The sequence below is a fragment of the Arachis hypogaea genome, chromosome 14 (genome assembly GCF_003086295.3).
Source record: "Arachis hypogaea cultivar Tifrunner chromosome 14, arahy.Tifrunner.gnm2.J5K5, whole genome shotgun sequence".
NCBI lineage: Eukaryota > Viridiplantae > Streptophyta > Magnoliopsida > Fabales > Fabaceae > Arachis > Arachis hypogaea.
Genome location: NC_092049.1, coordinates 101,765,624 through 101,837,712, shown reverse-complemented (window position 1 = coordinate 101,837,712; position 72,089 = coordinate 101,765,624). Strand labels below are relative to the sequence as shown.

At 35.1% G+C, this 72,089-nt stretch overlaps 2 protein-coding genes and 1 non-coding gene across 4 annotated transcripts; 2 read left to right on the top strand and 1 right to left on the bottom strand.

Moving 5' to 3' along the window:
* The first annotated feature begins 18,609 nt into the window (after window positions 1–18,609).
* Window positions 18,610–23,413, top strand: LOC112743590 (uncharacterized). Of its 2 annotated transcripts, none has more exons than XM_025792868.3 (2): window positions 18,610–19,260; window positions 21,786–22,100. In XM_025792868.3, the coding sequence occupies exon 1, from the start codon at window positions 18,871–18,873 to the stop codon at window positions 19,207–19,209; it is 339 nt and encodes a 112-aa protein (XP_025648653.1). In that variant the 5' UTR covers window positions 18,610–18,870; the 3' UTR covers window positions 19,210–19,260; window positions 21,786–22,100. The 2 variants fall into 2 exon arrangements, with proteins under 2 accessions (XP_025648653.1, XP_072070467.1); XM_072214366.1 differs by lacking the exon at window positions 21,786–22,100 and adding an exon at window positions 23,269–23,413 and having other exon boundaries at window positions 18,685–19,260.
* A 4,765-nt stretch (window positions 23,414–28,178) lies between these two features.
* LOC140178644 (uncharacterized) lies at window positions 28,179–29,162 on the top strand. Its single transcript, XM_072215851.1, has one exon. The coding sequence runs from the start codon at window positions 28,179–28,181 to the stop codon at window positions 29,160–29,162; it is 984 nt and encodes a 327-aa protein (XP_072071952.1).
* An 11,011-nt stretch (window positions 29,163–40,173) lies between these two features.
* LOC112746134 (small nucleolar RNA R71) lies at window positions 40,174–40,281 on the bottom strand. The gene has a single exon (XR_003174031.1). It is a non-coding gene; the product is annotated as a small nucleolar RNA R71 (small nucleolar RNA).
* Between the last annotated feature and the right edge of the window lie 31,808 nt (window positions 40,282–72,089).

Sequence of the window (72,089 nt, the reverse complement as noted above, 5' to 3'; positions counted from 1 at the left end):
CTCGTTTACAGTATAAACAAGATAAGAGATGCGGATGTATTTTTTTAATAATTTTTAAAATTTATTTATTTCAGAAAATAAAATATTTATTTAATTTATTAAAATAAAAAATTCCCGCATATTATTTGATTTATTGTTAATAAATATGTGTATCACTAATCAAATTAGAATTAAGTCCATTAGATGAAAAAAAATTTTTAAAAAAAAATATTTTTTTAATATTAACCAAAATATTTTTCATAGAATTTAAAAAAGAAAAAAATCTGGAGACTAACTTACTTTCACTCTTAAAATTATTACTATTAAAAACGAAAGAATGTATAATTTAAGTAATAGGTAATTACTATTCATTTACCGTGGTTAACAAATTTAATTTGTTTTTATAATTTATATGTACTAAATATATTACTAATTATTTTTATATTTATAATATTTTACATGTTTTAATTTATAAATTGAATTGATAATTTACTATTATTAAAGGTATCCTTTTTTTAGAAGAAAATATTTAACTTTAAACAAAAGACTAAATTAGAACGATATAAAATATTTTAGACAAAAATAAAATATTTCAAACATTAAGGATAAAATTAGAACTTAGTTCAAATATTATGGACCAAAACAATATTTTTTCAATTGTAAATTGTTATTTATTTTCAAATATTTAATAATAGGATAAAATATACTTTTGTCCTTGATGTCTGTAATTTGTTTTAAACTATCTCTAATTTTTTATTTTATTTAATTTTATCTTTAACGTTTTCGATTCATTCAATTACAATTGAAAAATATTATATTTTTGTCTAAAATATTTTATATCGTTCTAATTTAGTCTTTTGTTCAAAGTTAAATATTTTCTTCTAAAAAAATGGGATACCTTTAATAATAGTAAATTATCAATTCAATTTATAAATTAAAACATGTAAAATATTAAAAATATAAAAATAATTAGGAATATATTTAGGACATATAAATTATAAAAACAAATTAAATTTGTTAACCATGGTAAATGAATAGTAATTACCTATTACTTAAATTATACATTCTTTCGTTTTTAATAGTAATAATTTTAAGAGTGAAAGTAAGTTAGTCTCCAGATCTTTTTCTTTTTTAAATTCTATGAAAATTATTTTGGTTAATATTAAAAAAATATTATTTTTTTAAAAATTTTTTTTCATCTAATGGACTTAATTCTAATTTGATTAGTGATACACATATTTATTAACAATAAATCAAATAATATGTGGGAATATTTTATTTTAATAAATTAAATAAATATTTTATTTTTTGAAATAAATAATTTTAAAAATTATTAGAAAAATACATCAGCATCTCGTATCTTGTTTATACTGTAAAAGAGATAATTTTACCCGTATCGAGATATATGTATTTTTTCAATTTTCATATATCTCCTTACTGTAAACGAGATACATAAAAAATTATCTCGTTTATAGTGTAAACGAGATATGTGTATTTGTAAATATAAAAATATAATTTTTGAAAATAATAAAAAATATTAATAATTTAAACTAAATCAAACTCTTAAAAATAGAATATTTCAATTAATAAGAAAGATAAGTAGTTTCAAATAATAGAAAAGATGAGCAGTTTCAAAATAACAGAAGAAATAGGCGGTTTTAACTAACTAATTAATGAACTTTGTCTAGTGGTTAGCTCACTAGTTTGCTTAAGCAAGTGGGGGTTCGAATCCCGCTTTGCTATTATTTGAATTGATTTAGTGTAAATTCTAATAAAAAACGTCAGTGGATGAAAGTAGCACGGTTAAGATTGTCCACCTTCTATATTAATTGAAATGTTCTATTTTTAAGAATTTGGTCTAATTTAAATTATTAATATTTTTTATTATTTTTATAAAATATATTTTTATATTTATAAATACATATATCTCGTCTACATGCTAATAATTTTTTAAATTATTTATTTTAATAAATAAAATATTTATTCAATTTATTAAAATAAAAAAAATTAATAAGTTGTCTCTATGGCACAAATATAATGTCACACACTCTCTTTTTTTTTGTGGGTCCAATGAATCAACAATTGTGTAGTCCAATTAATTCTTTCCTATCCAAAAGCCATCAACATGAATTACTAATGTATTGACACCTATCTTTTTATACATGTAGAAACAATTTCATTTCTACACCATAGAATGCACCATAAACAAATATATATTGTTGTTTGTTATTCTCATTTCTTCACAGCTTTCTAAGAACTTAATGTATGTTTAGAATTCTTTGTTGATATCAATTTATTCAAGGCAAACAAGGAGAGAACCGCTAAAATTTTAAAGAACAAGAGTACAAGTGAAAGTGGCAGTGACAGTTCTGGAAAAGAAGAATTAGCTGATGAAGATGCAAACTTAATGGTCAAATTAAAATTTTCACGTATAAGGTATGAATTAGTATAAATTTTTTACTGAATTTATGTGTTTGAAAAATTTTATGTATTTGAAAAATTTTATAATGCTTAAAATATTAGTGATTAAGTTGCCTAAGTGGTGAGAGAGATAATGATGGACTCCATCTTTTATTTTTATAAATTTATTGTTATAATTTTAATTACTTAAATATTTTTTAATAAAATGTGAATATTACTAAAATATTTTTTATTTGTTTGTAGGAGGACGTGATATGAAACAAATATTATTTTTGATAAAAATATGAGATGGAATGAGTCTTATATATACTTTAGTTATTTAAATGTAATATTTTGATGTATTCTGTATTTTTTTAAGAGATTTTATCTAATATTACATGTAATGAATATAATATAATATATTTTGATTTGTGTTGTTTGAACTAAAAATACATCTAGCTTATAATGTAAATTTTATGATTTAGAATTTTTGAATTTGTTTCTAGACTTATTTTGTAAATATCATAATTTTGGGATATGATTATACTTCAAAAAAAATAAATCTCATATATAGAGTAAATTATAGTCACGATTTTAAAATAACATGATCATAGAATAAGCTATGGTCACCTTAAAACCGTGACCATAGATTAGACTATGGTCACGATTTTATAAAATGGTAATCATAGAGTAATATATGGTCACGCTAAAACCATGACCATAAATTAAGCTATGGTCACGGTTTAAAACAGGAGTGACCATATAGTAGGTTATGGTCACGGTTTTAAAATAGGGTGGCCATAGATAAGTCTTGGTCATGCTAAAACCGTGACTATAGACCATAAATTAAGTTATGGTCACAGTTTTACAAAATGGTAATCATATGTAAGCTAAGGTTATGATTTTAAAATAGCATGACCATAGGTTATTACCTATGATTACGCTAAAATTGTGACCATATATTAGGTAATGGTCACTGTTTTACAAAAGAGTGACCATAGATAAGCTATGGTGACGCTAAAACTGTGACCATAGATTAAGCTATGGTCACAGTTTAAAATAGGGGTGACTATAAAGTAGGATATGGTCAAGTTTTGAAATAGGGTGACCATAGATAAGTTATAGTCACGCTAAAATCGTGACCATAGATGAAGCTATATTCACGGTTTTACAAAAAAGTGACCATAGGTAAGCTATGACCACGGTTTTAAAATAGTGTGATCATATATAAGTTATGGTAACGCTAAAACCGTGACCAAAGATTAGCCTATGGTCATAGTTTTATAAAAGGGTGACCATTGACTAAACTATGGTCACGATTTTTATGCGCTTATGGTCATGATAAAAAAACGTGGTTTAAAATGTCAAAATTTAAACACTGCAATTGCGAGTTTGCGACTATAGAAACTGTGACCATAGATTAAAAAAGCTGTGACCATAGATTTATGACCACGCTAGAATAGGCTACAGTTGAAAAACCATGACTATATATCATACCGTAATGTTAGGAAGACAAAAAAATAAACAGTAAAAATTTGTCTTATTTAACATTTGTTAATTGCTTTAGCCATTAATAAATACTAAATAAGACAAGTTTTAACTGATTTTGGCTAAACCTTTTTTGTTACCAAACATTTCTATAGATCGAAAATCATAACCATAGATATATAATCATTTTTTTCATTAGTTATGGTTACGATTTTTTACTGTGATCAAGACCACTTTTTTTTCAAGTGTGTATGCGTTGTCTCATGTTTAGAAACCATACTAATAATAATTAATCATAATATATACCTAAAGACATCAGAAATCTATCACTAGTTAGCCACCCATAAAAATACAGAAGTTCGAACTAGGAAATTTTTCATTGACGCACAAACTTACATACACCTTTAAAAATTTTCACTCGTACAGACACAGAAAAGATGAGCCATAAGTGTATGTGTCATTGTGAATCATCATACATGTTTTGCTATTTCCATTCCATTCTTATCATATTTTTATAATTTTTTACACAAGTATCAAGTTCTTGTAGTTTCAGTCTCTTTATTATCTATAATTGTTTAACTTTTACACTTTTATTATGGTCTTATAGTTAGTTCTAAGAACAATTCATAATCACTTTTTCGAATTGAGATTGCAATACAAGTTTGAACGATTTTTATTTATTTTTATCGAAACAAAATTACAATATAATTAAATTATATTCACATTTGTAATCAAATCTCACAAGTAATATAATTAAATACTCAATTACCCAAACTAATCAAACTTAAATTTTATCCGTTCAGATTGACTTAAATTCCCTTACAAAAAATCTCTATCTGATTTAAATTAAATCGACTATAATATATCAGTTCGATTTATTTTTTCTTCTAAATCCGAATCAATCCAACACATATGCACATATGCAGTTGTACCCCTCTAAATTAAAAATATAAAATTATAAATTAATTCTCAGTAAATTACAATAAGCATATAAATTTTTATTTTATATGATTAATTTTAAACCCAATCATTTCAGTTGAATTTATTTTAAATTAAATCAGATGAATTTTAACTATAGTTGTTGAATTCGAACCAGAATAACCAATTCATTAGACTAAAGAACTGATAAATCAAACTTTAAATTGGTTTAATCTAATATTCTAACTGTTTAAAAAAGAAAACCGATAAAAATTAGTGTGAATCGGTCAAAATTGATAGTAAAAAATGTAAATCAACCGTTAACAAAAGAAAGCTCCTCTTTAGATTCGAATTTGAGTCCTCTTGCATGTGCAGCAATTGTTGCTTTTCATTATATTTGTTCCTTTTTTTAAGAATTTCGCTAGGTAATCAATACTCAACGAGTCAACTATAATCAATTTATCATTAATTAGTAATTTTGATTTTTTAAATTATCATTAATTAGTAATAATTTAAATTTTATTTTTTAAAAATATAAAATTAATAATTATTAATTATAATTATTTAAAGTTAATTGATTAAAAATTGTTTATCTATATATATTTTTTAAATATATAAAATATATACAAATTAAATTATATTTTTAAAATTTATATTTATAATTATAATTTAAACGGTTCAATAGCGATCCACTTATTAAACTAATAAACTAATAAATTAATAATTTAATCAATTCAACCACCTGTTCGATTCTAAAACCTATAATTCCAACCTCATTTAATTTTATTCCAAACCCACTTTTGATTAGTTAATCATCATGTGCGTTTTTATTTAAGTGACGTGTGAATGCATTGCTAGTTCACTTATGTGATATTGCTGGCTAAGTGCATTAATAGTTAAGTGATGTATGTATTACTAGTTAATTATTGTGTTGAACGTGCTCAATTGTTTATTGTCAATGCACATGTAATCAATTAAATTAATATACATAATGAATAAATAACCATTTCTAACCATGAAAGATATAAATGCTAATAAATCTACTTATAAAAAAATAAAATTAATGTTATAATTATAAAAGATAGATTTTAGTAGATAAAACTAACCAAAATCTAAAAAATTATTCAAAATTTCAAAATTACTCTTTCTTTACTAAATCCAATCCAATCCATTACTGTTCTGCAGATTTCTTTGCACATAAAATATTACTTTTTCTTCTCTTTCTCTCTGTCTGTGTCTGTCTCTGCATAGCAATAACAATTTATTTATCTATATATTCATTCACTGGTAACATGTACTCAAAAGTACATTCAGATTTGAAGGAATCTGTATTGGATTTGTGAAGTTGGAGAAAAATCAAGAATCGTCATTTTGGTAATTCAGTGACCAACTTCATGTGTAGGCTTCAAATCTGGCGAACCTATCTTTGAACGATTCCATTTGGAGTAACAATTATAGTTCAAAGAGGTCTGATGAAAGGAGGAGCTTTGACATCAAAGTCGGCGGTGAAATTAACTCATCACCATCACATTTACCATCACCCGCTTCTCAACAAGTCAAAAGTACCTCTCTCTGATTTCAACGATGGCTGGAAGCAGATCAACAACAACAACATCAATGGATCTCTCTTCATCATGCCAGAGTCAATAGCAGCGGACCAGAACCGACAAAGAAGCCGATGGCGATGGAGCTAACCCGGAGTGGCACCACGACGAGATCTTTGACCTAGCATGAATCACACCCTCGCTTCTAGAAGGTTCCAAGGGACTCTTCTTCCACTTCGATTTCCGCCACGACGATACACTCCTCGGCAACAAGCTCATCGGCGAATGCCGCATTCCTGTGGCTAATCTTGTCCACGACGACGTCAAATCTAATGCAGTGCGGTCTGTTAGCTACCAAGTTTGGTCCGGCGAGGAAAAACCTAACGGGATCTTCAATTTTTCGTATCGATTGAAAGGGATTGGGGATATGTACGGTATATATGAATCATCGCAAATTTTGGAAGGGAGAATTTCTAGTGGGTGAGTTGATGTAGGACGATGAAGGTGGGTTTATCAAGTTGAAGTTGAGTGCAGTGGTGGAGGTGGTGGAAGAGGAAGAGGAAGAGGAAGAGAGGTTGTGAAAATGGATTTGGTAAAGAAGGGGTAATTTTGGAATTTGAATAATTTTTTAAATTTTGGTTAGTTTTGTCTATCGAATTTTATCTTTTGTGGTTAGAGTGTTAGTTTTGTTTTTTTATGAGTATATTTATCAGCGTTTATATCTTTTATGGTTAGAAACGGTTATTTATTCTATACATAATTATATGTCCAGCCAAATACAAAACGAAGGAGAATATATGGGCCAAAAAAGTGAAAAAGATAAATGAAGAAGAAAGAAGAAGAAATAAAAAAAATTTGTTGCATGAGAAAATAAATAGAGAAGATAGAGAATTAAGTCTCGTTTAGTTTGTAATTTAATTTTTTATTTTTATTTTTAATATTTTTTAAATTTTATAAAAAAATACGATAAAAACAATAAAATCAAAATAAATAATCATTTCCAATCATAAAAAATTTGAAAGAAGACAAAATTAATCACACAAAAAATTAAACCAATATTATACTTATAAAAGATTTGTATCATTTGATAAAAATATCCAATTTTTAAAATTAGACTTGATTCCAGATAAAATTTTATAAAATTCACAAATTACTCTTTTTATCATTTCTTTTTGGCTCAATTCTTTAACCCAACAAAATCAACCACTCAACTCTGTTAACTTTTAACCCCTTACTTTAGAAGGCAACATTGTCTCCAATTTATTGAGAAATTTCAAACCTCAACCCCTACTTTTGCAGTGGGCTTATTACAAGGAAGATGGTCTTTCACAACAACAGCAACAACCAATTCAAAATTTAGAGGAACATTAGTGTTGGTTTAGATGGTCTTTTTTGAGTTAAAAAAGTATTTTTTTTTAAATAAAATATTTTTATTCAATTTTAAATTTATTTGGATACATCTTTTTAAAAAAACTATTTTTATTAAAAAAAGTAAATTATTTACTTTTTTTTTTTAAATTAACAATACATTGCTTAAAAAAAAAAGAAGTAAAAGACGTTTTGATGTATAGGCCTCTTTAGTAGTTTTTAGATTTCTTTTTTATTTGTTTTCTTAGATTTAATCAAATTTTTTATTTTTTCTAGTGAAAGTTTAAAACTAATCAAGTATTTGAAATTGTGTTAGTATTATTGTGTTTTTCAAGAGTTTTTATTCTCAAAGTAATTAAAGAAAGCCTTTTTAGCAAGAAAACACAAATACGATCCAAAGAAAGTCCAATCAGACCCAAAAAGCATAAAAACCGGACGTCCAGCCTTCAGCATGGATGCTTGGCAGCCCAACACACAAGCCCGACGGCCAGCACACATGCTCGGCAGCTCTCCTCAAATTGGGACACACCCCCGGCGGCTAGCATCCCTAGATGGCCAAATTGGGCCAGCGCCCAAATTTGAAAAAGTACACCCGATGTTCCTAAACCTCAACTTATAAGAAGTGTTAATCTCATCCGAGATTCAAGATTTCAGAAATTAGTTAGCATTAAAATTTCTTCTAGAGAGATAAAGATTTGGTTGTTAAAATTTGTTTTTAGATTAGATTTAAATTATTATTAAGATTTAATTTGAATTTGAGTAGGTAGTTATCTATCTTATCCTTTAAAAGATAAGATTAGATTGAGTTTTTTGAATTTGAATTCTAGATAAAACTTAGGATATAAATAAGTGCACAAGATTCGAAGAGAGCATTAGAACATACACCATCTCTCATCATTATAATTAGTTTCTTCTTTATCATGAGTCACTAAATCTCCATTGTTGAAGGTTAGGAACTCTATTTGGTTTACAGATTTATAATGTGGGTGCTTTCTTGCTTCTTTACTTTTTTAAGATTAAGTTTCGTTCTTCATCACTAATGGTTAAAACTATTGGGAGATATTCTAATTCTATCTTGGATTCTATTATTATATTTGCAAAAATTAATTTCAGAATTAGCTTTAAACTCATCTCATAATCTTCAATTATCTAGAGCTAGTCTTGAATAAGTGACATATAATTCAGCTAGTGATAGTTTTTGAATATTGTGTGGTTTAAAATCGGAACCGTTCTTCACCTCTTCTCTTGATTAGTTGACTAAAGAATTGGCGATTAATTGGGTTTAGAGAAATTAAATTACCAAGAGATTGGAATTTGATTATAAATGATTTGTTGTGAAAAGATTTTTGCATGAATTAAATAAGAAAGCATAAGTATTGTTCTTCCAAGAATCAAACACCTCTGAGGCCTTTAACATTCTCATCTATTATTTTTCTTCTAACTCTTAAGCAATCTCTATTCTCTTCTTCACTATTCTTTCTTTCCTTCAAGATCCACAATCTATAATCCAAGATTTGATCGATCTAATTAGAGATTTAATTAGACGTTGCTTGCCTCAATTCGTCAATCCTCATGGAATGATATCCACTCACTGTGGTATTACTTAAACAATTTGGTGCACTTTCCAGTATCTGAATACATAACTTTTTTTGCTCATCAAGTTTTTGACACCATTGTTGAGAATTAATTGAGATTGACAACATATGTCCGGTTTGATCACTAAATTACATCTTATTTTGTTTTGTTTTGTTTTCTTTGCATTTCTTTATTTTGTTTAAATTTTCCTCCTCTTTATTTTTCTTTTATTCTGCAAAGTATGGTTGATCTTTTTTTTGTACGTGCAAGGAACAACGGAATCAGATGCCATGGACACAATCCTAGCTGTCAATAAACTCTCGCTTCAACAAATCATTTCTCTCACAACATAAGTGGAATACTTGCAAGCTTCACAAATTGCTACGTGTGAATTGTGTGGTGGAGCACAGAAGAGAGAAGATGTAGTCTATTCCATCCCACCACTAAACAAGTCAATTACATGGGATACCCCTTACAGCTAGGAAAGAATCTCTACTTCCCTAGACAGAAGGATTATCTTAATGATGGTTGATAGAATCAAGGACAAGCCTACTCCAATGTTGCATATTAATAGCAAGAAAGCCAGATACAACTTCAAGGTTCTTTTGAACTCACTGTGAAAAGACTATTTCAATTCACTACCAAGTTTATTCAACAAACCCAAGACTTCGTGCAAGAGACAAAGACAAATTTCAAAAAGCATAATAATTCCATAAAAAAAAACTAGAGAGGAAAGTGAAGCATATTGCCGAGCAATTAGCAGAAGAATAAAATCCTACAGAAGAATGCGAGGCAATTAGTATAAGGTGCCTATATCTCAGTAAATCAGAGGAAGCCGTGGAGAGCGATTTGGCTAATCGATTGAGTCAAGAAGTTCCCAATAAAAAACTCTAACTAATTCTCCTCAACAACCTAATGAGAAAAAAGAAATGAAGCTAGCAGACACTTATTTAACAGAGAAGGTATTCTCAAACAACATATATAAAAAAAAGAGAAACCACCCAAGTTAGAATTAAAACCTCTATCCAACACCCTTAAATATGCATTTCTTGGGGACAAAGAGACCTACCCAGTAATTATACATATCTCCTTGAATCAAGAAGAAGAAAAGGGATGGCTGCAAGTATTAAGGAGTCATAAGATTGCTATTGGGTAGACAATTAGTAATCTAAAGGGGTTAAGTCCCACCATGTGCAAGCACAAAAAAACTCAATCCAACAATGAAGGAGGTAGTTCACAAAGAGGTAATGAAGCTGCGGGATGCAAAAATCATATACCCAATTTCCGACAGCTCATGAGTAAGTCCGGTACAAATGGTGCCAAAGAAGGGAGGAATCACTGTAACATCCTACCATACAGAGCTTTACGCTTAAGCCGTAAAACAGAGGTGGTGTGGTATTATGACCTCTAAAATAAAATATATACATAATAATATTGAAAAGAATACAGTATACGAAGAGCCTTGAAAAACGGATAAAGCAAAATCGCAAAATAAAAAGTGCAACGCTCAGGAAACAAGATTACTTGTGTGTGAAGAAAACTAAGGTTTGTAAGCATAAATAAACAGAAAGTAGGAATAGAGGGTCAAAAATACAAAATAACAAGCTCCTGACTCAGCCTGCGAAGCTAAGGCTGGCCGAAGAATATTTACATACAAATATACAACCTTTAACCCAAAAATACATGTTTAAAAACCCTAGTTCTCCATAAAACCTCTAAGAGGTACAAAAGCAAAGTATATATATACACATGAGGAGAGTCTATATATATATATATATATATATATATATATATATATATATATATATATATATATATATATATATATATCAAAATATCAAAAGTAGGGCCCCAAAATACTCCACTTCGCTGTAGACTCCAGACACCTACCGAGGTGCCTCTCGACCTGTATATGAAAACAACAACATAGTATGGGATGAGAACCGAGGGTTCTCAGCATGGTAAAGGTGCCACACACATAAGATATAAGGTCCTGGGAATGCCAGAGGCAATCCTAGAACGCTGACACTCAGATTATAAAGCTTAAGGTACTAAAAATAGAAACCAAAATGGGTGGTCTTCTAAAGGATATCTAAGCCTAGCTTAAACTTAACCTTAACCTTAGGTCTTTCCACCTTTCCTCCGTTCCTCCATCTCCGGTAAATTTGCACAGACAGACAAGCAAACAAAGGCAAACACAGGTAGAATACAATTAATACAAATAGCAAGTATAACAATTAGCATATTATAATCAATTAGGCATTCCTAATTAATGCACAACAAGCAAGCAAACAATATGCATATGATGTATGCCTGTCCTATGGCTGATGAGGCTCATCTGTTGGTTATCAAGCCAACCCGACAAGTCTGGCTGCTAAACCCTAGACTGTCCCCCGTCGCGCATCGCCATGAGTCTATGCATAACTTTTTCTCTTTATTCATAATTCATACATATATAAAACTTTACTCAATGGGGGTCAACATTCCCGGGAATTTATAAGTGCTCGGTCACATCTTACGACGTAGGGTCAACAGAGTATCGACTCTCAACTTGGAACACGTGGTGGCAAGCCACTTTACCCAGAAAAACTCGTATCTCAGATAATTGAGTGCATAAGCCAAGTAATATTCACAATCATTTGTAAACATTGCATATTCATATCACCAAAGTCATAGCACCACACATGCACTCCAAGTATTCACCTTTTCATCCATAATTCATCAATTCTCAACCTTTTTTCAACCTCAAGTTACCTCCATTTCCTAACTCCATCTTATTACTAGACTCACTACTATGATTTAGTGCTAAAAGAATGAAAATAGAGGTTTAGAAGTTTGAAATTAGGCTTAAAAACACAAAATCCAGCTTTGCTGAAATAGAGGACACGCGTACGCAAGCACCTTGTTCGCGTACGCGAGAAGTCCAATCCGAAAGGTTTGATTGCGTCGCGTGTAGGTGGTCGCATACGCAACCCATTAAAAATCATTGTTCGTGTACGCAAACACATTGCTCGCGTATGCAAGCTGTGCAGAATCAGCAAAAATGCTGAATGCTGCAGAATTTTCAGTTTTGCCCTCCAAACTTCCGACACGCATAACTTTTTTATTTTAAAAAAGTTTTTATTTGTTCTTCGAATGACGTAAACTTAACAGATCCCATTTTCATTTGAATATGGTTTGAAACAGTTTGAGGGTCTAGAAGTCGAGTTATGGCTCACCGAATTTCGGCCAAAAATCCACTTTTTCACCAAAACCTTAAACCTCAATTTTCTTTCAAACCAAACTCAAATCATACTTCCTTTACACAAATTTAACATAGCCACATACCATTTGTAAAGCCAAAACCATCCACATCCTACCTCAATCAATTATACCTCAATATATATATAATTTCATACCTAAAGTTCATTACTTTAGTCAACAAGATTCACCAACAAACCATCACAAACTCATATTCATTCTCATACCTTGACAAGCATCATTAATTCATCATTTAGTAATCCAACACAAATATCAACAATAGGCCAAAACTCAACATTGTCAACACTTATCATTAAGCACTAAACAGTTTTACATACTCACACATTTATTCCTATCTTATAGTCATCTAGCCTAAGTTTTCACAGAATATTATATATTAAATACGTGAAACCTAAACCATACATTGGCCAATTTTCACGTATTTTTCAAGGCAACCCAGCAAATCCAAACACAGCCCCAAGGTCCAAAATCACCAAGGCAATAACACCCAACCTCCACCAAGCCTCCAATGCCCACAATTCAAGCTCCAACATATATATATATATACCTAATACATTTTTTCACATATCCATATATAAAATTCAATACCCACACACTAAATCAATGAATTAGTTAGAGTTCTAGAATTCTCACTTTACCCAAGCGTCAAATAAGCAAGAGTAAATGTTTGCCTCAAGCTAATCGGGTCCTAATACATCAAAGAAGCAAAATCTCAACACCACTCTAATAATTTTTGAAAATCAAAGGGATAGAGAAACTAGAGTGAGAATGAAGCTTACCTATGAAATTATTCTGATAGATTCGTAGAGCTCGACGTGGTGGTCGCGTGGCCGTAAACGGTGTGGCGATCGGAGCTCGGAGTAGAAAGTTATGGTGGTTGGAATTGGAGGTTAGGGTTTTGAGTTCTTCTTCCCTTCTCCAACAATGCTTGCAAAGTGAATGAAGAGAAAAGGGGGGAAGGGAAGCTGTGTTTACTTAGGTTTTGTTGGGTTGAATTGGGCCTTGGGCCCATTTTGGGCCCGGTTTGCTAGGTTCGGCTCGTTTGGTCTAATCTTGGACCAAATTTTTTAAAATTAGTGTCAAAATTTTTATTTTAATTAGCTCTATCCTATTTTACTATAAAATTTACATTTCTAATTTGCTTTATTAAAATTTAATTTATTGATTAATTATTCGCTAATTTTACGGGATTTATAATCACAGTTATTTCTAATGAGAAAGATGAACTGATCCCTACAAGAACGGTCACTGGTTAAAAAATGTGCATTGATTATCGGTGGCTCAACTTAGCTATAAGAAAAGACCACTTCTCTCTCCTATTCATTGATCAAATGTTGGAGAAGCTTGCTGGCCATGCATTTTTATTGCTTTCTTGATGGGTATTCGAGGTACAATCAAATTACGGTTGACAACTTTGATTAAGAAAAGACCGCATTCACATGTTCCCGTGGAGTTTTTGCCTATCAGAAGATGCCCTTTCGGCTTGTGTAATGCACCAGCCACTTTTCAAAGGTGTATGCTTTTTATCTTTTCTGATATGATAGAAAAATTTATAGAAGTATTTAAAGGATATTTTTTTATATTTGGTGACACATTTAATACTTGTTTGCACCACTTGTCATTAGTTTTGAAAAGGTGTCAAGAAACAAATCTAGTTTTAAACTGGAAGAAGTGCCACTTCATGGTCACTGAAGAAATTATTCTTAGACACTGAATCTCAATTAAAGATATAGAGGTTGATAAAACTAAGGTGGAGGTAATTAAAAATTACCACCACCAGTGAATGTGAAGACAATCAGAAGTTTCTTGGGACATGCAGGCTTTTATAGGAGATTTATAAAAGATTTTTTAAAAATTACAAAATCACTGAGTAATTTATTAATAAAAGAAGTCCCATTTATTTTCAATAAAGAATGTCTGCATGCTTTTAAAATTTTAAAAGGCAAACTTGTGTGTGCACCAATTATTGTCCCTCCTTATTGGTCTATGCCTTTTGAAATAATGTGTGATGCTAGTGATTATGCCATAGGCACAGTCTTGGGATAAAGAAAAGACAGGTTGTTACATGTAATTTACCATGCAAGTCGTGTTTTGAATGATGCATAGAAAAATTACACAACAATTGAGAAAGAATTGTTAGCTGTAGTGTTCGTTTTTGATAAATTTAGATATTATTTAATTGGTTCAAAAGTAATAGTCTACACTAATCATTCTGCTCTTAAGTATCTTTTGTCTAAACAGGATACCAAGTCAAGATTGATAAGATGCGTGTTACTGCTTCAAGAATTTGATGTGAAAATTTGGGATAGAAAAGGCACAAAAAAATCAAGTGGCAGACCATCTTTCCGAAATTTACCCTGAAGAAACTCAAGCACCACAAATACCTCTCAAAGAAGAATTTTCAGATGAACAACTCCTATTCATTAAAGCTATTCCATGGTTTGGTGACATGGCTAAGGAATTTAACTGGAATCAAAGAAAAAAATTGATTTATGATCTCCGATACTTCATATGGGATGACTCATACATTTTCAAAAGATGTTTTGATAACATCATACGGAGGTGCATTCCTAAGAAAGAAATTCAAAGAGTATTATAACATTGCCACAGTTTAGACTATGGTGGCCACTTTAGTGGAGAGAGGATGACAGCTAAAGTACTTCAAAGCGACCTCTGTTGGCCCACTCTTTTACGCCCGGTCCTTTGTTAAAAAATATGATAGATGTCAGAGATCCATAAATTTATCCCGCAGATATGAGATGCTACAAAATTTCATACTCGAAGTGAAATTGTTTGATATATGAAAAATTGATTTCATTTTTCCATCCTCAAATTCAAACCTCTACATACTAGTAGCTGTCGACTATATATCTAAGTGGGTGGAAGCCATGACATCATCCACTAATGATGCTAAAGTTGTAATTGATTTTTTGAAGAAGACAATCTTCAACACATTTAGAGTTCCAAGAACACTGATTAGTGATAGAGGAACCTATTTCTATAATAAGCAACTCAAAACACTTCTTCAAAAATATGGAGTCAGACATAAAGTGGCAACTCCATATCATCTATAAATTAGTGGACAAGTGGAGGCATCCAACCAAGAATTGAAAAGAATTTTAGAGAAAATGGTCAATGTCTCTTGGAAGGACTGGTCCAGAAAAATTGGTGATGCTCTATGAGCCTATAGAACAGCTTTCAAGACACCAATTGGTATGTCACCTTATTAACTGGTCTATAGCAAGACATGCCATTTACCTATTGAGCTAGAGCATAGAGTATTCTACGCAATTAAATTTTTGAATTTTGATGTCAAGACTATGGAAAAGAAGATACTTCTATACTCAATGAACTTGAATTCAGAAATCAAGCTTATGATAATGCCCAGTTGTACAAAGAAAGAATAAAGAAGTGGCATGACAAAAAATCCTCTCAAAAGATTTTGAACTAGGTCAAAAGGTTTTGCTATTCAATTCAAGATTGAAGCTATTCCCTGAAAAATTAAAAATAAGGTGGTCTAGGCCATTTATAGTGAGTAAAATATCCCCATATGGACATGTCGAAGTAATGGATGAAAACTCTGGAAAGAGGTTCGTGATCAATGGACAAAGATTGAAACTCTATCTTGGGGAAGTATATCAACAAAACTCATCCCAACTACCAATCTAGAAGACTCAATGTCAAGCTAGTGACGTTAAAGAAGCGCTTGTTGGGAGACAACCCAACTATAATTAGTTTTTCTCTTATTTTTCTTCATTTACATTTTCCTTCTTTCTTTTGCATGCATGTTTCAATTTTAGTTTATGTTTACTAAAGAAAAGGTTGAACGCCAGTCGTTCAAGATGGATGCACATCGTCCAAGATTTCAAGAAGGGCCGACGCCCAGTACCCACTTTGGAAGCCCTTTGGCCAATTGAAAAGAAGGGTTCTAGGGATGAAAAATTTTAAGGACACTTAGCGTTCTAAATTGAAGCCAGGCATCTTACTCATTTTTCCTTGTTTAAGCCACATTGCTTAGAAGTAATCTTATTCTTTTTTTTTTCATGCACGTATACTTCTTTATATATAACTTAAAACACTTATGCCTAAAACTCTGTTAAACTCTAAATTTGGTGTAAGTCCTTAAATTTGGTGTTGGTAACACCATAAACCTCTAGATAATAAAGAATATAGACTGAGGATAAAGAAAACAGTGATGATGAATAAGTAATCTTAGATAAAATCGGGTAAGCTGAATTCTCTTCTCTGGCAGTTACTTGTTTCTTTTGTTTTTTTGTTTTTTTTTTTGTTTTCTTTTTCTTTTTCTCGCATGCATTGCATATTCTATTTACTTTTCTTTTTTCCTTAGTACTTAAATTTGTATGCTTGCTCTTCTAGTGATCAGTTGTATGGAGGATATTTTCATGAAAAAATTGAATAATGAATTCAAAACAAAAGTGGTGGTGCTAAAAAATATGTGGTAACATTTGATGAACTTAAGATATTTAAATCTTGTGGAAACGGAAGGAGAATCTCCAAAAACAAAGTTTTGAAGAAGAATTATGAGAATTCAAATCAATTTCTTGAAGCTGTTTTGATTTAAAAAAAAGGTATGAAAAGATTGAAAAATCAAAATCAATAAGGCTTTGAGCATCAATGACTAGAGTCCAGTTATGTGCCTGTGATATTCATATTTTAAGGAGAGACTTGGGTCGGTAAATCCGAGGGGTGACTCAACACCCGATAACTTGGACCAATTGAATTGAGATTATCGATTGAAAGACTACATTCAAGAGTTTCCTTGGAACAAAATATTTAGAGTCCAAAGAGGCTATGGGCATCGATGTCTAGATAAACAAAATCCTAGTTATGTGCTTGTGATGTGATTGTGTCAAGGAGGGAATTGGGTAATTAGATCTGAGGGGTGATTTATCACTCGATAACTTGGGCCAAATGGCCCGAGATTATCGATTGAAAGTCCATTAAGAGGTGCCTTATGACAGAACACTTAGAGTAAAAAGCATCAATGATTTTTTCCCGAATTAAATGTGAAGTAACTGCCTTCAAGTCATATAAGTCCAAAAGAATTCTGATAATACAATTCGGATCTAAGCTTTTGGAAATTCTCAATTCCTAATTATACAAAATTAATCAAAGATAAGAGAAGTCTGAATATAATCACAAGGATTATCATAAATTCCACTTTTATTTTTGAAATTAAATTTACAAACATTTCAATTCTTTTCATTAAAGATAAACTTTATTTACTTTTCTTTTTGCTTGAGGGCAAGTAAAGTTTTAAATTTGAAGTTGTGATACCTAGGCATCTTTAGTATTTTTTAGGTTTTTTTATTTGGTTTCTTAGATTTTAATCAAATTTCTTATGTTTTCTAGTGAAAATTCAAAACTAATCAAATATTTGAAATTGTGTTAGTAACTTAGTATTATTGTGTTTTAAGGAGTTTTTGTTCTCAAAGTAACCAAGAATTAAAGTCTTTTTAACAAGAAAGCACAAATACGGTCTAAAGAAGGCCCAACCAAACCCAAATAGCATAAAAATCGGATGCCCAACTTTCAGCATGGACGTCCAGCAACTCAGTACACAAGTCTGACAGCTAGCACACACTTCCGACGACCCTCTTCAAATTGGGACATACATCTGTCAGCCAGCCCTCTAAGTCTGGTGGCCAACATCCTTGAAAGGTCAAATTGGGCCAACGCCCAAATTTACAGAAGCACGTTCGACATTCCCAAGCGTCAACTTTCAGAATTCAACACTTGTGAAGGCCTAATTTCAATTATATAAATTATGAGAAAAATAAAAATGTCATTCGTATATTAAAATTAACTATTAATGTATTTATGTATAAATGTATGTATAATTTAATTTATTTTTTAATGTATATTTATATTTTAATATGTATTTGATAATGATGATTGAATTTAGTGGTTGATTTTATAAGATAATTTAAAGGAAAAAATAGAAGTGAAAATAGAGTAAAAAAATGAGAAAACGCTTGACCTTGAAGTCACCGCAGATCAATACAAATCAAAGTACAAAAACACCAATCACAATCAAAATACCCATTTCTGATTTCACCTCCTCGTTAGTTTCCAAAGCTACCACACCAAACCCCACAAAAAAAATCTCCATAACCTTGCTACCAACCAAAATCCACGATTTCAAAACAACACCCTTTTCAATCCTTTATCTCAATCCTTTCAAAAGTTCACACCCGACATAGTTTTTCTCATTTTTCCCCAACTGGGTTTTGCGTCAAAATTTCTGATTTGGTCAGATTTTTATTCATTTATCTATAACAGTTTGGCCTATGTTTTCTTTTTCTTCTGTAAAGCCATGAATTTCAGGAGCTTGGAAGAGTTCTGGGCTTTTTACATGACCCAACATTCAAAGCCATCAACTAGGCGCTGGCACTTTGTAGGGACCCTCTTGAGCATCTTTTTCTTGCTCTGTTCATTTCTATTCAGCTGGTGGTTCTTGTTCTTTGTGCCTTTCTCAGGGTATGGATGTGCATGGTACAGTCACTTCTTTGTTGAAGGCAATGTTCCAGCCACTTTTGGTCACCCATTTTGGTCACTACTTTGTGATTACAAGATGTTTGGTTTAATGATTACTGGTCAAATGGATAGAGAGATCAAGAGGCTTGGTAAAAGGCCTGTGCTTCAGGTCTTTTGATTTTTCTAAAGTTTTATCTTCTTTGCTGTGGCTTGGTCCCTTGCTGTTGAGGTGAGTTTGCTTATTAACTTCTTGTGTTTTTCTTCTTTTTTATTTTTTTTCTAGTAATTAATTTTCATGATTTAATGAATTATCTGCGGGAAGCAATGATTTTGTTGTTTATTTGATTGAGTTTGGATGATTTTTTATAAAATACCTATGTTAATGTGTTAATTCAATATGTGATTAATTAATTGTGATACTGGTATGTGAATAGATTGAATGATTTTTCTAGAAGAAAATATATTATAGCTGAATGACGCTGATATATGACTAGGTATGTGATTCTGCAATGTGAAGAGCTGAATTTTCTTTTTCTTATGAAATATCCTAGCTGAATATGTAGATCAACATTCAAAGAATGTTATCTGCTCTAGTAGCACTTTGGCTAGGTCCCATATTAATATACAAAGATGTTGACATTGTGTTGATATTATAATACGAGAAAACCTTGAAAAACAATAGCATAATTTTGTCACTAAGTGGACATAGAGAAAACCTAGAAGCAGCATTTAATGTTGACAGTGTAATAGTTCACTTAGAAGTTTAAGAAATTGTTACTGTCCTGTGCTTGAAGCATGACTACAGCGTTTGATGAGTTTATATATTAATCCTTGGGTACTAAAAAGGGAGAAAGAGAGACGGGAGTTAGACTAATTGAAATCAAGGATAAAGAGGGTAAAGCTTTTGTTATAACTTACAAAACAAGACACTAAGGAAAGATGGAAGGGTTACTTATGCAAATCAGTACTGGCTAAGCTAAATATCAAAGAGGATAGAAACTATGCCTTCTATTATAGAATTTAAGAGTTTGACTTAAATTAAGTTTCAAAGAGGATGTATAATGGCATAGCAGTGAGAATTGAGAATATACCTATTGATTCATGGAAGTTTCTCAGTGAGGAAGACATGAGTTGGCTCTATAAGACATGGGAAGTTCCTTAATGTCAATTTAAATAAAGAGGGGAGAATGAGTCCCACATTGACTAGGTACATGTTTAAGATAACTTTATAACCGTGTTTAGACCATCCTCACGAATTAGCTTTTAGAATGGAGCTAAGCTTCCAATTGTATCTTGGAACCAAAGCCTGTGTTATTATTGACGTTAGATCACTTGCCGGTATCCAGTTTCTAAATTTTACACTTCAGATGTTTAATCCTAGTCGTGACGGGGGACTTGCTAAGTCCTACTTTTACTAGGCATATGGTCAAATAAGCATTTAGAATAACTTTGGTGATCATGCTTCTTAAATTAGTTTCAGCATGGAATTAGGCCCTCTATTATGGGATTGACACACAAAACTGTGCATATCATAGAAGATCAAGCTTATGAGCCATGTGATAAGGGAGGTCTTATGGAAGGCTCTAGAGAAGAAAGAAGTTTGAATTGCACATATTTAAACAATCAAAGGCACAAGTAATAGGCAAACTAATATGTGAATGCAATTTTGGGTGTCCAGTTTTTTCTACGACTATAGAAATTCACCCAATGGTCAATCGAGTCCTTATCTTTTACTCTGAGCTTAGATGTGCTTACTATACAGATATAGGATTTTGTGCTTCGGTGCTTTTTTGGCAGATGATGTAATGATATTTGGGGACTTGAGGGAGAAAATAATGGGAAGTTTAGGTGTCAAAACAAACTTTGGAAGCACATAATTTTTTTTTTTTTTTATAAATATAAGTAAAGTATATGGAATATAAGTTTAGCAAGAGTTGCACAAATCCTAGTTTAGATGTGACAATGGTGAGAATATCATACTACAAGTCACAATGTTAAAGTAGCATGGTTTAATCATCCAAAATTTTGGAGGAGCAAAGGGAGATAGAAACCATAAGATTTGAGTTAGGTGGGTGAAATGGAGAAGTACTTTCGGATTTATTTGTATCAAAAGAAGTATGACTCAAGCTTTTAGTGAGAATTCTATAGCATAGCTGCATCATCATTGGCTGACTTTTGGGATTAATACTTTTTGTGTATTTATTTAGAACTGTATTTAGCTTTTAATTTGACATCGGATATGTCGTTTTTTCCCTAGACCAGAAGTTTGTGGCTCTGTTCTGGGTTCTCAACTTTTTATGGGAAAAATCACTTATAAAAATTGTTAGGTTTTTAAGTTAGAATGAGTAAACTACCATTTCTAACCATGAAATTTTAAAACGCTGATAAATTTAACTAGGAATGAACAAAATTAGTTTTGCACCTACAGAAGTTGGTTTCTAAAAGTATTTAAACACTGATTTTATTCATTTATAGATTTTTCAATATTTCGAACTTTTATGGGTAGAAATGTTAATTTTTCGTCTTTCATGAGCAAAAAGAGTTTCATTTATTCATAAGTAGATTTGTTAACGTTTTGAACTTTCATTGATACAAATGGTAGTTTACTCAACTAGAATACCGAACATTTGCATGCAATGTTTCAATGTGTTCAAAATTATAATGTACATAAATCCAAAGCTTGTTGTGAGGCTTGTAGGAAGCTGTAGAGTAGTCACTCCGTTTTTGTTATTATAATAAATGATATTTGTGCAGAGGTTTTTCAAAGATATGACTTCTGAAATTTAAAGTGTTTCGGATCACTGATGAATTCGTACACAATTGTTGGTGGAAGAGTGGTGCCTTGGGGTTGGCTTACCGGTCTTTGAGGCGAAAAAGTGTGTGAATGTTCAAACAATCAAATACTGAAAGTGTGAGTGACAACAATGTTTTGGACTTAACTGATCACATTTAATCTGTGATGTCTTGGTGTTTTCATGATCCATATATGTAAATTGAAAACCGAAACATTTGATGCTACTTGCTAGCAATACTTTCGCCTAAATTCAATAAAACATGGTATTATCTTGATTCTGAGTTCCGTAGCATATTTTGCTTGAGGTTGAGGATCTAATCGGTAAGTTGTCTACTTGCGAAGTTTGTTTAAGAGTGGAATTTCAATTTTGATGCACTGATAGAAAAACATTTTACATATTCGTTCGATTATATTTTGTTTTTTTAGATGATTATTCACGCAATTAATATAAAAGGTGATTACTTTTGCTGACATGGATATTATATAATTAGATATACGTGTAAAAATATTTTTACATTATTACCAAAAGAGAGTGACAATTGATTAAAGTTTTTAGAAATGCAAGCTTTCAAGTTTTGAATGCATTAGGGAAACTTAAAATATTTTATTTCTTTCATATAAATGTACCCTGTTTGAAGAGAATAAATTTGTAGAGATAGATTGAGGAACCATGTTCAATTTTATTGGGATTATAAATGGAGATTTCATGAATAAACTTGCATTGAAGTACATGAAGAGAATTTTTTAGGATTAATAGTCAAATTAATCCATAAGAGCAACTCCAATGCTAAGAAATAGAGTTCTTCTTCTGACATATGGGGACTCAATTACCATTGGAGTGAAAAGGGAAAGAGGGCTCTTCACGGAAATCAAGGTTGAGAGTCCCTCTAAGTAGGGACTTGCAACAACCAATAAAATCATGCCATGTGGTAAGTTAATAAAAAAAATAAAAAATATATTAAATATATATATTAAATACTTATATATCTATTTAATTAATTATTTATATTAATTATTTAATAATTAGTTATATTAAATTATAATTAATATAAATAATTATGTTAAATCAATATCAAATATTATTTATATTGTTATATTAAATCATAATTAATTAAATTTATTTTACATAAAAAATAAATTTAATTTTTATATATTATAAAATAATTTTTAGTTGGATTATTTATTTTTATTTATAAAATTTAAAATACTAATCAAATTTAAGTTATTTATTTTAATATTAAATTATTTTGAATTTATAAATTTAAATAATATTATTATAAAAAAATAATAATTATATTAATTTTAATTACTTAATTAATTAATTAGGTGGGACCACAATAGGGATTAAAGTTAGTTCCTTCTAATGGAGAATAGAGAGATTCTTTGAGTTTCTATTTATTGGTTATGACGCAAAATCTGATGTGGAGTCACTTTTTATGGCAGGTGGGCCATAAATAAGAACTGAAATGAGTTTCCTACTGGAGATGCTCTAAAAGATGGACTGTTCTTTAAATTTGTCATTGAAAGATTGTATTAATTAAATTAGTCTTTCAAAGATTATAAATTAATGATTTTTATCCTTCAGTCATTCAATTAGTAGTTTTCGTTAAATTTATATTTTTTAAATTTTAGATTTTTACTTTAGAGGATAAAGGGAGATCTCTCACCATTAAATATTTTCTTTCTCATATTTTTTTTTTGTCTCACTTATGAAATAAATGGTCATAGATTATACTTTATCTTCTAAAGTAAAATTCAAAATTTAGAGAATTCAAATCCATTTTCGTTAACGATTAATGATACGGAATGTTAACTCACATCATACGTGACATCTAATATATCCAATTAGACGCTAAACAAATATATTTGTGAAAATTTATCAATTTAGTGTCGTTAAGTTATATTAGGATTAGAATTTATATAATTAAAAAATAGATTAAATTGATAGATCTTTATAACTATATTTGTTTAGTGTCCAATTGAATATGCTAGGTATCGTGTATGATGTCAGTTAACATTTTATATCATCAATCGTTGATAGAAAATATTAATCGAGTTATGAAAGAAAAAAAATAATTAATTTTTAATCTTTGAAGGACTAATTCGCTTTATAAAATTTTTCAACTTTAGGGACTAATTTAACTATTAACCCGAATTTTTGGAGTTATGTGATTTTGTAGTGAGGATTTAGTAAAATGAACTTGTTCTCTAGTATGCTACTGGCTTGTGTGTGTGTATATATTTTGGGGGAAAATAAATTATAAAAGTTTAAAAACGAATACTTAGTCTAATTCTTAACTACATAAATTTCCACCTAAAATCCAACTTGTTTTATTTACTGGTTTAAATTTTCATGTTTGTCACACCCCCCTAAATCGTGAACACGGACTAACAAGAAAATAAAATAGAGATTGTATTGATGCGAAATTGTGGTAAATTTTCTAATTGTATTGTCTATGTATTAATCAATATATACACAAAAGTTTCCTAGAAAATATTCAGCTCACCAAAACCTGTAAAGAATCTATAAAATTTGAGGAATATAAATTTGGTGCTAATAGAATGGTGACTTACCATAACTAATAACTTCTAGAATGTGTAGATAATAACGTACAAAGAAAAGAAATAAAAGATAAAAACAATAGAAAAAATCAAGTTTGTTGAACTTTGTTGTTAGGCTGATCAGGATTGTTTGCTCCACTATTTTGGGCTATTTGCTGTTTATGCTTCAATATGTTCTTGCAAACTGGTGGATGAAAGTCTTAACGACAGCTCAACTTTTTTGGTACTAAAATATCACAAATATAAATATTCATGGCTTCTGTTTGTGCTATATATAATTTAAATAATCATGATCTCCCAACTCTGTTTATATATTTTTTAAAAATTTATATAATTTTACTTTGGCTTGCTCCTCCAAACTAAGTTTATTTATTTTTGTTGAAGGCACGAGAAACAGTTGCCACAACTCGGGTTGAGCAAGAAATCATAGGGTGATGAAGTTGAGATTTTGAGTCTAATGCAAGTATGTTTACGGAGGTTTTTCTTGGATTTTGGCTTTTTTTTTATTCTAATACATTTCTTTTGACTATCTCCAAGTGATCACATTTTGTCTTTATATCTTTTATTTTTAAATTTAGTGATGTAATATTTTTTTCATAGATGGGCATTAGTATAATCTTTATTATGTAACGGTGGGTCCTAAAACTAAGTTATCCTGTACAGGGTGTCCCCTTAAAGCAACAGTTAATCAAGAATTTACAATTATATTATACAGAGACAGGAACTATAATTCCAAACACTGGCCTGTAATTTTCTCATGCTGTGGAAACCATATGAACCTATCTATCCTAGATTGATTAAAACAACAATTGAGGGCCTGAGTATCAAGGAAACCAAAGAGATGAGGAAGAGAGGACTTGCCGTGTTAACCCAAAACTTGGTATGCTTGCTCCATTCTCAAAAAATTTTACAATCTATACACATAAAAAATATTAGAATAAATACCGTTCTGGGAAACTTTGTCCTAACATTATTTTTGAGTTCTTTATTTTGGCAAAGTTTATTAAGTAATAATCACAAGGTGAAGCTCCGGTCTCACCTATATTTATAACGAAAGTTGCCTCCCATGTGAGACAAGCTGCTGAACTTCAATTTCTGGTGCTGAAAATGTTAGAAGAACAAGTCTCCTTTTTTTTCAATGTCCAAAAACATTTAGTAGAAAATAAATATAGTCATATTTGTAGATTAATAAGTGGTGTATGTATGAATAAAGGTCTAACTCAGAATGATTCTTTTTTTTTTAATTTAATTTTTAGTTTTTATTTTGGGTGTTATATATATATATATATCAGTTAATGACTTAATGTAAAAGATTATAACCTTCATATGATGATAGGAAAAGATCAATTAGAAAAAGGCACAAAAGTAGATTATGGTTCATAGAAGGTAGATGATAACAAAATGGAGAAAGTAAAACATGCTGCAACAGCAGCAAAAGAAAAATTCAATCAAATAAGGAAGATGACGAAATTTGAGAATTGGCTTCTTCATTAATAAAAAAGCAGCCAGTCTCTTAACACATAAGGCAATATGATAGGAAAAGATCAATTAGAAAAAGGCACAAAAGTAGATTATGGTTCATAGAAGGTAGATGATAACAAAATGGAGAAAGTAAAACATGCTGCAGCAGCAGCAAAAGAAAAATTCAATCAAATGAGGAAGATGACGAAATTTGAGAACTGGCTTCTTCATTAATAGAAAAGCAGGTAGTCTCTTAACACATAAGGCAATTTCTTACTGTTAAGCCTAGTTTGATTTTGGGTAAATTTATGATGACAAATATTTATTTGGGTTGAAAGCCCAATATTGTTTAATGTGTGCTTTATTGTGGCAGGTCCATTAATTAGTTTTTTCACAGCCCAAGGCTAGCATATACTTCAGCCATGTAAAAGAGCCAATGCTCCTCATAGCTCCGTTCAGCAAAATAAATGGATATGTATTTGCTAAAAGCAAATGAGTACAGCTATATCATGCAAGGACAGGTGTGGCTCTGTAAAAGCAAGAAAGGACACTAGGACACCCACTAACCCAAGAACATCAGCTGAGTAATACTTGGATCGTGGTTAAGCAAAACACCAACTTGCATAGAGCAGTAGCAGCAAGAAAATGGAGCAGAATGAAAAAAAAAAGAAGAGCATGCCAAGGAAGGAAGAAAAACAAAGGACAACAGAGGTAGTGGTCGAGCTCCTCGGATAGCAGAGGTGGTGGAGCGGGATGAAGAAAGCACTGCATGCCAGCAGGGACAGCTCCAACGAGCAGCTGGTACAAGGAAATGGAACTCGAGTTGCCCAAAGGCTTGCTGGGCGCAATGCCAGCAAGATGCACGTTGCCTTGCCATCCCCTAGGCACACTAGCAAGCACGTTGTGGTTGTGGTGTGCCGCCGGGCTCCCCCGCCCCCAACGGAGGCACCCGCCGTTGCAACGATGGCTCGGAGCATTGCAACGGAGGAGCCAAATTTTCATATCTCAGAATTGGCTCGTGCATTTTTCGTGAAATTTTGAGGGAACCTTGGTAATATTATGTGAAGGCTGCACAAAAAAATCCAGGTCAAAAATCATACGTTTGCTCCGTTTTTCAATTTTTTTGAATTTCCGGCTTTCCGGGCGGTAAAAAAATCATCAAAAAAAATCCACACGGTGTAAATTCACCAAATTTGGAGGATGGAAAGATCTTATTTTTCTAGAGGTTGTTGCAAAAAACGGCATCAAATTCGACCTCTAGAGCACTTTCCTTGAGTATGTCTCCTCACGGAAAAGGACGTCTACCCGTGGCACTTTGGTAATGGCTCGGCAGCCTATTATAGGGGGGAGGGGTGTCGTGCTGCTGAAACTCGAGTTGCCCAAAGGCTTGCTGGGCGCAATACCAGCAAGATGCACGTTGCCTTGCCATCCCTTAGGCACACTAGCAAGCACGTTGTGGTTGTGGGGCAAAAATGAAGGCAAGATGAAGATATATAACAAGCCTCATTCCATCATTTAAAAGAAAGAAAAAGAGAGCACACACTTAAAGCACCATCTCTAACATAGAGTTGGAATCTTTTTCTTCTACTCGAGCTTAATTTTTGATCTTTGTGTTATGGTTGTCTTGTGTCATTTTCTGTTTTGAAAAGGCAAATATTGAGAGGTTAAAAAGCCAAGAGAGAAAAGACATGAGTGATGCAGAATAGCCACTGATTTCTGATGTATTGAGTTGTTGAGCTAGGATTAGTTTCCCTTTGCCAAGTTGGGTGAGCACTTGGTGAGTCTGAATCTGTGTAGATTCCCCTTCCTAGTTGCGTTAGCACTATGAGAAGCTAAGCTTTGGTGTTGAAAGTTTAGGGGGTAGATACTAGTTGGATTAGGGAGAAATTCAATAGTATTGGTGTATGTAATATGTGAAAGATTAGTGAAAATCTCACCATGGTTTGTGGTGGAGACTGAATGTAGGATTCATTGTACAAAGAATCCGAACCAGGATACATGCTGGTCTTCATCTTCTCTTCCATACTTTTAACTGGTTCTACGTATGAGATAAAATGAAATAATCTCCTGCAACTCGAGCTACTGCTGAAACAGAGTTTGAAACTTTAAGTTTTAAGCTAACTTGATTCAACCCCCCCTTCTCAAGTTCAACTAGAACCATCAATTGGTATTCAGAGCAAGGTCTCAAAGAGTCAAGCTTCACAGCTTGGAGCAAAGATCCATGGCCAATAACTGAGTCCCAACATCGTGGCTTTCACTCTCACTGAAGGGCAGTCTAATAATAGACCTCCCTATTTAATGGCAACAACTACTCTTACTGGAAGGAAAGAATGAGAATCTTCATGCAGTCAATCGACTACAACATCTGGAAGATCATTTTCAATGGACCAGATGTTCCCACTAAACAGAATGCTGATGGAGAAGTTGTGGCAAAGGAAGATAGTGAATGGACAGATGAAGAAAAGAAGAAGGTTGAACTCAATGCCAAGGCAATCAACCTGATGCACTGCGCAATTAGTTTTGAAGAGTTCAGAAAATTGTCAAGATGCAAAACGGCTAAAGAAATATGGGACAAGCTCAGACTCACTCATGAAGGCACTAAGCAAGTGAGGAAAATCAGAATTGTCATGCTGATGAAGGAGTATGAAATGTTCAGTATGAAGGAGGATGAGAGCATCAATCAAATGTTCAAAAGGTTCTCAATAATCATCAATAATCTGGACGCCATGGGAAGGAACTACTCTGAAGAAACTCTAGTAAGAAAGATCTTGAGAAGTCTTACTAAGAAATGGGAAGTAAAAAGCACAACCATCTCTGAAAGGAATGATTTGATCAAAATCACCTATGATGAGCTAAGAGGCAAACTGCTGGCCTATGAAACGACTCACATGTCTCAAGACAAAGATGGTAAAAAGAAAAGTATAACACTAAAATCAAGAATGACAGCCCAGGGAGAAGAATTTGATGACAGTTTCTCATATGAAGAAATGGTGCTCTTTGCAAGAAAAATGAGAAGATTACTAAGATACAAAAGCAAAGGCAAAGGAAGCTCTTCATCCAAAGACGTCAAGAAAGATCAAGTCAAGTTCACATGCCATCACTGCAAGGAACCTGGTCACTTCAAGTCAGATTGCCCTCAACTTAAGAAAGGCGAAAAATTCAAGAAAGACAAAAAGAAGGTGATGATGGCAACATGGGAGGACTTGGAGAACGACACCAGCTCAGAGAGCTCAGATCAAGAAGCTCAACTATGTCTGATGGCAGATCATAATGATGAAGATGAGGTAGATCTTTCTGACTTATCTATTGATTAACTGCACTACATTATCAAAGACATTTCTGTGAACTCTAAGAAAATCTTGGATAAGTATGCAAAATGTAAAAAAGAAAATGAGGCATTGAGGACAGAAAATGATCTTCTTTTGAAAAAGGTTAAGGCTAATGAAACTGGTAATGAAAAGTTTTTAAAAGAAGAAAACGGTGCCTCGCGTCATCTGGAGTTTTCCTTGTCACGCGTTCGCTTTGGTCATGCGTCTGCGTCATCTGTGTTCTGCTTAAGGCACGCGTTTGCGTCAGTCACGCGTTCGCGTCGCTGCCTTTTCGCACTGGGCATGCGGCCGTGATGTGCGGAAAACGATCCGACACAAAACTCACCGGCAAGTGCACCGGGTCGCATCAAGTAATAAAAACTCACGGGAGTGAGGTCGATCCCACAGGGATTGAAGGATTGAGCAATTTTAGTTCAGTGGTTGATTTAGTCGAGCGAATCAAGATTTGGTTGAGTGATTTGTAACTTGCAGAAATTAAATTGCATGAAAAATAAAGGGAGTGGGAAATTTGCATGAAATTAAAGAGAGCTGAAATGTAAAGTGCTGAATCTTAAAGAACAAGAAATTAAATGGCAGAAACTTAGAACACAAGAAATGTAAATTGCAGAATCTTAAAGTGCAAGAAATGTAAATGGCTTGAACTGTAAAGGGAATTGGGAATTGGATTTGCAGAAATTAAACAAGGAAAAGTAAAATTGCAACAAGCATAAGAGTGGAAGATGAATTGAATTGAATCGGATCTTGAAACAGAAATGTAAATGAACTTGAAAGCAGTAAACAGAGAATGTAAAATGATGATTCAGATCTCAGGACCCAAGAGACTAGATAACCAAGTCTAGATCTCAATGCCTTCCTAGATCCAACAAGAGCAATTGCAAAGGAAATGTAAATTGCAGAGAAAGTAGATGAAGAAGCAATTATCAGAAATTTAAATTCAATTGTGCCGTAAAGAAACAGAGGGGTCTCAGGATGAGATTGAAACAGAATTCCTTCAATTCTCCAACCCAAGATCCAAAACAATTGTAATTGAAATTGAAAGCAAGAAAACTAAGAGGAAGGGAATTCAATTCTCCTTCACCGAGACTTAGAAATTAAAATTCACTCAACACCAAAAGCTCTCCAAAAACTCTCTATGAAAACTAAAAGGAAAGCTCCCCAAAAACTTAAATCCTATGCTATTTATACACTTTCTTCAAATGGTCTTCAAGCCTTCAATTGGGCCTTTGCTCTTGATGGAATTGGGTTGATAGAGGCCTTGGTTGATTGCTATTGGAGTTTGGAGAAGAACCGAAGTGAACCGGGTTTGGAATCATGTAAGCTTGAGTAAAAGTTTGAGTAAAAGTGTGAGGCAAACTTTTACTCAAACTTTTCATATCAGCCACCCCATCCTTGCTGCTACCAACGTTTGAGCCAAAGTTTGGGGTCAAACTTTTGCTCAAACGTTGGCTCCCCCTTGCACACTCATGGCGCCAACGTTTGCCAAAAAGTTTGAGGCAAACATTGGCGCAAGCTTTTGCTCTCCAGGGTGTGTTGTTCATGGCGCCAACGTTTGCCAAAAAGTTTGAGGCAAACGTTGGCGCAAACTTTTGCTCTCCAGGGTGTTGATTTGTGGTGCCAAAAGTTTGCCAAAAAGTTTGAGGCAAACTTTTCCTCAAGCTTTTTGCCCAAAAGTTTGCACAAAAGTTTGAGGCAAACTTTTGGTCAAGCTTTTTGCTCCCTGGTTCGTTTTCACTTATTCCAAAAGTTTGAGCTAAAGTTTGAGGCAAACTTTTGCTCAAAATTTTTGTCCTCTCTTCCTCCTAGCCATTCCTTCTTGCTTCAACCTTTCTCCAAGCTTTCTTCACCTATCATTAATAAACCAAACACATCAAAGCTATGCTCAAAATCATGAGATATTCATTCTTTCATAATATGTGAGAATTATAGCATAAAACCTCATGAAATTGCATTAATTCATCTATGGTTGATTAAATCAAAGGAAGCATGAAAATCTACCCAATTGGCTTGCTTATGGCTCAAGAAAGTGCATAATGCATTTGAAAACAAAAGAAAAAGACTAGTGAAACTAGGCTAAGATGACTTGTCATCACAACACCAAACTTAAAGCTTGCTTGTCCCCAAGCAAGAAAACTAATTATGCTCAGAGGTTCTTTCAATTAAGACGGATTGAAGAACAACTTGTCAGGTCCTGTGAGTGAAGTGATCAAGTAACAGTGGGGTGAACTCTAAATTATATGCTCATACAAGGGCTTCAGTGCTTACTAGTCCTCACATATTGGGAGTCTTAGGTCTTAGGATTTTCATCCAAATGGTATCATGGAGATCTCTTTATATGTAGTCACCTTGAAGCAGCTTATAGTTTCTGTGCTTTGGCCTCGACTCTAAGTGTCATGTCTCAAAGCGGCTCTTTAATAAGCTTTCAATCAATACTCCTAAACCAGTTGGTTTTAAGGTATTAGGTGTTAAAGCACCCCTAAGGATTTACTTGCTCAAGCCTCTTTCTTTGACACAACTCAACCACAAGCATTTACTAGGCTAACAACTCTTTGAGTTTTGTTTCTTCTTTCTTTTTCTGCCTAGTAATTGATGCTCAGAGCCTTGGGCCATGTTCTTTTTGCTTTTGTATTTTCTTTATTTTCTTTTGTTTTGTTTGCTGCTTCTTGGATCAATAGATTTTTGAGAATCTCTACAATACTTCTTTGAACTTCATGTCCTGCCTATGAGCTCCCATGCAAGTTTTCAAAAGCATGCAACCTCAATACATAATCATACAACTAGAACCACCACTTCTCCTAATCTTTTGCTTGCCTCAAAATTGTTTGATTCCTCAATCCTTCTTTTCAAAGAACTTTCATGTGATGCATTTTTGAAATATTGAGTGCAAACAAGTTTGAAAAGTGTAGTGTTGTGAATAATCAAGCATCTTAATTATTGAATTACAGAGAAACTATACCAGACAGACAGACAGACAGGGAAACCAAATCACTCTCAATCATAGCAGTGTTTAAAATAATCACTTAACAATACAACCTTTTGGAGTTCGCTTGCTTTACTCCTCACCATCATCATCACTGATCCTCACATTCCTCTTTCATCTCTTTGGTTGATGATGCTTAATTCTTCCAAAAGCTTGTATGATCCCCTGCAATGATATTGAAAGTTGCTTGTTCCCAAGCACTTGAAAAATGGTTAGCATGCATGAGTTATTTGTGGGCCTTTGAACTTACTTTGGTGTGGGAACACCAAACTTAGTACCTTGCCAATGGTTCTCATGCATCAGACTAACCATGTGTGAAACTCTTTTTCTTTTTCAAGAGTGACAAAACTGAAAACTAAAGAATAGCAAAATAGTTAACTAGTTTATCTAACTGCTTGAAGCTGGCATTATGCAGAAGGTGAGAATATGTTTTTAAATGAGATTTTGGTGGAACACCAAACTTAGAATCCTTCATTCTCCTTTATATTGTTTTGGTGTGCAACACCAAACTTAGCTTCTTGCAATATAGGTAAAGCTAATTAACTTTTTTTTTTATTAAAATAGCTATGAAAAGAAAACTACCTCAGGTTGGGTTGCCTCCCAACAAGCGCTTCTTTATTGTCATTAGCTTGACATCCTCCATTCTTTGACCATGGAGGTTGAAAATCCTGCTGCCTTTGATTTTCTCCTCTCACTCTGGACTTCCTTCCGGTCTCCTCCATTTCTTGGTGCCCTTCTTCAAAAATTCCAGAGGTGGAGAACTCTCTCCTGGTTCATGTCATACAACCAAAACAACAGAGATACACAGAGCACTCTGTAGCTTGAGTGCAGTGGGAGTTAGTAGAGACAAAGTCTCAAACAGTTAGTGTGCAAGTCAAAAATTAGAGAAACAGAAAATAAAAATGCTAGATCTAGATCACCACCTCACTTAATCATTGTCAATCTAATCAATCTCCGGCAACGGCGCCAAAAACTTGATGTGCGGAAAACGATCCGACACAAAACTCACCGGCAAGTGCACCGGGTCGCATCAAGTAATAAAAACTCACGGGAGTGAGGTCGATCCCACAGGGATTGAAGGATTGAGCAATTTTAGTTCAGTGGTTGATTTAGTCGAGCGAATCAAGATTTGGTTGAGTGATTTGTAACTTGCAGAAATTAAATTGCATGAAAAATAAAGGGAGTGGGAAATTTGCATGAAATTAAAGAGAGCTGAAATGTAAAGTGCTGAATCTTAAAGAATAAGAAATTAAATGGCAGAAACTTAGAACGCAAGAAATGTAAATTGCAGAATCTTAAAGTGCAAGAAATGTAAATGGCTTGAACTGTAAAGGGAATTGGGAATTGGATTTGCAGAAATTAAACAAGGAAAAGTAAAATTGCAACAAGCATAAGAGTGGAAGATGAATTGAATTGAATTTGAAAGCAGTAAACAGAGAATGTAAAATGATGATTCAGATCTCAGGACCCAAGAGACTAGATAACCAAGTCTAGATCTCAATGCCTTCCTAGATCCAACAAGAGCAATTGCAAAGGAAATGTAAATTGCAGAGAAAGTAGATGAAGAAGCAATTATCAGAAATTTAAATTCAATTGTGCCGTAAAGAAACAGAGGGTCTCAGGATGAGATTGAAACAGAATTCCTTCAATTCTCTAACCCAAGATCCAAAACAATTGTAATTGAAATTGAAAGCAAGAAAACTAAGAGGAAGGGAATTCAATTCTCCTTCCCCGAGACTTAGAAATTAAAATTCACTCAACACCAAAAGCTCTCCGAAAACTCTCTATGAAAACTAAAAGGAAAGCTCCCCAAAAACTTAAATCCTATGCTATTTATACACTTTCTTCAAATGGTCTTCAAGCCTTCAATTGGGCCTTTGCTCTTGATGGAATTGGGTTGATAGAGGCCTTGGTTGATTGCTCTTAGAGTTTGGAGAAGAACCGAAGTGAACCGGGTTTGGAATCATGTAAGCTTGAGTAAAAGTTTGAGTAAAAGTTTGAGGCAAACTTTTACTCAAACTTTTCATATCAGCCACCCCATCCTTGCTGCTACCAACGTTTGAGCCAAAGTTTGGGGTCAAACTTTTGCTCAAACGTTGGCTCCCCCTTGCACACTCATGGCGCCAACGTTTGCCAAAAAGTTTGTGGCAAACGTTGGCGCACTACAAGAAAAGAGAGCTATTTTAACATGATTTTTTTTAACAGTCATAGTTAAGTGTAAAAATTAATATATATTTTTTACAAATATTACAAATGTCAAATTTTCTATGTTTTTTATTTATAATTTGATTGTAGAAAATTATTCCTCAATTTTGACACTCATTTGTTTTCAACATACTCCATTATTCCTTTTTTTCGTTGAACTCCGTCAATTTTGGCATCACACTGCTCTCAGTTTGGGATCATATTACTCATTCTTCATCTTCAAAATCTCAGTTTATTCTTCAGTTTCAAGATCTCATCTCATTCCTTGTTAAAATTTTTTTGTTAAGAATTTTTTATGGTCAATAAATGTCAAAATAAATAGTATTTTTGACAGTTAATAAGTATCACAAAAAATATATTCTCAAATTTTTCTAACAAATCATTTTTGATGGCCAATATTTATCAAAATAAGATTTAAACTTTTTTTACAATTACTTATATGTTAAAAATACTATTTTTGACAAAACTTTTATTAACATATTTTCATAATTAAAATAGTGTCAAAATTTATTTTTTGACACATAATAATCCTTAAAAATAGTCTATATTGTTGTAGTGGCGCAAGCTTTTGCTCTCCAGGGTGTGTTGTTCATGGCGCCAACGTTTGCCAAAAAGTTTGAGGCAAACGTTGGCGCAAACTTTTGCTCTCCAGGGTGTTGATTTGTGGTGCCAAAAGTTTGCCTCAAAAGTTTGAGGCAAACTTTTGCTCAAGCTTTTTGCTCCCTGGTTCGTTTTCACTTATTCCAAAAGTTTGAGCTAAAGTTTGAGGCAAACTTTTGCTCAAACTTTTTGTCCTTTCTTCCTCCTAGCCATTCCTTCTTACTTCAACCTTTCTCCAAGCTTTCTTCACCTATCATTAATAAACCAAACACATCAAAGCTATGCTCAAAATCATGAGATATTCATTCTTTCATAATATGTGATAATTATAGCATAAAACCTCATGAAATTGCATTAATTCATCTATGGTTGATTAAATCAAAGGAAGCATGAAAATCTACCTAATTGGCTTGCTTATGGCTCAAGAAAGTGCATAATGCATTTGAAAACAAAAGAAAAAGACTAGTGAAACTAGGCTAAGATGACTTGTCATCAGGCCGCATTGTCCATGCGTTCGCGTCGCTGCCAGTTTCTTCAAAAACTCCATTTTGTGCTTTCCTTCCATTTTTGTATGTTTCCTTTCCATCCTTTAACTCATTCCTGCCTTAAAGGATCTGAAACTTCTCAACACACAAATCACGGCATAGAATGGTAATAAAGAGTAATTAAAATAAATAATTTCAAAGCATAGGAAACATGTATTTTACATATATCACATAATAAGGAAGGGAAAGTAAAACCATGCAATTTACATGAATAAGTGGGTGAAGGATTGAATAAATCTCTTGAATTGAGTACAATATATGTCATAAAATATAGGTTTATCAACCTCCCCACACTTAAACAATAGCATGTCCTCATGCTAAGTCCAAGATAAAGAGTAAGATAAGGTTAAAGTGGTGGAATTTCATGCAATGCAATCTATCCTAAATGCAACTACCTAAATGGATCATGCAATTCTAATTGTCATTTACTTGTATATAAAACTTACATGTAGTTAAATTAATTCACATTCTCAAGGAATCATATATGCATAGCCAACCTTAGATAATGTTAAAGCGCTTTTACAATTGAGATGGGTAAAATATTTTACAAACTTACAAGACAATTAACAATTTAAGCAGATATATATGGTGATGAGCTATTGAACCCTCACTGGATTATGTGTTTACTCTCTAGTCACTCAGTGTTTATTGGGTTAATCACTCTATTCTTCTTTTTATCCTTACTTTCTATAACTTTGTTCTTCATCTAACCAATCAACAATTATAGAATATAGGTATACAAAAATCATGAGGTCTTTCCAAGGTTGTAATGGGGCTAAGGTAAAGGTAAGGGTATATGTATAAGTCTAAGTGAGCTAATAACTGAATCCTTGATTAGTCTAAGATCTCACATAATATATACATTTAGCAATTCAAAGTTTCTTAACCTTTTTGCTCAACTTTTCTCACTTTGTGTTGCAAGCTCATGTATTAACTTTAATTTTATCCCATGTGCATTTATTTTGCAATTGGAGAATTTTTGTATCCCCTTAATTAAATACCAAAAGTAAAAACTTTTTTTTAAAACATGGTAATTCAATTGATTTCACATGAGCATGCTTCCCAAAAATTTTTATTTTGAATATTTTTATTCTTTTTAACTTTCTACCTTTGTTTCTATCATCCATGTTCCCATAAAGTTCCCCACACTTAATTTATACACAATACCTTATCTTAAGCTAACCAAGGATTCAACTTGGGATTTATTTGTTTTTCTGCTTAAGGCTAGTAATGTGGTTTATAGAACAAGAGGGGATTAAAAAGCTCAAGGGGGCTAACAAGGGTGATGTAAAAGGTAGGCTAATTTGGGATAAGTGAGGAAAAATTCAAATGATAGCCTCAATCACTTTCTTGGTATGTATCTATATTCTACAATCGGACATATAGATTAAAATAAAGTAAAGAACATTAGAATAAAAAGAAGGGCGAAACACACAGGAATAAAAATGATGGTTTAAATGTAACCATACAATTAAGCTCAAAACTCACAGGCTGTGTGTTCTCTAGCTCAAAACTTATATATCAGTTATACATGTCATGTAAGTAAAAATTAAGAGTTTCCATTATTCTCAATATAATCATTTTTGGGTGGCTTTAAAGTTTTAGTGTTCCTCCTTGATGAAATATTATTAACTAACTAATATGTTATGTTCTATATACAAGGTGTGTGGATTGTTTTGATTATGTTAAAGTCTCTAGTTTACTTCCTTTTTATTTTCAATTTAAATCAAACTATCATATGCTAAAAGGATAAACTGTACTAATTAATCCACATATTCTATAACTACTAAGTTAGAATTGCAACTAAACTAAATGGCTAAAACATGAACTAAAGTGCAAAATGTAGAAAAATAGAGTAAAAATACATGAAAAGAACAATGTATAAGTATTGAAAGATAAAAATAAAAATAAAGATAAAAATACAGAAAAATAAGCAAAATAAAATGAAAGAGTCTGTAGTAGTTCACCAAAAAATGCGCCAGAGATGGCGACCTCCCCACACTTAAAGTAAAGCATCATCCTCGATGCTCTCAAGCCGGGTGTGAAGGAGTGTCGTCACTGGAAGGATGGGCTGCTGGAGTCGCGGTGGTGGTCGGAGGATCTGCAGACTGGATGAGGGTAGGAGGATCTGTCTGCTGTAGAGGAGGCTCTGACTGGATAGGAATCTTTGTATCGGCGACCTAAAGTTGTTGTGGCTCCTCCTGTTATGGCGCAGCCTGCTGTGGTCCTGCCTGCTCTGCCTGGGTCTGTGTCTCCTCCTCATGAGCGCTCGCCTCTGCCTCAGATGTGTCAGAAGGGGTGTCAGGCTCGGAGGGGATGTCGCCGCCGGACCGGATCATCAACTTGAGGTGCTCATAGCGTCGCTTGTTGCGACGCTCCATACGGTCCAATCGGGCGAAGAGGCGATGCACCAAATGGTAAATAGGCTCAGGAGCAGGTGGGGGGTGCAGTGGGTGGGGCAGGTGCAGCAGTGGAAGAAGAGGGGCCAGCTGAAGGTGTGGCTGTCTCATTAGAAGCAGTAAGGAATGAAGGTCTGTGGCCTAAAGCCAGAAAGTTTCTGCTGTGAGGAATGATCTTCTTGCAGTCCACAACAGGTGGCTTCTCATCAGCATCCTCCTAAGGCACGTTGATAAACCACTATTTTATAGTTTATATTATGTTTAATTGTGTGGTTTTGTCATGATCCTTACCCACTTATTCATCAATTTAGCATGCATTTAGATTTCCTTCCTAAATTCAGTACATGTTTGAAAATTGCTTCCTAGAGACTTTAATTATTTAATTTTAATTCTCCTTTATTCCATTTGATGCCATGATCTGTGTGTCAAGTATTTCAGGCTTTATAGGGCATGAATGAGATGGAGATTGGAGAAGAAGCTAGCAAAAATGGAAGGAACACAAGAATTTGAGGAGATAACCAGCGAGAAGTGACGCGTTCGCATGACTCACGCGACCGCGCGAATGAGCACAAATCACAGTGACGCGGCCACATGGCTTGCGCGGCCGCACGGATTGGAAAGCGCAAGCGACGCGGTAGCGTGGACGATGCGAACGCGTGGAGAGGAAAAAGCGCAAGCGACGCGTCCGCATGGACGACGCGATCTAGTGAATATGCAGAAACAACAGAGACATTCATTCAGTAGTTTTTAGATCTAGTTTTTCACTCTCTTAGGTTTTTCTCTCTAGGTTTTTAGGATTCTAATTTTGAATTGATCTGAGCATTGGAACATTGAGAAGAGTTATTTCCCTCATCAAGACTTCGTCATTCTAGTTCGTTTTCTTAACTTGGTTTCATTCTTCCATGTTCTTTGCTTTGTTCAATTTTGTATTTGAATGCTTTTATGATTAATTAATGCAAGGATTATTTCTTTTTAATTCAATTTCAATTCCAATAATCATGTCTTCTTTTAATTCCCTTTCATGTGCTATGGATTCTTTATTTACAATGCGTGAGTAGTTTCCTTACTTGATGGGGAGTTGATTAAAAAGAACTCTTGAGTTGGAAGGATTGAAGGAAAAAATTTGTAGTTGGGTTAAATGTTGGATTGCTATCCTGTCACCAATGCCAATCCCTTTGAACTAAGTGGGTTGCAACTTGTGAACAGATCTGGCATTCCAACTTGTTTGACTTTCCCTTACCTAGTAAAGGGTAACCAAACAGAGTAACCGTTAATTATAAATCAATCTTAAAAATCACTCCATCAATGATAGAGATTCTAACTAATCAATTACCATTCAAGGATTTTATTTATATTATTTAAAATTCCTCAATTTAAATTCCAATTTACTTAGCTCAACTTCTTGGAACATCTGATTAATAAAACAGCACACTTTTCTGCAACTCGTTGGGAGATGACCTGGGACTTAAAACTCCCAGTAATTTTAATTTAAACTCTCTGTGACATATTTCTAAATTGATAGGCAGATTTTTGGTGAGTTAAGAACTATACTTGCAACGTAACCATTTTAATAAATTTTTAATTCACCAGCTTCTGCTTCCCATCAATTTTTGGCGCCGTTGCCGGGGAGTTGCAATAGAGTGCTAATTTTATTAATTAGAATTTATTTATTTGCATTTTATTTAATTTTGCTACTATGAGCTGCATGTTTCTTCCGTCAAATGATACGTTCACTTCCTGATCCGCGCTTGCTAATATTCGATCCTAAAATTGAAAGAACAATTTCACGAATAAGGCGAGAACAGCGTAGGTTAGCCCGCTCTGAGGGCAGATCTGAAAGTGAATCTGAGGAAGAAACCAGCCCCCATTCTACTGATTCGGTTGTTTTACGTGCAGAAAACATGGCAGCTAGAAGAGTTACCATTCAGGAGGAAGGAGCTCCTGATTTTACAATGCAACCGTTTCAAGCACATCATCCAGCAGTAGCTACAGATTTTGAAATAAAGACCGCACTGTTAAATTTGATGCCCAAGTTTCATGGCCTACCTGCTCAAGAGCCTATCAAGCACTTGAGAGATTTCCAGGCAGCCTGTTCTACTGTCAGGCGTGATGGCACTGATGAAACTTATATTCTGCTGAAAGCTTTTCCGTTCTCTCTTGAGGGAAAAGCAAGAGAGTGGTACTATACTCAACCTATAGCAAATGTATCCAACTGGGATACACTCAGAAAGGAGTTTCTAGAGAAATTCTTTCCATCTGAAGTTACTGATAAACTGAGGAAGGATATCTCTACAATTGTTCAGGATGACAATGAGACTCTCTTTGAATACTGGGAGCGCTTTAATAATCTTCTGGAAGCATGCCCCCACCACATGATTGACAAGATCGTGCTACTCAGCTATATCACACAAGGTATGAGGCCCCAAGATAAGACCACATTGGAAAGTGCCAGCAATGGGTCTATGAAAAAGTACAAGACCACTGATGAAGCTTGGCAATTGATCAGTGATTTAGCTGAATCTACTCGGAACCACAGACAGAAGCAAGGCCGTTCAAAAGCCGTTGCAGAAGTATCTTCTGGCAGAGAGACTGCTGCTCTAACTCAAAGCATCTGTGAGATGACCAACCTGCTGAAGCAAATGCAGTTGAATCAACAAGCTCAGCAAACTCAACCGCAGCAAAACCAACAACTAGTTCCACAAAGAATTTGCGGAATTTGTGCTAATTACAGCCATTACACTGATAAATGCCCGCAGCTCCAACAAGAAGACAACATGGTGGCATCCACTCACAACTTCTATGACCGCCCTAACCAAGGGTATAATCAAAGTGGAAATAATAACCATGGATGGCAGGACAATTCAAACCAGAATTGGAGGGACAACAATAACAGGGGAAGCAGAGATAATCATGGAAATCAGAGGTGGAATAATAACAACAACAGGCAGCAAAATCAACCTTACCGAGCACCTCACCTGAGGCAAAACCAAGGACCACCGAACAATCAGCAGCAAACCTCTCAATTTACTCATTCTTCTGTATCTTCTAATGAAGATTTATTACAAGCTTTTGAGAAAAGACAACTGGCCATGGAAAGTACCATCGTGAACAGTATTAACGCCAGTCTGAATGGTCTCACCTCTACTCTGCAAGCTTTTATGACACAGCTTGGTTCAGCACAAAATTCCAGCAACCAACCTTCAAGCACCACTGGAATCCCCTCTCAACCATTACCCAATCCAAAGGGAGGCATTAATGCCATCACCCTGAGGTCCGGAACCACACTGCAGGAGAGGAATCAGGAGGAACCAAGCTCACCAGAATACGCCTCAGCTGAAGAGGTGGTAGAAATCGAAGATGTTGAAGAGGAAGAGGATATACAGGACATAGCTGAAGAAGAGATAGCTCAACCACAGGAAGAAGCACAAAAAGGCGTAGGCACCACAGAAAACACTACTCCCATTCCATTTCCACAACTTGCAAGGAAGCCCAGGAAGCAGCTGGAACCTGATCCTAAAATGGTAGAAATATTCAAAAAGGTTGAGGTAACTGTTCCCCTTTTTTATGTTATTCAGCAGGTACCTAAATATGCAAAGTTTCTAAAAGACTTATGTATCCATAAAGACAAAATTAATGAATTAGAAACTATTCCTTTAGGTAGTTCTATATCTGCTTTAATGGGAGGATTACCTGAAAAATGTAGTGATCCAGGTCCTTGCATAGTTAGTTGTACTATTGGTGATGTAGTAATTTATGATTGCATGTGTGATTTAGGAGCATGTGTCAGTATAATGCCTTTGTCTATATATGATGTTTTAAGGCTCCCTCCCTTAAAAAGGTCGGCAGCTCGTTTTGTGTTAGCAGATAAAAGCATTATTACAGTGGCTGGAGTTGCTGAAGATGTTTTGGTGAACATTAAAGGGCTCACATTTCCCACTGATTTTTATATCTTGGAGATGCCCCATAATGATTCAGATAAGCCATCATCAATTCTACTTGGAAGACCATTCCTGAAGACATCAAAATTCAAATTGGATGCTTTTTCAGGAACATACTCCTTTGAAATAGATGGCCGCATAGTAATCTTCAATCTGAATGGAGTCATTGACAACCCCCCAGAAGATCGTTCTATCTTCCAGTGTGATGTCATAGATGAAAGTGTGGCTGAAGTTCAAAAGGAAGAGTTTGAAGAGAGGCACGCTGGACAAGGTCCAAGTGTGGGGACCCTCTTAACTGACAGTGAGGGCACTTCGCCACTTTCACAAGCCCCAGATAATCCAGAGCCTGCCCATGATCAAAAGTTAGAATTGAAACCTCTCCCTCCACATCTCAAATATGCTTATTTTGAGGATGAGCAGAAGCTTCCGGTTATTATTGCAAGGGAACTGACTTCTCAACAAGAAGAGCAGTTACTTGATGTATTGAGGAAGCATAAGAAGGCAATTGGGTGGAGTTTGGCAGACATAGTGGGAATTAACCCTCAAGTATGCGAGCACAGAATATTTTTAGAAGAGGGAGCAAGACCTGTCCGTCAACCACAAAGAAGATTGAATCCTACCATCTTGGAAGTTGTCAAAAAGGAAGTGACCAGACTATTGGAAGCAGGTATCATATATCCCATTTCAGACAGTGAATGGGTAAGCGCAGTACAAGTAGTGCCCAAGAAGTTCGGAGTCACTACCGTGAAGAATGAGCATGGAGAGCTCATAGCAACTAGAGTTCAGAATGCTTGGAGAGTCTGCATTGATTACAGGCGTCTCAACCAAGCTACCCATAAGGATCACTACCCACTTCCATTCATTGATCAAATGCTGGATCGCCTGTCAGGTAAATCACATTATTGCTTTTTAGACGGTTACACAGGTTATTTCCAGATTCATATAGCTCCTGAGGATCAGGAAAAGACTACTTTTACATGTCCTTTTGGGACTTATGCTTATAAGAGAATGCCCTTTGGCTTGTGCAATGCACCAGCCACCTTCCAAAGGTGCATGATGAGTCTTTTCTCTGATCTTATTGAGGGCTGTATGGAAGTTTTTATGGACGATTTTAGCGTTTATGATAATTCTTTTAACCTTTGCTTAGATAGATTATCTAGAGTATTAGATAGATGTGTTAATACAAACCTTGTATTGAATTTCAAAAAATGCCACTTTATGGTAAAGTAAGGGATTGTATTAGGACATGTGGTATCTAATAATGGCATTTCTCTAGACCCAGCAAAGGTGAATGTTATTTCTAGTTTACCTTACCCCTCTTCTGTGAGGGAAGTCCGTTCGTTCCTTGGCCATGTAGGTTTCTACAGGAGATTTATTAAGGACTTTAGTAAGGTAGCACTTCCCTTATCCAGATTACTGCAAAAGGATATTGAGTTCGAGTTCAGTGAGGATTGCAAACAAGCATTTGATAAGCTGAGGACCGCTCTAACTCAAGCTCCAACTGTGAGAGGACCAGACTGGAGCCAGCCATTTGAAATCATGTGCGATGCTTCCAACCATGCAGTAGGAGCAGCGCTGGCTCAGCGTGAAGGTAAGGATCCTTTTGTTATTGCCTATGCGTCTAAGATTTTAGACACTGCCCAGTCCAATTATACTACTACTGAGAAAGAGCTACTTGCTATTGTTTTTGCTCTGGATAAATTCCGGGCTTATTTACTTGGTACTAGAGTAGTAGTGTATTCACACCATGCAGCTCTAAAGTATCTATTAGCTAAAAAGGAATCCAAACCAAGACTTATACGTTGGATACTGCTGTTACAAGAATTTGATTTAGAAATAAAGGATAGGAGTGGTAATCAAAATTTAGTAGCAGACCACTTGAGTCGCCTTGAACATATTAAGGATGATTCTACTCCTATAGATGATAATTTTCCTTTTGACAACCTGCAAGCAGTATCTGAGGTAGTCCCTTGGTATGCACCTGTTGCTAATTATTTAGTTAGCCGCACATTTCCCCTACATTTTTCTAAACATCAAAGAGACAAGCTGAAAAGTGAGTCTAAATATTATATATGGGATGACCCATATTTATGGAGATGTGGCGCTGACCAGATAATTAGACGTTGTGTGCCTCAATTAGAATTCCAGTCCATTTTAGAGGCCTGTCAATCATCTGAGAGTGGAAGACACTTTAGCCCTCAAAGAACAGCTAGAAAGATCTTAGACTGCGGATTCTGGTGGCCTACTCTTTTTAGAGATGCTGCTGAGTTTTGTAAATCTTGTCACCCATGCCAGAAATTTGGTAACATATCCAAGAGGGATGAGATGCCTCAACAATATATGCTTTTCTGTGAAATTTTTGATGTTTGGGGCATTGACTTCATGGGTCCATTTCCAAATTCTAGTGGATATTTTTATATATTGTTAGCTGTGGATTATGTTTCCAAATGGGTGGAAGCAATTCCTACCCGCACTGATGATGCTAACACTGTTGTTTCCTTTGTGAGAAACCATATTATATGCCGCTTTGGATCACCACGAGCGATCGTGAGCGATCAAGGCACCCATTTTTGTAACAGGAGACTAACAGGATTGATGAAGAAGCATGGGATAATCCATAAAGTTGCAACAGCTTACCATCCCCAAACTAATGGGCAAGCCGAGGTGTCAAACAGAGAAATTAAGCGTATCTTGCAAAAGATAGTAAAGCCTCATAGAAAAGACTGGAGCACCAGACTACAAGATGCACTGTGGGCATACAGAACAGCATACAAGACACCCATTGGGACGAGTCCCTTCCGCTTGGTTTATGGAAAAGCTTGTCATCTCCCAGTTTTGAAATAGAACACAGAGCCTTCTGGGCAGTTAAGGAGTGCAACATGGGAATTGAGAATGCTGGAGCTGAAAGAAAGTTGCAACTGCAGGAACTGGAGAACCTTCGCCTGGAAGCTTATGAGAACTCCAGAATATACAAGGAAAAGATGAAAGCTGTGCATGATCAAAACATCAAGAAGAGAGAGTTCCAACCTGGAGATTTTGTTCTCCTTTACAAATCTCGACTGAGGCTCATGCCCGGTAAGTTGAGATCAAAATGGGAAGGTCCATACAGAATAGAGAAGGCTGAACCGTACGGAGTTTATCACCTAAGCCATCCTTTAAGCTCTGAACTTATTAAGGTTAATGGACAACGCCTGAAACTATACCATGGTGAGAAGGTGCAGAAAAATAAGGAGCTTGAGATCTTCCGCTTGGAAGACCCCCACATCGCAGTAGATTGAGCTATTGGAGCGTCCAACTTACGGACGTAAAAGCAAAGTGCTTGGTGGGAGACAACCCACCGCGGTATGATCGTTCTTTTCTTCACTTTTAGTTTTTCTTCTTTAATAACTCTTCTCTTTATTAGTGCTTTCGTGCTCTTTCAATTACATGTCTTTATCTTTCCTTAAAAATTTTTTTTTTTTCGCCGCACGACGCGATCTCACCAGCGACGCGTCCGCGTGGTAGGGGGAGTAAAGAAAAATAAAAATGAACAGAAAGTTACGCAGGAGTAGCGCTGGAGTCGTGCCAATGGCACAAATTACCCCACGTGACCGCGTCGCTGACGCGACCGCGTCGCATGGAAATCATGGCCTCCCACGCGACCGCGTGCCCCACACGGCCGCGTGCCCTGAGTTTTCGACGTAAAAGGGTGCACAGTCGCATTCTGTGCGAGAGTGATGCTGGATTGGTGCTGGAAGCACAATCCTTGTCACGCGACCGCGTCGCTGACGCGGCCGCGTCACCCATTTATAACGCACACTCATGCGATCGCGTGACCCACGCGATCACGTCACCCAATTTTGGCAATTAAAATGAATCGAACAGAGAGTTGTGCTGGAGCGAGGCTGCACTCGCGCCAGCAGCGCAACATAGGTCACGCGACCGCGTGACCGACGCGATCGCGTCACCTTACCTGGAGCGCAACCACGCGAACGCGTGCCTTCCGCGGCCGCGTCGCATGCGCCGCACAGCTCAACCTCAGTTGCCAAATTATCTTATCTTTCTTTCCTCCAAATCCTAATTTTTCTTTTCCCTCCTTCTTTCTTCTTTCCCCCTTCCCCTTTCTATCTCACCTTTCATTCTCTATCTTTCTCACCCCCATTAACAAGGTTTTTCTTTTCTTCTTTCTCACTTTTCTACTATTCTTCTTATTTTCATATGTTATCTTCTTATCTTTTCTTCATTGTTCTTATTTTCTTTTCTTTTCTTTTCCTTTTTACTTGGTGTTATCTATTTATGTGAGTCATTATTTATCTTTATATGCTTATGGTTTGTTATAAATTTGTTTGACAATCATATATATTACTTTTTAAGGGATTGCTTGCATGTTCAAATTCATACTTTCAAGAGCTTATTCTACATGCATGCTATGTGTTTGTGAAAAAGCCCATATGGCATTATGCACTTCTTCACATTATTTTACTCTAATATGCAATGCTTGCTTTTCACAAATTCCCTTTCATATTTTATTAATTAAATTTAATTGTCAATACAAACGTGATGGCTAGTTTGTTACAAATGGTAATCTAAATTGGACATTGAATGTTTGATATATGCTATTCATGCCTTTGCCTGCATGCCAATAAACCTCTTACATTCCATTGTCCTACATGCACTTGCTATATTTCCATTGATGAGCTTTTCACATGTAATCCGGACCATGTGTTAATGCCATTTATCTTTATTGTGCATTGACTATCACTTACAATACCCTCTTCCTTGCTCTATCTCTTTGAATTTAATTTCCTTTCTCTTCCCTTCTTTCAGGATGGCCACCAAGAAAGGAAAAGAGAAAGTTACTTCCAAACCACCAGCAAGAAGAGGAACTAAAAGAGCATTAGTGGCAGAGCCTTCTTCAACCACAGTCAAGCCCTCAACAAAAAGAGTTAAGAGGATAATAAAGGTTGACGACAAGGAGAAAGCCTTTCCAGCAAAGGACACTGCGCGATTTTCCAATCGCTACTGTGAGCAGATGTTCCCTATCCTAGCAGAAAGGAACTATAACAATGAATACCTTCTTATCCTCCCATCCAATATTGCCTCCTTTGTTGAGCCGCAAATTGAACGAAGACAATGGGGTTTCTTACGGAGACAGCCGAGGCAGGTCAATCTTTCTTGGGTAGTTGAGTTCTACTCCAACTTCTACATACCGACCCTGCAGTCTATTTATGTCCGGCAGAAGCAAGTGCCCATTACAGAAGAGGCCATCCAGCAAGCTCTGAGTCTTCCCCCTATTCCAGCAGGAATGGACGCTTTTCAAGAAGCCACCCTTCAGCGCCAGAGATACCAATTTGACTGGGACTCCGTTCTCGGATTCATCGCATTACCTGGCAGCCGTTGGATCTACGGATACCACCGTACCCACCCTAAGGGAATCTTGGCTTCCACACTTACCTTGGAGGCTCGCGTATGGGCACAGATCATGTCCCATTACGTCTTTCCGAGCACTCATGAGTCCTCCTTCACTGCAGACATGGCTGTTCTACTATGGTGCATCCTTACAGACCAACCTCTGAATCTCTCAAGACACATCCGGAATGCTATGGAGCATGTACAAATCACGGGCAACCTACCTTTTCCCGCCCTGGTCTCAGATCTTGTCTCAGCAGCCGAAGTCTCCTACAGAGCTAGGGACACCAAAGCCATGCTTCCACGGGATGATCAATATGTCCCTAACGGGAAATACCTCAGACTTTCAGCAGCCACTACAAGCCAGCCTACTGAGCCAGTTGAAGATATTCCTTCTTCAACACTACAAGCATCTACAACTGAGAAATTGCTCCAGCAGATACTTGAAAAATTGGATCGGCATGAACTGAAAGCTAAGATGAGAGAGCGCCGTAACAAGCGCCGATTCACATACCTCAAGGAGCTGATCATGGGCAAATTCAAGGACTCAGACACTCTGGACTCCACTTCTTTTACCAGCACCGGGAGCCATGATAGTCCCAACTATGGAGATACTGATACCAGCCCACCCCTGTTCCTGACAGATGGCACCGAGGACAGTGCAAAGCCTTAAGTGTGGGGAGGTCGGTCAGTACCTGACTTTCGGAGGTAATTTCTCTTCTCTGTACACCAATAATTAGGATATTTTAGTTAGATTTTCTCCCCTTTATAGAATAGAATAAATTGCATAGGTTAGAATAGTTGCATGCATGTTCTACTTGATTGAAAAAGACAATAAGTTTCTTTTAAAAATCTATCTTTGGAATAAAATTTCACTAATTTTTCAAAATTTTTATGATAAATCTGCTTGAGTTGTATTTGGAACATGATGTTTGAGCTAAAGAACACACAACCTGTGAAAGCTTTGAGCCTTTATGTATGGTTACATTATTTAACCATAATTATTTTATTCTTGTGTGTTTACTTCTCTATGATTGTAATCTATATTTTGTTTTATCTTATATGTCCAATATTTATTATATTTACATGCTTGCACATGATTGAGGCCATTATTTGTTTAAACTCACTTATCCAAATCAAGCCTACCCTTTTCAATTATCCTTGTTAACCACTTTGAGCCTTTAAAATCCCATTTGTTCTATATTTTACCACATTACTAACCTTAAGCTGAAAAACAAATTGCATATCCCAAATTGAATCTTTGGTTAGCTTAAGATAGAATTGTGTGTGCTAGTTAAGTATGGGAAATTGTGGGAACAAAAGTTGTTAAGGGGATGTGTCATGAAAATTTAAAGGGAATTTGGATACCTATTCATGTGAAACTATAAGAATAAAAAATCTATGTGCGTTGATAAGCTTTATTTATTTCAATTCAAAAAAAAAAAGATGATAAACAAATAAATAAGGGGACAAAATTACCCCAATGTTAAATTCAGAATTCAAAGATCAATGCACATATGATAGAATTAAAATACAAAGTTGAAACATGAGTATGGGTTGAAAAAGGGAATTATGGGTAGCTAGGCATGAATTTAAAAGTATATAGAATATATGTATATTAGGAGAGAGCTTAGGTTAATTAAAGATTCAATTTATAAAGCTCACTTGGCCATATGTATACCTTTACCTGCACCTTGGCCCCATTACAACCCTGAAAAGACCTCATGATGTTTGCATTGGTATATTAACTGTTGTTGATTGGTTAGGAGAAAAACAAAAGTTAGAAAACATGACTAGAGAAGAATAGAGTGATTACCCTATACACTAGAGATTAGAGCGTACATACATTATCAGTGAGGGTTCAATGCTTGAATTTTCATGTTTCCTGCTTTCATAAGCTATCTTCTTGCACTTTTATCGGTTTTATTGTATAATAATAGAATTAGTGGAATTTGATTTGTAATTATTTTGAAGGACTTATTTAATTTTGATCAAGTGGACAATAATCATATAGTTGCATTTATTTATATACGTAGGATTGCATTGCATTTCATGAGTTTCTACATGTTCATACTTATTTCCTTGTCTCCTTCAATTTAGCATGAGGACATGCTAATGTTTAAGTGTGGGGAGGTTGATAAATCACTATTTTATAGTTTATATTATGTTTAATTGTGTGGTTTTTTCATGATCCTTACCCACTTATTCATCAATTTAGCATGCATTTAGATTTCCTTCCTAAATTCAGTACATGTTTGAAAATTGCTTCCTAGAGACTTTAATTATTTAATTTTAATTCTCCTTTATTCCATTCGATGCCGTGATTTGTGTGTCAAGTATTTCAGGCTTTATAGGGCATGAATGAGATGGAGATTGGAGAAGAAGCTAGCAAAAATGGAAGGAACACAAGAATTTGAGGAGATAACCAGCGAGAAGTGACGCGGTCGCATGGCTCATGCGACCGCGCGAAGGAGCGCAAATCACAGTGACGCGGCCGCATGGCTTGTGCGGCCGCGCGGATTGGAAAGCGCAAGCGACGCGGTAGCGTGGACGACGCGAACGCGTGGAAAGGAAAAAGCGCAAGCGACGCGTCCGCATGGACGACGCGATCGCGTGACATGTGCGATCTGCATAATCTGCAGAATTCGCTGGGGGCGATTTTGGACCTTATTTCGGACAAGTTTTTGGTCCGGAACAGCAGACTAGAGTTAGAGAATATGCAGAAACAACAGAGACATTCATTCAGTAGTTTTTAGATCTAGTTTTTCACTCTCTTAGGTTTTTCTCTCTAGGTTTTTAGGATTCTAATTTTGAATTGATCTGAGCATTGGAACATTGAGAAGAGTTATTTCCCTCATCAAGACTTCGTCATTCTAGTTCGTTTTCTTAACTTGGTTTCATTCTTCCATGTTCTTTGCTTTGTTCAATTTTGTATTTGAATGCTTTTATGATTAATTAATGCAAGGATTATTTCTTTTTAATTCAATTTCAATTCCAATAATCATGTCTTCTTTTAATTCCCTTTCATGTGCTATGGATTCTTTATTTACAATGTGTGAGTAGTTTCCTTACTTGATGGGGAGTTGATTAAAAGGAACTCTTGAGTTGGAAGGATTAAAGGAAAAAATTTGTAGTTGGGTTAAATGTTGGATTGCTATCCTGTCACCAACGCCAATCCCTTTGAACTAAGTGGGTTGCAACTTGTGAACAGATCTGGCATTCCAACTTGTTTGACTTTCCCTTACCTAGTAAAGGATAACCAAACAGAGTAAGCGTTAATTATAAATCAATCTTAAAAATCACTCCATCAATGATAGAGATTCTAACTAATCAATTCCCAGTCAAGGCTATTTAAAATTCCTCAATTTAAATTCCAATTTACTTAGCTTAACTTCTTGGAACATCTGATTAATAAAACATCACACTTTTCTGCAACTCGTTGGGAGACGACCTGGGACTTAAAACTCCCAGTAATTTTAATTTAAACTCTCTGTGACATATTTCTAAATTGATAGGCAGATTTTCGGTGAGTTAAGAACTATACTTGCAACGTAACTATTTTAATAAATTTTTAATTCACCAGCTTCTGCTTCCCATCACACGTCAGCTCGACGGCCTAGTTGGGTGACCAGATAAGGGAAGGGGAGGGTGCCTCTGACATGTACCCTGGCCATATAGTGCCGGATGAATCGTGGCAGGTACAGGTCCTTACCCTCCATCACACACCAGAGGAGGGTGATCATAGCAGTAGGCAGCTTCCGTCTCATGAGTGCTTGGCATAATAAAGTTACTCAAGATCTGGTGCCAGAGCCGAGCCTCATCATTCAAGTATATCTGCTTGATTTCTTTAGACATGGTGGTGTTCTTACCCATGACCCATGGGACAGCAGGGTCAAGGGCTATCCTCTCCTTGACAGCATCCCAGTCAAATCTCAGAAAACGCATGTCCTCTTCAGCCTTTTGGTAACTGTCAGGCTGATCTGACTTAGGCTGAAGGCGCAGAATATCCTCAATGGCCTCTTCAGTGACCAGTATCTGTTTACCTCTGAGGTGCACTGCATCCAGAGAAGTCTTAAAATAATTGCAGTAGAATTCTCTTACCTAGGAAGCATTGACCTCAGTCAAATTTCTCTCCAAGAAGAACCAGCCTCTTTGTTTGATCTGATCAGAGGTGTACTGCTGTAGTTCTTCTGGAATTTTCAGAGTCCTCTCCAGGTATAGATTTCTGGAGGTAGCAAACACCGGATACTTGAGCTCACAGTATCGGTTTGCGAACTTAATTGGATCATTGGCAGGGAGGAGCTGGTCATCCTTCTCCTGCGGGGTGAAGTGCTTCTCCCGCCAGGATTCATCATGCATAAGCTCCAGGAGAGACATAGAGGATTCACCTCTTTTCCGTTTGCCAGTTGTTGCCTTTCCTTTTCGCTTTCTTTGAAGGTCAGACATCCTAAAAAAATAGAAATCCAGGATATAATAAAAACAGGAAAACAAGTAGGCAAATAACAAGATAAGCATAAAGTGGCAAAGGAGCAGTAGAATAATGAAATGAGGTGAATAATTGTGCATTTTGGATTGTATAGGAGTTAGAAATTTGAGAAGAAAAATTTACAATCCAAAATGGAATAGAAATAGAATTCATGTTAATTAGGAAAAACTATAATCATGCCTTGGTTAGAAGGTTAAAGAGAATAGTGAAAAACCAAGAAGAGATGTTTGGAAAATTAGGTTGGTTATGATTGAAAAAGAGGTTAGAAAGTTGAAAGCAAGGGGTTAGTAAAAAGAAAGTCAGAGTAAGTGGCATGATGATCAGTTTCTAAGTAATAAGAATTCACAATTATAAGCAACAGTCAACTCATATTCAAACAAGGAAATAAGGTTGATGATGATTCATATAGATATGGAAATAGCAAAAATTGGAATTGAATCATTAAAAATGCAATTTATTAACCAGGAAATCGAAAAGAATAAGAAAGCTTGTCCTTGGATTCATGAATTGGTTTGGTAAAAGCTGAGTAAAGCAAAATTCAAATTGCCAAAACCAAAACATGAAGGAAAATCAAAACAGTTTACAGAAATTTGGGCAGCATTGTGGCTAAAATTAGATGTTCCCGGATAATAAACAGCAAGCAGAACAGTTCATAGGAATTAAAATACAGTTGCAAATACAAATACGGAATATGAACAAGAAAAAACAGTGTAAAAAGTAGCATGCAACAGTAAAGAACAGCACAGCAACAACATAAGAATTGCAAAATTGATAAAACAAGAAGCACGAACAGCGCAATTATCAGGCCTAAATCCACTAACCACATCCTAGTCTACCTAACAATCTAGAATCCACTACAAATATGCATATCTAACTAGCCTAACTTTGAACGTAAACGGAAAAATATGCAACTAACTACGAATTGAAAGAAGAGTGGCGTTTTACAGAACCTGGTAGGCGTATGAACGAAAGTAGGACAGAGAGATGGCTGGGGGGTGGTGGTGGTGAATGACGCAGTGGTGCAAGCGGTTGTCTGGTGGTAGGGGTTTCGGGTAGGGGTAATGGGAGGGGTAGGGGTTAAGGGGGAAGGATGGGAGGGGGTGAGGGTGGTGGTGGGAGGCGCGGCTATGATGTGGGTGGCGGTGGCTGGCCGCGGTGGTGGAAGGGAGAAGAGAAGAGAGAGAGAGTGAAGAAGGAGAGGGAAGGAAGAAGGAGTGGGGGGGTGGTCGGCACGGTGGGTCTGGGTGGTCGGCGGTCTGGTGTGGGTGGTGGTGAAAGGTGCAGAGGAAGGAGGGAGGGAGAGCAGAGGGGGTTAGGGGAGAAGAATGAGGATGCGGGGGGATAGGGTTTCGCGTCACTGGGGTTAGTAAAAATCCACGCGATCGCGTGGGGCACGCGGTCGCATGGCTAGGGTGGATGGGGGGTTGACGCGATCGCGTGAGGGACGCGATCGCATGGAATGGGTAAAAGGACGAATGACGCGGTCGCGTGAGGCATGCGACCGCGTCGCTGGAAATTGTGCAAAACGCACAATTCTAGTGTCGTTTCAGCGTAACTCTCTGTCTTCTTTGGGGTGTTGTGCAATCCACGCGACACGAACGCGTCGCTCACGCTTTCGCGTGGGATGGGTGTTTTGCTAGTGACGCGTTCGCGTGATGGACGCGAACGCGTGAGCCGTTTTGTGCTAAACGCACGACAGCTGCACGATTCCGGCCCAGATTTCTGGGCGTTGGATTTTTACGCCGATTTCCCGATCACGTGGCCGCGTGAATGACGTGGACGCGTGGGGGGTGTTTCCGCTACTGACGCGAACACCTTAGCGATGCGATCGCGTCGCACGCCTTCTTCTTCTCTCTTTTTTTTTAATGCAGTATGCAATGCTAAATGCAAATGTTATGAATAGCATCCAGGTTCAATAAAAATAAAACAATATAAAAATAAACAAAATGAAATAAAATGGAAACAGGAACGATCATACCATGGTGGGTTGTCTCCCACCTAGCACTTTTAGTTAAAGTCCTTAAGTTGGACATTGGATGAGCTTCCTGTTATGGTGGCTTATGCTTAAATTCATCCAGAAATCTCCACCAATGTTTGGAATGCCAACAGCCTCCGGGGTCCCAAACTAGGCAAGTGAAGCTTTTGAGCAGCTTCAAACAGGTTCTCAGGCTCCCGGGGTGATGAATGTCAGAATAGATTCCAAGATCCCAAACCTTGCTTTTAAATTCGCCTTCGTTTTGATCTATATTCTTCCATCCGGGCGTCTCAGAAATTATATTCTCACCAAGATGACCAAACGTCTTCCGTGATCCATTCGATTGAACATGATACCAATCCGTGCACTTCGAGTTGAAGCGTGGAACCTTATTGAACCTTGTGCACCAGCTCTGAGTACGAGCCATTTCCCTTTTACTCTTAAAGCCGCAGAGAGCTCTAAACTGGCCATCTGTTTCAAGCAAACCATATTCAAGTGGAAAAGTAAAGTTAAAGGTTAAGGATTGTACCCACTTGAAGCTTGTATTGGGTGGTAATGGCCTTGGGATAGGTGTTTTCAGTGATTCTGTAAGTTCTACTCCCTTGTAATCTTCTGCGAATTCCTCCACTTCTTTGCAAAATTCTTCAAATGCAGCTGTATCTTGATCAAAGTCTTCGATGTCTTCCTCATCACTTAAGTCATAAGCTGGAGGTTGAGAGAAATCTACCTCTGCATCATCTTCGTATTCACTTGGAGAAGATTCTTCGATCTCAGAGAATTCACTTGCGGATGCAAGTTCATTACTAGGAGAACCTGATTTGAGGCTACTATCATCAAGGAAACTTGCGTCTTGGGTCATTCCGTCTAGTTCTTCATAAAATACCTGCCTTGGGGTTTGTGCACTATCCTCCTTAGCATCAATTGTAATGTCCTTGACGGTATTTTTCACAACTCTGGATTCCCATGAAGGTTCAGCATCTCCTAAATCTTCAATCCATAGTTATCAGAACCGAGCCGGTAATCAACCCGGTGAGACTATTGGGTCACCGGGTCACTGGTTCAACCGTTGGGTCACAGGTTGAACCGGTTGACTCGGTTATAATTAAATAATTATATAAAATTTAATTTCTTTTTATAATAAAATTTTTTGTAGAAAATTAAGTTATTTTAATATTTCAATAATTTATTAATTAATTATATTAATAAAATATATGTTAAAAAAGAGTTAATATTAATAAATATTATATAATTATAAATAACAAAAATATGGTATGATTACTGAAAATATTTTTGTTTATTTTTTTAATTTAAAGAATATTTAACAACATTTAATATTTGTAATAATTATGTAAAACTAAAAAATAATTAGTTTAAGTGAGTAAATATAAAATAAAAAATTAATTAAATTAAATATAAAATTACTCATTAGAATAAAAGGACAAAAGTGTAAGGAGATTTTAAATTTTACATGAGTAAACGAGTTAATAAGATATAGTTGTTAATTAGGATATGTGTAAAAAGTTATAATATATTTATAAAAAGGCATTTATAGTATCCAAAAGCATGTTAGCTTGGTGGGTTAGGAACTCCTTTATTTCCCAAGAGCGCCAGGTAATGCTGCGCCAATTTTTTTAGAATGCACGTGCTGACGTCATCTGGCGGGTTGACCGGTCCGGTTCGGTCTGTGGTTCAGTCTGGTTTTCACCGGGTTTTTCGAGTTTGACCGGTTTCTTTACTTTTGCGGTTTGAGTGTTAATTCGGACTGGTTAAGGGTCCGGTTCATCGGTTTTTCGGTCGAACCGACCGGTCCGGTCCGGGTTTGATAACTATGCTTCAATCAGTATTTCTTCTTCTTGGATAATCTGAGCTTCCTCCAATTATTCCAGAACAAAGTTGTGCTCATTACTGCCCTTTGGGGTTTCTAGTGTCTCCTTCATGCTACGTTCGTCATTAGATTCTCTACATAAAGCTATTGGAGTTCCTTGAGGGTTTGAACGTCTGGAAGCTAATTGATGTATTGCTTGCTCCAGCTGATGAAGGGTTCTATAAAGTTGATCTACTGTTTCCTTAAGACGAGACTGTGATTCTCGAGGTGGTGGATTTGGGCATGGTACATAGGGAAGTGGTGGTGTTTGGGAGTAATCGGATTGGAACTGGGGTAGATAAGGATCATATGGTGGTGGATGGTGAAAATGAGCTTGTAAGTGTGGTGGTTCAAAGTTATGTTGAGAGGGTGATCTATAGGCACAGGGCGGGGCTTGTTGGTAGTTACAAGGTTGTCCACCATATCTATTAGCTTGGTTTGCATTGTAGAATGGTCTTTGTCCATGATATCTTGGAGGGTGTTGTTGCCTAAAAGGTTGATCAAATCCTCTTGGCTCCATCCATTTTTGATTGCTTAGACCTTGATGCATATTCCTGTTATAGCTTTTACTCCTTTCAACAATATTAGAACCAAACTTAAAGCGAGAGGGGTGAGAATTCATAGTGGCTAAAAAAATTAAAAAGGGAAAAACAAAAATAATTAAACAAATAAAAGAAAAATATTTACAATAACCAATAATAAGGCACACGATTGCAGTTCCCCGGTAACGGTGCCATTTTGACGTTAGGATTTTTGCTAGTAAAGAATTTTATAAAAATAGTCGCGTTGTAGAGATAGTTTCTAAACCAACAGAAATCCCTTCGTGCAAACGTTTTGGTTGTCACAAGTAACAAACCCCTAAATAAATTGATAACCGAAGTATTTAAACATCGGGTCGTCTTCTCAAGGAACTGCAGGGAAGTATGTTCTTATTATTGGTTATGAGTTTTGTAAATTGGGGGTTTTAAAAGTAAAGAACAAGTAAATTAAATGACAAGTAAAATAAATAAATAACTACAAAAATAAACTCTTGGCGAGGTATGACAATTCGGAAGTCCTATCCTAGTTATCCTTATCAATGGTGATGAGAATTGAGTTTAATCCCACTTAGTTAACCTTTACTAAACAAAGGAAAGTCAAGTGGACTAATCAGTTTGATCCTCAGGTCCTAGTCAATTCCTAAGGAAAGACTAGAGTTATTGGAGAGTAAATCCCCATAATAGTCCCTAAGATTCGGGTCGTTACCCAATGTGATCCCTGAAATCCCAATTGCACCATTATAATCCTCCAGATACGGCTCCGGGCACCATAATAGTCCCTGGACAGTTTTCCGGTGATGAGTCATCAACAAGACGCTGACGTGGCCTCATTTTGCCACGCTAGATGGTGCCAACGGCTAGTTGAGCTGGCACAGTTTCAATTTATACCCAATGTGGTCCCTCCCCCTATATTTAACCCTAAATTCCCAAATGTTCAGTAAGTTAATTTCTTCTTCTTCTTCTTCGTTCTTTTTTCATTCTTGTTGTTGCTGTTGTTCTTGAAGCTGGAAGTGAATATCCATGATGGGTGGTGGAAGCACTAGAGTTGGAAGCTCTATTAGTTCACCGTGCAGTGGCCATCGGATGAGAACGCAAAGCAGGAGCAGAAGATCTGGGGTGCCGGAATGGTGCGGTTGCGGCTGCCGGCTAGTTCTCAGGTGGTCTGGGACAGATTCAAACCCAAATAAACCATTTTTTGGTTGTCCCAATTATAATGTAAGTTATCAGTATTACTTGTGTTGTTATGATTGTTCCTTCCTACCTGACTGTTCTTCTCTTGTTCTTCTTCCCTGAAGTTTGAGCATGTTATATGTTTGCTTGATTACAGACAAGTGGAAAGAGATGCTGTGGGTTTTTTGTGTGGGCAGATACTGGGCAGGATGAACCAGTTGAGAAACCAGAATCTTATGGAGATAATCATGAAGTGAAGATGAACTTTGATGGGAGGCTTGGGAGATTAGAAGAAGATGTCCGGAATCAAAAATTGGTTAACCAATTGTTGGTGTTAGTTGTGTCTGTATTGATTGTGTTAATTGTTATCCTATATTGTAAAGCCTGAGTTAAAAGAGTTGGTGGTATGTACCCTGTATTCATTGAATGAACAATATGTAAAAAATGATAACATGATTATAGTATTAGAAATTGTTGAATAGTGTTTGTTGATGGAATATAAACTTGGATAACTCAATTAATTAAAACAGTAATATGCTAAAGAAGGCAGCATAAGTGATTGAAAACTAGCCAACACTGAATTAAGATAATGGTTCAAACTTAAAAAATAATTTTATTAAGATAATGGTTCAACTTAACACAGTTAGTCACATAACACAAAGGGCAGCCATCTAACATGAGCATGTTAAACAAAGTTGCCTCAAAAGGGAGGACTTTACAGCAAAACATAAAGGATTGTTTTTTCCTTGTATAGTCTTTGTCTAGCAAAAAGTATTAACATTAAAACAGATAGTCCTATACATATTAAGCTAAAGTCTTCAATTCTTCTTTCTTGGAGCCTTAAATCCTGGAGTTGGGATGAACTTCATGTAATTGACAAGTCTTGTTGCAGTTCCTGAACTAGCACCCTGCATGGGATTCACTGGAACAGAAGTTGCTAGTGGAGAGGATCTTCTCCTTGGTGATAATTTTGAAGGCCTTTTTATTCCATGATCCTAGATAGAAATTATTTACGTTACACATAAATGATGATTCACTTGAATCACAAAAAATTTAAAAAATGTAAATAGGAAGTTACCTTTTGAGAATCTTCTACATCAGAAGCAGTTGGCTGAGATATATCTATCTCTACAGGTTGTGCATTAGAAGTGGCTTGGCCAATCTCAGTAGACTGCACAAGAGAATTATCTTTTCCATCACGTTGGTTACCATCATCTTGAGGCTGCTGAAGTTGCTGCTCAGATGCAGGGGCACCTCCTTCATTTTTCTTCTTCTTATTAGCCTCAGCAGCAGCAGCAGCAACTGTAGCAGCTGCAGCAGCATCACAAGCTCTCTTCTTCTTACAACCTCTCTTTGTATGTCCTTTATCACCACAAAAACTGCAAGTAAAGGGGCCCAACTGTCTCTTTAGATGAACATTATCTCCATTGTTACTCTGAGGCTTGGAATCAACTTTAGACTTTTTAGATCCTCCACCACCCTTCTCATCAGCATCCATCCGTCTTTTCATCTGTAGTTTTCCAGGTTTCCTCTTTATTTTTGGTGCATGTGGCCTGTTACATTCTTCTGCATGCTCCCATAATGGTTGTCCAGGAATTGGATTAATATGATAATTATATGTTTCCCTGTATGACTCCATTGTTAGCAAGCGGTGACAAAAGTCTTCTGGTGGCTTGTTAACCCGAGACAGTACAGCACATGCATGCACACAAGGAATACCTGCATACAAAAAACAGCCACAACAACCATGGGTTTTAGTCATATATCATTAGTCAGATTATTACTATAGCACAAAAACAATCATTATAGCAATGCAAATAACCTGTAAGCATCCAAAATTGGCAAGTGCATAGTCTTTTTCCTAAGTCCACCACATGATTAGTTGGGTGTCCATACACTTCAAACTTTTCGTATCCGTTGTCCCCTGTCCAAATAGGCTTCCAATTCTTAGATTCTTTTCTAACTTTCTCCAATCGACTCTTTATAACCGGTGTGAGCACTCCAGTGTGATTGTTTAGTTTCACCTTGTTCTTGACTATGGTCCGCATTACGAACATTCTTACCTCCTCCAACAATGTTATAATGGGCTTGGCTCTTGCATCCTTGATCTTTGCATTGAACACCTCGCACGCATTATTATAAATACTATCCAACTTCGGCTTATGGCTGAATGCGCTTCTAGTCCATGTATCTCTTTGCCATTTATCTAAATATGCCCATGCATCTTCATTCAGTCTTTTTATCTTGTCCATTCCATCCCTGAACTCTTGATGAGTTGTTGCCCTTGCACATTCCCACAAAAGTTTCCTTAGTTGTAAATCCTTCCAACTCTTGTTAAAATTTCTCCACAAATGCCAGACGCAAAAATGATGGTGCACATTGGGTATTACCTCTTGCACTGCTGATATTAGTCCCTGCCAGTCATGATCATTTAATAACACATAGTGTTTTAGTCCCTGCCAATCATGGTCGATCACCATAACAGTCCCTAACATAATAATACCCTCCCCATAATAGTCCTTCACATTTAACACGAGTACACATAATAGTCCCTGGCGTTTAATTCGATAGCCCATGGTAACTATGTACAATGGTAAAACAACACAGATAGTAACTATCACATGTTAACAGCAACAATAGGCGTACTAACCATGCCAATCAACATTTCAGACAAATAAACATGCAATCAGAATGAAACCTTTCTGCACTAATATAGCAAACTACTATCAAGTTATAAGTTCAACAATTCAGTCAAATAACTTGCAAACTAGATGAAGCATTTCTGCACTAATATAGCAAACATACTATCAAGTTATAAGTTTATTAATTCAGTCAAATAACTTGCAAACTAAATGAAACCTTTCTGCACTAATATAGCAAACTACTATCAAGTTATAAGTTCAACAATTCAGTCAAATAACTTGCAAACTAAATTCAACATTTCAGCCAAATAAATTGTATTAGTCAATTCACAACATAATTGTCATAATAACAATACCAGTTAACTAATAATAGGATTAATACTTGTCGAATATGCATGGTTACCTTTTGCATATCGGATATAAAGCACCAGCCATTTTCTTTGTAATGTCCCAAGTCTAGATGCAGTAATTCAAGAAACCACTTCCAGTTTTCCCTATTCTCTATTTCCACAATTGCCCATGCAATGACGTAGATATGATGGTTCGCATCCTGTCCAACAGCTGACAGAATTTGTCCACCAAATTGAGTCTTCAGGAATGCTCCATCTAATCCAATGAAAGGACGGCAGCCAGCTTTGAACCCATTTTTACAACCACTTAAGCACACATACATTCTCTCAAAAATAACTTCTCCATTTGGTTGAGGTTTGGTACATATTTGCACTGTTGAACCGAGATTGGTTTTCAGCAAAGTCAAGCCATAGTCCCTCACCATCTTATATTGTTCCTTTTCATCACCATACACTACACTTCTAGCATCCATCAAAGTCCTCGAGATTGAATTTTTGTTTAGTGTCAAATCAAAACATGTTCTGAAATAGGTTGTAGCTTCACAATGTCTGAAGTTGGGATATTTTTTGACCTTCTTCACAAGCTTGCTGCAGACCCAATTCCTATTAGCAGCCCTATTTTTGTCTTCCCTGGGACATGTGTGGTCGTCATTAAAGGTTTTGATCTGCCAACAAGTGTCCTCATGGTCCCTTGATGCATAAACCACCCAAGGGCACTCCTTAACCTTACAAACTGCCCTGCACCTTATATTATCGTTCTTCGCCAGGCGTATGCGCCTACCCTCTTGAATTGTATACTCCCTAACAGCTTCTCTAAAGTCCCACTTTGTGCCAAATTTCATACCCACCTCAAGATGCAATTCACCAAATCTTGCACCCTCCCTAAACACTGGACATGCGTCATCAGAATCATTGTCTTCTTCTAGTTCATCTTCCGAATTTGGAGGAGTCTTCATCTCCTCTGAGTGCCATGAATTGGCACCATCCGAGTCAGCTCCAGGATCTAGACCATATTCTACACCTTCAGTAAAACTACCAATAAAACCAAGATCCACTTTTTCATCACTAACTTCTTGCATAAATGCATCATCCTCAACCAGAATCTTCTCCTTTCCTTTAGCTAGAGAATCAACATTTGTCAATATCTTCTCATTCTGGTTCTTGTTCACCCTATTCCTACTCCTATTGTTGACATTCTTCACCCCAGTATCTGAATTAGAAGAGCTGTCTTCATCAAGAGTTGGCTTAAAAAGACTATCTTCTGAGCTCTCATAAGAGTCAGAAGACACCTCGAAAGGAATCTCATTATTAAAAACTTTGCTTTGGAATCCTCTGGCAGCAGACCTTGTACAAGGTCTCCTAGATATACTATTTTTGTTGGGCTGCTTGGACTTGTTGGTTTTATCTGTTTTGGTGTTTTGGATGGTCTTGATGGGCTTTGTGGGCTGGATGCTACCAGTGGGTTTGTTTGGCTTGGCTCCACTGACTTTGTTAATGGGTTTTTTGGTCTGATTTTGATTTTTTGAAACTGTTGATGGTGGTTGTGTACCTTTGGTGTTTGAGGCAACTTTGGTGTTTCCCTCCAAAATTTTTGGCAGTGATGCTCCATGCTCGAAATATACATTAATAACTCCGATCTTAGCACACTTCACCATCTCTCTTATCTCCTTGTCATTATTCAAGCTTCTTAGTCCGTTCTCCAAACCTTTCCCAGGAACTTGCCACCAGCATTGCTTTATCTCATCATAACCAAGCTTTTTATGGTAGTTCCTTAGATAGAATACGTCTAATGTATCCACATCTAGGTCACCTAAACAAGCCTTATTATCCGGATAATATACCATTGTTCCTTCTTGATCTTCTTTAAAATCACCCCCGTGATGAAACATAATATCCAACATCTCTTCCATCTAAAAAAAAAATTCAAAATCCATTACTTGACAATCAAGATAAACACAAATAGATTTTTCTGTCCTATTTACACTAACTATTCAATAAAAAAAAAAGAAAAATCATATACACAAACAGATTTTAGTGTCTTATTTACATAATTATTTGCAGGATATAGTTACTTTATTTAGTACAAAACAAATATAATATTGTTGTTTAATTAAACCTTTAAACGTGAATTCATAATTATGAGGTTTATTTTTTTCCAAAAATACACAAAAATCAGCTATACAAATATATTTGTATGTATGTGTATATACACGTTTGTATGTGTGTTATCATACATATATTTATTATATATTTTATATTTTAATATGTATTATATATAAATTAAATAATTGAATGACAAATTAAGTAATTGAATAACAAAGTTCAGTTTTATGTGTTGTACCATGTATGTGTCTGTTTCAATTTTTGTGACAATAAATCATATTCTAAATTGAAACAATATGTTTTGAAACAATAAATCATATTCTAAAGTTCAGTTTGCATTTTTCCCTCTGGTAACTGGCAAGTTGGCAATCCCATAATAAGTATATATGCAACAAATATAATATTGACTCGTAGCTAGACATGGAATTTTTATTTGAATATGTATGTTTCAAGTTTGATATTATTACATCTTCTACAAATTTAATAAAGAGTATACTTTTCTAGTAATATGTTGCTATTTATTTCCAATCTTCTAATAAAATTAAAATGGCTTAAGTTAAATAGATCTTTTAAAAATTCTCATCATTATACATAAGAACTGATAAGAGTTTTATCAAACAGATATTAGACATCAACAGATAAGAGTTTTATCAAACAAAACACTCATGACCATGAAACAGAGCATTATTTTCAAACAGAGCATGACCATAATCAAACAGAGTTTCTCATGAAACCCCAACCTAATCAAACCATAGAATCATAGTAGCAGAAAAAAAAAAATCAAAATTCCAACCACACTCACAACACAAGCATATACAAAAATCATCATGCATTGCAAAAAAAGAATAAAAAAAATTTTACCTTTACAAATGGAAGAACCTCTTGTTTCTGACGCAGGTGGAAACAAACGATGAAGTGAAACTTGATTTTGATGTCTTCTGACGGCAAGAATTTCAACCTCACCAAAAGAACCCTAAGGAAGTAAAAGAGCATTATTTTCAAACAGAGCATGACCATAATCAAACAGATCATCTCATGAAACCCCAACCTAATCAAACCCTAGAACCATAGTAACAGAACAAAAAAAAACCATAATTTCAACCACACTAACAACACAAGCATATACAAAAATCATCATGCATTGCAAAAAAAAAAATAAAAAAAAATTATCTTTACAAATGGCAGAACCTCTTGTTTCTGACGCAGGAGGAAACGAATGATGAAGTAAAACTTGATTTTGATATCTTCTGACTGTAAGAATTTTAATCTCACCAAAGGAACCCTAACGTAGTGGCATTCATGAAGAGAGGAGGAAGAAGAAGAAGAAAAGAAAAAGATAGAGGGTGGAAGTGAAGAAGACAAGTGAAGAGATGGTGTGTTTTTGATGAAGTGTGTTTCATAATTTTTTTTTGGGCCAAACGACGACATTTTTGTCAAATTGGGGCGCCAACCCAAAACGCCAACATTTTGGCTTAATCCAACGTGGCAACTTCGTGATACATCAGATCGTCGGTGATGACTCATCACCGGAAAACTGTCCAGGGACTATTATGGTGCCCAGAGCCGTATCTGGAGGCTTATAATGGTGCAATTGGGATCTCAGGAATCACATTGGGTAACGACCCGAATCTCAGGAACTATTATGGGGATTTACTCGTTATTGGAATTCGATTTGATTAGCAAAAATAACAATTATCAATCACGATGAGTTTGATAACTCAAGAGTTACCAATTACTTAACCAAAGCCAAAAGGAGAAAAATAAACTTACTCGAATAAAAATGTCTTCAGATTGGAAGCAATAGTAACATAAATATAAAAGAAAGCAATCATAAACTGAAATACCTCAAATAACATTAATTAAGAGAATCATATGTAACATGGAAGAATTCATAAATTAAATTGAGAAAATAATAAAAGGGAATATTGAACCTGATAAAGAGTTGGAATACTTAACTTGAAATAATAAGAAATCCTAATCCTAAAACCTAAGAGAGAGGAGAGAACCTCTCTCTCTAAAAACTACATCTAAACCATAAAAAGTGAATAATTGAAGACCTCCTCATGAATGGATGTATTCCCCCACTTTATAACCTCTAATCTATGCTTTCTAGACTTGGATCTGGGCCAAAAAGGCTTCAGAAATTGCTGGGAGCGTTTTCTGTAATTTCTGGTGCGTGGCGTCTGTCACGCGTCTGCATGGGTCACGCGGTCGCGTCATCTGGAGTTTTCCTTGCCACGCGTTCGCTTCGGTCATGCGTCCGCGTCATCTGTGTTCTACTTAAGGCGCGCGTCTGCGTCAGTCACGCGTTCGCATCGCTGCCTTTTCGCACTGGGCATGCGGCCGCGTCGTCCATGCGTTCGCGTCGCTGCTAGTTTCTTCAAAAACTCCATTTTGTGCTTTCCTTCCATTTTTGTATGTTTTCTTTCCATCCTTTAACTCATTCCTGCCTTAAAGGATCTGAAACTTCTCAACACACAAATCACGGCATCGAATGGTAATAAAGGGTAATTAAAATAAATAATTTCAAAGCATAGGAAACATGTATTTTACATATATCACATAATAAGGAAGGTAAAGTAAAACTATGCAATTTACATGAATAAGTGGGTGAAGGATTGAATAAATCTCTTGAATTGAGCACAATATATGTCATAAAATATGGGTTTATCATCGTTTGATCGTCGTCGTTTTCAATATCTAATGAACTACCTGTTTTTCTGCAAAGATGTTTATAAGTGTACTCTCTGTCCCTCTAAGCTTGTCAATCTAGACAAAATCCGTAGGAAAGGTTTGAACTTTACCCCATTATTTGCATGTCAAGGTTGGACACCCATCCTGTCCATCAAAGAGAAAATTTACCCTGATTTGGTAAAACATTTCTATAGCAACATGTCCTACAAAGAAGGGAGAATCGCTTCTTTTGTTAAAGGCAAAGTGATCATTCTTAGCAAATATCACCTAGGCAAAGCCTTAGATTACCAGGACCGAGGACCTGATGTCTACACATCTGGTAAGTGGGACGAAACGCTCAATGTTTCTTACTTTGATGCCCTAACCACTGTCTGCATCAATATCCCTCTCCTTGAAGGTAACACTTCTGCTCATAAGTCTCTTGGTCCGGTCCGTGCCCAGCTGCATCGGATAGTAAATCACATCATTTTGCCTCAGAGCAGCTCTTTTCAACGTGTCTCATTTTGTGACACACTGATTTTGTATGCACTTCTTTCAAAAATTCCCATTTCTTTTGCTTACTTGCTTGTGAGACATATGCATGCTTGTATCAGTACCAAAAATTCTTTACCCTATGGCATGCTTCTTATAAAAAATTTTCGATATATCAAAGGGGGCGGTGTAGTAAAGAAAACAGCTCCCAGGCGTCGCCGAACTGATGACAGCACTGATGTTTCCTCTGTTGATGAGGATCCTCTGATTCCCCCTTCCACCTCCACTACAATCAAGGTCATGACCCGCATTCTGAAGAATGTGCTTGAAGAGTTCATCAATCTGACAGACCTTCTTCTCACACATGGTGCCGAGTGCAAAAGGAACCAAGTTTTGGAGGAAAATTCATTCAAGAAGACCAAGGGAAGGATTCAGATTCTAATGGACTTCGTGGAGGATGTTGAGGTTGGCCTCACAACTTCTGACAATGAGGGGGAGGACGATGGAATCTCCGATGAATCCAACTCTGATGCCTAGCTCATTTTATCTCATCTGTGATTATGACTCAATTTACTTTTGAACTTATTTCATTTTTTTGGATGACTGTAAAGACCTTAACTACTCTGCTACTTATACTCTATGCAACAGCCACTAACAAGTTTTGTGTAGGTTTTTCCTTTCCTCCGTTGATGACAAAAGAGGGAGAAAATAAAGGGAATGTTAGCTTTGGCTTAGGGGTTAATAGCGATAGTTAAGAATGATGATGCTTTATGGTGCTATAATTAACTTATTTTGTCCAGTGATGCATATCATGCCTAGTGTTAATTGCTCTGTGTCATTATTACTGTGATATATTGCTTGGAAATATTGGTCTTGGCTACTTTTAAGCTTTTTCCAGGTAAAGGTGTAAGCCATGATCAAGGGAGAGTAAAGCTAGCATTCAGGGGGAGCAACTCACAATCCAAATGTCATCAAAGGGAAGTGTTCTTAACTCATTCAATTTTTTTAATTTTTCTAGTTTATCATGTTTGTCATCAAGGGGGAGATTGTTAAGCCTAGTTTGATTTTGGGTAAATTTATGATGAAAAACATTTATTTGGGTTGAAAGCCCAATATTATTTAATGTGTGCTTTATTGTGGCAGGCCCATTAATTAATTTTTTCACAGCCCAAGGCTAGCATATACTTCAGCCATGTAAAAGAGCCAATGCTCCTTATAGCTCCGTTCAGCAAAATAAATGGGTATGTATTTGCTAAAAGCAAATGAGAACAGCTGTATCATGCAAGGACATGTGTGGCTCTGTAAAAGTAAGAAAGGACACTAGAAAACCCACTAACCCAAGGACATCAGCTGAGCAATACTTGGATCGTAGTTAAGCAAAACACCAACTTGCATAGAGCAACAACAGCAAGAAAATGGAGCAGAATGAAAAAAAAAAGAAGAGCATGCCAAGGAAGAAAGAAAAACAAAGGACAGCAGAGGTAGTGGTCGAGCTCCTCAGATAGCAGAGGTGATGGAGCAGGATGAAGAAAGCACTGCATGCCAGCAGAGACAGCTCCAACGAGCAGCTGGTACAAGGAAATGGAAGAGGCAAAAATGAAGGCAAGATAAAGATATATAACAAGCCTCATTCCATCATTTAAAAGAAAGAAAAAGAGAGCACACACTCAGAGCACCATCTCTAACATAGAGCTGAAATCTTTTTCTTCTACTCGAGCTTAATTTCTGATCTTTGTGTTATGGCTGTCTTGTGTTATTTTCTGTTTTGAAAAGGCAAATATTGAGAGGTTGAAAAGCCAAGAGAGAAAAGGGATGAGTGATGCAGAATAGCCACTGATTTCTGATGTATTGAGTTGTTGAACTAGAATTAGTTCTCCTTTGCCAAGTTGGGTGAGCACTTGGTGAGTCTGAATCTGTGTAGATTCCCCTTCCTAGTTGGGTCAGCACTATGGGAAACTAAGCTTTGGTGTTGAAAGCTTAGGGGGTAGATACTAGTTGGATTAGGGAGAAATTTAATAGTATTGGTGTATGTAATCTGTGAAAGATTAGTGAAAATTCCACCATGGTTTGTGGTGGAGACTGGATGTAGGATTCATTGCACAAAGAATCCGAACCAGGATATATGCTGGTCTTCATCTTCTCTTCCATACTCTTAACTGGTTCTGCGTATGAGATAAAATGAAATAATCTCCTGCAACTCGAGCTACTGCTGAAACAGAGTTTGAAACTTTAAGTTTTAAGCTAACTTGATTCAATCCCCCCTTCTCAAGTTCAACTAGAACCATCACTTACGTTCCTCATTCTGTTAGTAAAGGGTCTAAGATAAATATTTTATGCTGATCTTGCTTTATCATAGAAGTGTTTATTTAGCTCTGAAGGTATGAACTACGAAATGGTCACTTTGAAGAGCACATTGATTTAAGTTTTTAATAAAAAAATAGTATTACAAATTTTTTAGTATTACAAATACTGCACATTGTGATCATGTTGGGGCTTTTATATATATAATCTGCTTTCTATTTCTTGATGTCATAGTGCATAATACTAAAATTCAATTTGAAAACCTTTTTCATCTTTTTCATCCATGGATCAGCCGCATGCTACTCTTTATTATTCTCAAAGAACAATGAAAGGTGGCTTTTTGATTGGGGAAGCCTTAGGGGTATCAGAAATTGTACATGGGTAATCTTTCATCCCTCCTACTTATTACAAATTCCTTATATATACCTAATTTTTTGTTGATGTGTTTGGTTGTGGGAAAAAAAGATCGAATAAAATTTTTTGATCCTATCTATAATTTCAATTAAGACATTCTTACTATTTGTTACTTTGTTTGGATAAATTTAAATATTTTATTATTCAGGTGATTTCTTCATGTTTTTATCATGAATAAAATGATATCAAAATGGTGTTTCTATTTTATATATGTAGTGGTTCTTGATTAATCTGAATTTTCACCTCAATAAATTTGTTGAGTTTTGTTATTGTGCTGTTGTTTTATGATGCTCTAGATTTAAATTTTCATGACCTCCCAACTCTGTTTATATAATTTTTGAAACTCTGTTGTTTGGCTTGCTCTTGAGTATTGAAAAGTTATATTTTTATTTAAGATATGATATACAGAATGTTATCTCAACTTTCTTATAATTTTTTTTGTTGCAGGTACGAGGAACAGTTGCCACAGGCTGAGTTGAGCAAGAAATCATAAAAGTTAGTGATCAAGTTGAGGTTTTGAGTATAATGCACGTATGTCCATTGAAATTTTTTCTGGGTTTTGGCTTTCTTTTGATCAAAATGCCAATTGATGATGAGGTAAGGACATTCTTCAAGCAAGTCCAAAGTGAAGTATATTTATAATGAAAGTTGCCTCCCAGAGACAAGTCGTTGAACTTTAACCTGACTGATCATGATTCTTGGATTCTTGATCATATTCTTATGATATTTTTTTAATCAAATTGAGCCGACACGCATAAGTCCAGTTACTTTGTGATCAGTATGAAAATATTGCAGTTTTGGAGTTTTCATGTAAAATTTCCAATTATGACAGATTTAAGAAACAAATTTACAAAAGTCATTATTATGGACTAGGATTTGAGATTTACTCAGGTAAGTTGAGGAATGCTTTTTTCTTTTTAATTATTATCAGTATCTGATATTGCTCAAAACTCTATTATCCACAAACCTTGGCATCTTTTGGAGGCTTGCATAAATTTAAGTGTCAACACTATATCCTTGTTTAGTAGTAATACCAATTAAAGGTGCCTAAGTTGTATGAAAGTGAACAAACTTTTTTTCTGTTGACATTTAATGTATTCTCCAGAAGATATTGTAGGATTTTTCATTACTTGCGATATAGTAGACACACTAGAACAAATTCTTTTTCTATCCTTTCAAAAACTTTATCGATTTAAATCCCTAAATGTTATATTATGGACTGTATGGTCAATCAAAGTAGGAGAGAACCTACATTATTTTTAAAACAAAATAAGGAGCAGCATTGTATAAGCATGAATGGGATGGACGAAATAGAATGGAAAGAAGCCAACAAATAGAATTTTTTGGGAAAAAAAATAAAATATAAAACATAAAACAAAAGTGGCTTCTAGTCCTACTTCTAACACCACTATAATAGTTTGTACTACATATATGTATGTCATGTTGTATATCATATATGTTCTTATTGTTTTCATTTATCATGCATAACTAATTATTGGTTTGAATTATGATTTCATATATGTTCTTCGTATCGTTGTGTCATTTTTATTTAGATGGAAGAGAATCTAAAAAGTTGGTGGAACGCCTTTACTATCTCTTTTCAAAGTCGGAATTTCAAGAAAGTCACAGATTCGATTCGCAAATTGACTTACTATAGTTATATAAACATGAAGTTGTGAAAAAACTTTAGAGAAGATTGACATCATTCCTTTGATAGTAAGGATAAAAGTAAAAAATTTTTAAACAAGAATTAAAACTTAATCTGAACAGAGAGATTATGCTTATTGAAATTTATTAGACAAAAAAGATGTGACACTTAGTTTATTATTTTTTTAATTTTTTTTTGTGAGATATTTGTAAAAACTACTTGATCCTGTCTTTTGTTTCTTTCCTTGAATATCTTGGTGAATAAATGCATTAATTATCTTTATATGGTCAACTAATGAAATGCAATTTTAATCATTTGTGTTTAAACTCAACTCTTTTTAAACTTTTTTCTTTTTGAGGCTTCATTCATTTTATATCAAATATTAAATATTGGTATTTTATATATATAAAATAGATTGGTTATGACAGTTTGTGAAATAACATGAATTTAGTGTGGGATATTAATTTTTATAATTTTTTATTATAAAAACGGAACATTTATAATTTTCAATTTCTTACGAATATTATTAAAAAAAAAACTCACCGCATTCTTTATTTTAAAAAGATTAAATAGCATGTAGTATGAAATTGTCTTAAATATTTTAAGAAGATTTTATTGCTATTTTGCTATTTTAATTAATATACTTTTATATATAAACATTGATATCTATCAAATTTGTAAATTTTTTATATGAAAGTTCTGAAGCATTTTAGATAATTACTTTGTAGGGAAGGATAATTTAAATTTAAATAATAATATTTATTAAAATATATTGTTCTTTCGTATAAAAGTTATTAATTAAGCATGTATTATCTATCTTAAATTAGATGTCACTAAAAAAAATTACTAAGTAATTAGATTGAACATTAATATAACAAAAAAATTAACTAAGTAATTTATTTATATACTAAGTAAATTAATTCTTCTCACAAATATGTAATAATCTTTTTGTGGCAAATTTTTTTTATATGAAAATCATTATTGTATTATTCTCAATTATGAAAAAGTAATGTGTTAATATAAAAATAATTACAAATTAGAGAGTCTAATTTGTTCTTTTAAAAAATAAAAAAATAAAGTTCACAAATTGAAGAATACGTTTTCTAAAGTTCACAAATTAAAGGATAGGTTTTGTGTTTTAAAAATTTTAAAAACTTAAAATTCATAAATTGGAGGATAAATTTTGCATTTTAAATATTTTAAAAAATTAAAATTTACAAATTGAATCTTTCAATCTGTGATCTCATATGAAAAAAAAAAAACACACAAAATTTTCACATTATTAAAAAATACTACTATAAATACAATATCAAAATAAAAAATCTCTTTTTTTGTAAGCAAATAAATAAATACTATGCTTTTAAAAATCGAACCGGACTAGCTGATTGGTAGGGAATCGAAAGCATCTTTGGCTCGATTTAATAAACAAAACTGCTAATTTACAAATAGCTTGGAAACCGCTGAACTGGTCAGGAACCGGGACTCGATCGGTTTTTAGAAAATTACATCGTTAGACAATCTCCAGTAGGGAACTCATCCCAATCTATATTTATGGCCCACCTGTCATAAAAAGTAATTTCACATCAGCTTTTGCGTCATAAACAGTAAATAGGAACTCAAAACATCTCTCTTTTCCATTAGAATGAACTAGTTTTAGTCCCTATTGCGGTCCTACTTAATTAATTAATTAATTAAAGTAATTAAAATTAATATAATTACTATTTTTTACAATAATATTTTTTAAATTTATAAATTCATAAATAATTTACTATTACAAAATATTAATATTAAAAAATTCATGTAGAAAAATAATACACAATATATAAAACGAGATTACACTAATTTGTAAAATTATTTAATATAAAAAAACATAGTTAAGTTCTAAGTTAACGACAAGTATGGTGAAATTGTCATATATGTTCAATCAAGTCCTCTTTCAACTGTCTATGCTGCTGCCTATTTTGAAGTTGGGCATTTCTTTAGAGAAATTGATGGTATGGTGCAAAATCTTCCTCTCCCAACTGAGGTTGTGATAAGCCGTTTTCGACATCATCATACTTTAAGCTTTGAGCAAAATTTTCTGCATAAGTGTCTCTTTCATTCTCAACAATCATATTATGCAATATAATACAAGCTCGCATTATGTTTGCAAGTTTCTTCTTTTCCCAAAATACAAGCTCGCTTTATGTTTGCAACAATCATA

Coding starts and splice junctions, on each gene's coding strand:
- LOC112743590 (XM_072214366.1), top strand. CDS start 18,871: ATGAATTTCAGGAGCTTGGAAGAGTTCTGGGCTTTTTACATGACCCAA.
- LOC140178644 (XM_072215851.1), top strand. CDS start 28,179: ATGAGAATCTTCATGCAGTCAATCGACTACAACATCTGGAAGATCATT.